Source organism: Toxotes jaculatrix, chromosome 7 (genome assembly GCF_017976425.1).
Source record: "Toxotes jaculatrix isolate fToxJac2 chromosome 7, fToxJac2.pri, whole genome shotgun sequence".
Classification (NCBI taxonomy): domain Eukaryota; kingdom Metazoa; phylum Chordata; class Actinopteri; family Toxotidae; genus Toxotes; species Toxotes jaculatrix.
In genome coordinates, this window is record NC_054400.1 from 10,270,005 (window position 1) to 10,342,093 (window position 72,089).

At 39.1% G+C, this 72,089-nt stretch overlaps 4 protein-coding genes across 4 annotated transcripts; 3 read left to right on the forward strand and 1 right to left on the reverse strand.

Moving 5' to 3' along the window:
• Positions 1-9,077: 9,077 nt before the first annotated feature.
• LOC121184627 (complement component C7-like) lies at positions 9,078-15,190 on the forward strand. The gene is made up of 18 exons (XM_041042421.1): positions 9,078-9,201; positions 9,373-9,434; positions 9,592-9,670; positions 9,910-10,051; positions 10,125-10,269; positions 10,377-10,515; positions 10,921-11,064; positions 11,503-11,746; positions 11,944-12,057; positions 12,160-12,326; positions 12,468-12,696; positions 13,026-13,197; positions 13,371-13,458; positions 13,891-14,023; positions 14,103-14,291; positions 14,467-14,569; positions 14,684-14,871; positions 14,947-15,190. Exons 1-18 carry the CDS (start codon positions 9,196-9,198, stop codon positions 15,129-15,131), a joined length of 2,529 nt encoding a protein of 842 aa, XP_040898355.1. The 5' UTR covers positions 9,078-9,195; the 3' UTR covers positions 15,132-15,190.
• Positions 15,191-19,790: 4,600 nt separating this feature from the next.
• On the forward strand, positions 19,791-26,517 carry LOC121184626 (complement component C7-like). The gene is made up of 18 exons (XM_041042420.1): positions 19,791-19,896; positions 20,078-20,139; positions 20,276-20,354; positions 20,553-20,694; positions 20,768-20,912; positions 21,021-21,159; positions 21,740-21,883; positions 22,001-22,244; positions 23,324-23,437; positions 23,540-23,706; positions 23,861-24,089; positions 24,219-24,390; positions 24,549-24,636; positions 25,097-25,229; positions 25,309-25,497; positions 25,673-25,775; positions 25,890-26,077; positions 26,153-26,517. The coding sequence occupies exons 1-18, from the start codon at positions 19,891-19,893 to the stop codon at positions 26,335-26,337; spliced, it is 2,529 nt and encodes an 842-aa protein (XP_040898354.1). The 5' UTR covers positions 19,791-19,890; the 3' UTR covers positions 26,338-26,517.
• A 1,315-nt stretch (positions 26,518-27,832) lies between these two features.
• On the reverse strand, positions 27,833-34,699 carry rgs7bpa (regulator of G protein signaling 7 binding protein a). Its single transcript, XM_041042422.1, has 6 exons — positions 34,550-34,699; positions 33,381-33,547; positions 29,996-30,126; positions 29,697-29,841; positions 29,243-29,313; positions 27,833-29,035 (listed from the first exon to the last, which is right to left on the reverse strand). Exons 1-6 carry the CDS (start codon positions 34,697-34,699, stop codon positions 28,944-28,946), a joined length of 756 nt encoding a protein of 251 aa, XP_040898356.1. The 3' UTR covers positions 27,833-28,943.
• Positions 34,700-47,634: 12,935 nt separating this feature from the next.
• On the forward strand, positions 47,635-48,918 carry htr1aa (5-hydroxytryptamine (serotonin) receptor 1A a). Its single transcript, XM_041042546.1, has one exon. It carries the CDS (start codon positions 47,635-47,637, stop codon positions 48,916-48,918), a length of 1,284 nt encoding a protein of 427 aa, XP_040898480.1.
• The last annotated feature ends 23,171 nt before the right edge of the window (positions 48,919-72,089 follow it).

The window sequence follows — 72,089 nt, forward strand, 5'->3', positions numbered from 1 at the left end:
TTTGACCTCAAAATGTCATAAAAAACGTCATAGTATAGTAAGGCGTGAAAATCGGACAAAAAAAGTCAAAAAATTTTTTGACCTCAAAATGTCATAAAAAACGTCATAGTATAGTAAGGCGTCAAAATCGGCCAAAAAAAGTCAAAAATTTTTTTGACCTCAAAATGTCGTAAAAAAAGTCATAGTATAGTATGTCGTCAAAATCGGACTAAAAAAGTCAAAATTTTTTTGACCTCAAAATGTCATAAAAAACGTCATAGTATAGTATGGCGTTTTTTTCGGCCAAAAAAAGTCAAAAAATTTTTTGACCTCAAAATGTCATAAAAAACGTCATAATATAGTAAGGCGTCAAAATCGGAGAAAAAAAGTCACAATTTTTTTTGACCTCAAAATTTCATAAAATACGTCATAGTATAGTATGTCGTCAAAATCGGCCAAAAAAGTCAAAATTTTTATTGACCTCAAAATGTCATAAAAAACGTCATAGTATAGTATGGCGTTTTTTTCGGCCAAAAGAAGTCAAAAATTTTTTTGACCTCAAAATTTCATAAAAAACGTCATACTATAGTAAGGCGTCAAAATCGGACAAAAAAAGTCAAAATTTTTTTTGACCTCAAAATTTCATAAAAAAAGTCATAGTATAGTATATCGTCAAAATCGGCCAAAAAAAGTCAAATTTTTTTTAGACCTCAAAATGTCATAAAAAACGTCATAGTATAGTAAGGCGTGAAAATCGGACAAAAAAAGTCAGAAAAAATTTTGACCTCAAAATGTCGTAAAAAACGTCATAGTATAGTATGGCGTTTTTTTCGGCCAAAAAAAGTCAAAATTTTTTTGGTCCTCAAAATGTCATAAAAAACGTCATAGTATAGTATGGCGTTTTTTTCGGCCAAAAAAAGTCAAAAAATTTTTGGACCTCAAAATGTCATAAAAAACGTCTTAGTATAGTAAGGCGTCAAAATCGGCCAAAAAAAGTCACAATTTTTTTGGACCTCAAAATGTTAAAAATGTCAAAATGGACAAAAAAAGTCAAAATTTTTTTTGACCTCAAAATGTCATAAAAAACGTCATAATATAGTAAGGCATCGAAATCAGCCAAAAAAAGTCAAAAAATTTTTTTTACTTCAAAATGTCATAAAAAACGTCATAGTATAGTATGGCGTTTTTTTCGGCCAAAAAAAGTCAAAAATTTTTTTGACCTCAAAATGTCATAAAAAACGTCATAGTATAGTAAGGCGTGAAAATCGGACAAAAAAAGTCAAAAAATTTTTTGACCTCAAAATGTCATAAAAAACGTCATAGTATAGTAAGGCGTGAAAATCGGACAAAAAAAGTCAAAAAATTTTTTGACCTCAAAATGTCATAAAAAACGTCATAGTATAGTAAGGCGTCAAAATCGGACTAAAAAAGTCAAAATTTTTTTGACCTCAAAATGTCGTAAAAAAAGTCATAGTATAGTATGTCGTCAAAATCGGACTAAAAAAGTCAAAATTTTTTTGACCTCAAAATGTCATAAAAAACGTCATAATATAGTATGGCGTTTTTTTCGGCCAAAAAAAGTCAAAAATTTTTTAGACCTCAAAATGTCATAAAAAACGTCATAGTATAGTAAGGCGTGAAAATCGGACAAAAAAAGTCAAAAAATTTTTTGACCTCAAAATGTCATAAAAAACGTCATAGTATAGTATGGCGTTTTTTTCGGCCAAAAAAAGTCAAAAAAATTTTTGACCTCAAGATGTCATAAAAAACGTCATAAAATAGTAAGGCGTTTTTTTCGGCCAAAAAAAGTCAAAAATTTTTTGGACCTCAAAATTTCATAAAAAACGTCATAGTATAGTAGGTTGTCAAAATCGGACAAAAAAAGTCACAATTTTTTTTACCTCAAAATTTCATAAAAAACGTCAAAGTATAGCATGGCGTTTTTTTCGGCCAAAAAAAGTCAAAAAATTTTTTGACCTCAAAAATTCATAAAAAACGTCATAGTATAGTATTGCATTTTTTTCGGACAAAAAAGGTCAAAAATTTTTTTGACCTCAAAATGTCATAAAAAACGTCATACTATAGTAAGGCGTCAAAATCTGACAAAAAAAAGTCACAATTTTTTTTTACCTCAAAATTTCATAAAAAACGTCATAGTATAGTAAGGTGTTTTTTTCGGACAAAAAAAGTCAAAATTTTTTCCGACCTCAAAATGTCATAAAAAACGTCATAGTATAGTAAGGCGTCAAAATCGGCCAAAAAAAAGTCAAAATTTTTTTGGACCTCAAAATGTCAAAATGTCAAAATCGGACAAAAAAAGTCAAAAATTTTTTTGACCTCAAAATGTCATAAAAAACGTCATAGTATAGTATGGCGTTTTTTTCGGCCAAAAAAAGTCAAAAAAATTTTTGGACCTCAAAATGTCGTAAAAAAAGTCATAGTATAGTATGTCGTCAAAATCGGACAAAAAAAGTCAAAAAATTTTTTGACCTCAAAATTTCATAAAAAACGTCATAGTATAGTATGGCGTTTTTTTCGGCCAAAAAAAGTCAAAAAATTTTTTGACCTCAAAATGTCGTAAAAAAAGTCATAGTATAGTATGTCGTCAAAATCGGACAAAAAAAGTCAAAAATTTTTTTGACCTCAAAATGTCATAAGAAACGTCATAGTATAGTAAGGCGTGAAAATCGGACAAAAAAAGTCAAAAAATTTTTTGACCTCAAAATGTCCTAAAAAACGTCATAGTATAGTAAGGCGTCAAAATCGGCCAAAAAAAGTCAAAATTTTTTTGGACCTCAAAATTTCATAAAAAACGTCATAGTATAGTATGGCGTTTTTTTCGGTCAAAAAAAGTCAAAAAAATTTTTGACCTCAAAATGTCGTAAAAAAAGTCATAGTATAGTATGTCGTCAAAATCGGACAAAAAAAGTCAAAAAATTTTTTTACCTCAAAATGTCATAAGAAACGTCATAGTATAGTAAGGCGTGAAAATCGGACAAAAAAAGTCAAAAATTTTTTTGACCTCAAAATGTCATAAAAAACGTCATAGTATAGTAAGGCGTGAAAATCAGACAAATAAAGTCAAAATATTTTTTGACCTCAAAACGTCATAGTATAGTAAGACGTCAAAATGAGCCAAAAAAAGTCAAAAAAAAATTTCACCTCAAAATGTCATAAAAAACATCATAGTATAGTATGGCGTTTTTTTCGGCCAAAAAAAGTCAAAAATTTTTTTGACCTCAAGATGTCATAAAAAACGTCAGAGTATAGTATGGCGTTTTTTTCGGCCAAAAAAAGTCAAAAATTTTTTTGACCTCAAGATGTCATAAAAAACGTCATAGTATAGTATGTCATCAAAATCGGCCAAAAAAAGTCAAAATTTTTTTTACCTCAAAATGTCATAAAAAACGTCATAGTACAGTAAGGCGTGAAAATCGGACAAAAAAAGTCAAAAATTTCTTTGACCTCAAAATGTCGTAAAAAACGTCATAGTATAGTATGGCGTTTTTTTCGGCCAAAAAAAGTCAAAATTTTTTTGGTCCTCAAAATGTCATAAAAAACGTCAGAGTATAGTATGGCGTTTTTTTTCGGCCAAAAAAAGTCAAAAATTTTTTTGACCTCAAAATGTCGTAAAAAAAGTCATAGTATAGTATGTTGTCAAAATCGGACAAAAAAAGTCAAAATTTTTTTGGTCCTCAAAATGTCATAAAAAACGTCATAGTATAGTATGGCGTTTTTTTCGGCCAAAAAAAGTCAAAATTTTTTTGGTCCTCAAAATTTCATAAAAAACGTCATAGTATAGTATGGCGTTTTTTTCGGCCAAAAAAAGTCAAAAAATTTTTTGACCTCAAGATGTCATAAAAAACGTCATAGTATAGTAAGGCGTCAAAATCGGACAAAAAAAGTCACAATTTTTTTTGACCTCAAAATTTCATAAAAAAAGTCATAGTATAGTATGTCGTCAAAATCGGCCAAAAAAAAGTCAAAGTTTTTTTAGACCTCAAAATGTCATAAAAACGTCATAGTATAGTAAGGCGTGAAAATCGGACAAAAAAAGTCAAAAAATTTTTTGACCTCAAAATGTCGTAAAAAACGTCATAGTATAGTATGGCGTTTTTTTCGGCCAAAAAAAGTCAAAATTTTTTTGGTCCTCAAAATGTCATAAAAAACGTCATAGTATAGTATGGCGTTTTTTTCGGCCAAAAAAAGTCAAAAAAATTTTTGACCTCAAAATGTCGTAAAAAAAGTCATAGTATAGTATGTCGTCAAAATCGGACAAAAAAAGTCAAAAATTTTTTTTACCTCAAAATGTCATAAAAAACGTCATAGTATAGTATGGCGTTTTTTTCGGCCAAAAAAAGTCAAAAAATTTTTTGACCTCAAAATGTCATAAAAAACGTCATAGTATAGTAAGGCGTGAAAATCGGACAAAAAAAGTCAAAAAATTTTTTGACCTCAAAATGTCATAAAAAACGTCATAGTATAGTAAGGCGTCAAAATCGGCCAAAAAAAGTCAAAAATTTTTTTGACCTCAAAATGTCGTAAAAAAAGTCATAGTATAGTATGTCGTCAAAATCGGACTAAAAAAGTCAAAATTTTTTTGACCTCAAAATGTCATAAAAAACGTCATAGTATAGTATGGCGTTTTTTTCGGCCAAAAAAAGTCAAAAATTTTTTTGACCTCAAAATGTCATAAAAAACGTCATAATATAGTAAGGCGTCAAAATTGGCCAAAAAAAGTCAAAATTTTTTTAGACCTCAAAATGTCATAAAAAACGTCATAGTATAGTAAGGCGTGAAAATCGGACAAAAAAAGTCAAAAAAATTTTTGACCTCAAAATGTCATAAAAAACGTCATAGTATAGTATGGCGTTTTTTTCGGCCAAAAAAAGTCAAAAAATTTTTTGACCTCAAGATGTCATAAAAAACGTCATAAAATAGTAAGGCGTTTTTTTCGGCCAAAAAAAGTCAAAAATTTTTTGGACCTCAAAATTTCATAAAAAACGTCATAGTATAGTAGGTTGTCAAAATCGGACAAAAAAAGTCACAATTTTTTTTACCTCAAAATTTCATAAAAAACGTCAAAGTATAGCATGGCGTTTTTTTCGGCCAAAAAAAGTCAAAAAATTTTTTGACCTCAAAAATTCATAAAAAACGTCATAGTATAGTATTGCATTTTTTTCGGACAAAAAAGGTCAAAAATTTTTTTGACCTCAAAATGTCAAAATGTCAAAATCGGACAAAAAAAGTCAAAAATTTTTTTGACCTCAAAATGTCATAAAAAACGTCATAGTATAGTATGGCGTTTTTTTCGGCCAAAAAAAGTCAAAAAAATTTTTGGACCTCAAAATGTCGTAAAAAAAGTCATAGTATAGTATGTCGTCAAAATTGGACAAAAAAAGTCAAAAAATTTTTTGACCTCAAAATTTCATAAAAAACGTCATAGTATAGTATGGCGTTTTTTTCGGCCAAAAAAAGTCAAAAAATTTTTTGACCTCAAAATGTCGTAAAAAAAGTCATAGTATAGTATGTCGTCAAAATCGGACAAAAAAAGTCAAAAATTTTTTTGACCTCAAAATGTCATAAGAAACGTCATAGTATAGTAAGGCGTGAAAATCGGACAAAAAAAGTCAAAAAATTTTTTGACCTCAAAATGTCCTAAAAAACGTCATAGTATAGTAAGGCGTGAAAATCAGACAAATAAAGTCAAAATATTTTTTGACCTCAAAACGTCATAGTATAGTAAGACGTCAAAATGAGCCAAAAAAAGTCAAAAAAAAATTTCACCTCAAAATGTCATAAAAAACATCATAGTATAGTATGGCGTTTTTTTCGGCCAAAAAAAGTCAAAAATTTTTTTGACCTCAAGATGTCATAAAAAACGTCAGAGTATAGTATGGCGTTTTTTTCGGCCAAAAAAAGTCAAAAATTTTTTTGACCTCAAGATGTCATAAAAAACGTCATAGTATAGTATGTCATCAAAATCGGCCAAAAAAAGTCAAAATTTTTTTGACCTCAAAATGTCATAAAAAACGTCATAGTACAGTAAGGCGTGAAAATCGGACAAAAAAAGTCAAAATTTTTTTGGTCCTCAAAATGTCATAAAAAACGTCAGAGTATAGTATGGCGTTTTTTTCGGCCAAAAAAAGTCAAAAATTTTTTTGACCTCAAAATGTCGTAAAAAAAGTCATAGTATAGTATGTTGTCAAAATCGGACAAAAAAAGTCAAAATTTTTTTGGTCCTCAAAATGTCATAAAAAACGTCATAGTATAGTATGGCGTTTTTTTCGGCCAAAAAAAGTCAAAATTTTTTTGGTCCTCAAAATGTCATAAAAAACGTCATAGTATAGTATGGCGTTTTTTTCGGCCAAAAAAAGTCAAAAATTTTTTTGACTTCAAAATTTCATAAAAAACGTCATAGTATAGTTAGGCGTCAAAATCGGACAAAAAAAGTCAAAAATTTTTTTGACCTCAAAATGTCATAAAAAACGTCATAGTATAGTAAGGCGTCAAAATCGGCCAAAAAAAGTCAAAAATTTTTTGACCTCAAAATGTCATAAAAAACGTCATAGTATAGTAAGGCGTCAAAATGAGCCAAAAAAAGTCAAAAAAAAATTTCGCCTCAAAATGTCATAAAAAACATCATAGTATAGTATGGCGTTTTTTTCGGCCAAAAAAAGTCAAAAATTTTTTTGACCTCAAGATGTCATAAAAAACATCATAGTATAGTATGTCGTCAAAATCGGCCAAAAAAAGTCAAAAAATTTTTTGGATCTCAAAATGTCATAAAAAACGTCATAGTGTAGTAAGGCGTCAAAATCGGACAAAAAAAGTCAAAAAATTTTTTGACCTCAAAATGTCGTAAGAAAAGTCATAGTATAGTATGTCGTCAAAATTGGACAAAAAAAGTCAAAATTTTTTTGGACCTCAAAATGTCATAAAAAACATCATAGTATAGTATGGCGTTTTTTTCGGCCAAAAAAAGTCAAAATTTTTTTGGACCTCAAAATGTCATAAAAAAGTCATAGTATAGTAAGGCGTCAAAATCGGCCAAAAAAAGTCAAAAATTTTTTGACCTCAAAATGTCATAAAAAACGTCATAGTATAGTAAGGCGTCAAAATGAGCCAAAAAAAGTCAAAAAAAAATTTCGCCTCAAAATGTCATAAAAAACATCATAGCATAGTATGGCGTTTTTTTCGGCCAAAAAAAGTCAAAAATTTTTTTGACCTCAAGATGTCATAAAAAACATCATAGTATAGTATGTCGTCAAAATCGGCCAAAAAAAGTCAAAAAAATTTTTGACCTCAAAATGTCATAAAAAACGTCAAAGTATAGTATGTTGTCAAAATCGGACAAAAAAAGTCAAAATTTTTTTGGATCTCAAAATGTCATAAAAAACATCAAAGTATAGTATGTCGTCAAAATCGGACAAAAAAAGTCACAATTTTTTTTGACCTCAAAATGTCATAAAAACATCAAAGTATAGTATGTCGTCAAAATCGGCCAAAAAAAGTCAAAAATTTTTTTGACCTCAAAATGTCATAAAAAACGTCATAGTATAGTATGCCGTTTTTTTCGGCCAAAAGAAGTCAAAATTTTTTTTGACCTCAAAATGTCATTAAAAACATCATAGTATAGTAAGGCGTCAAACTCGGACAAAAAAAGTCACAATTTTTTTTGACCTCAAAATGTCATAAAAAATGTCATAGTATAGTAAGGCGTCAAAATCGGACAAAAAAAGTCAAAAATATTTTTGACCTCAAAATGTCATTAAAAACTTCATAGTATAGTAAGGCGTCAAAATCGGCCAAAAAAAGTCAAAAAATTTTTTGGACCTCAAAATGTCATAAAAAACGTCATAGTATAGTATGGCGTCATATTATTGTATCTTGACCTCAAGATGTCATAAAAAACGTCATAGTATAGTATGTCGTCAAAATCGGACAAAAAAAGTCAAAAAATTTTTTGACCTCAAAATGTCATAAAAAACGTCATAGTATAGTAAGGCGTCAAAATCGGCCAAAAAATGTAAAAAAAAATTTTCGGCTCAAAATGTCATAAAAAACGTCCTATGGCCATAAGGCATCAAAAAATGACAAAAAAAAAGTCAAATTTTTGTAAAACCTCAAAATGTCATAAAAAACGTCATAGTATAGTAAGGCGTCAACAAATGACAAAAAGAGTCAAATTTTTGTAAGACCTCTAAATGTCATAAAAAACATCATACTATGGTAAGGCGTCAAAAAATGATAAAAAAAAAAAAAGTCAAATTTTTGTAAGACCTCAAAATGTCATAAAAAACATCATACGGAACTGTTAAACACAATTAAACCATATGTTATTAGTTGCATTAGTGCTTTTACTGCTATGAGAGTTGAAATGTCTGTTGAAAGAAAGTTCTATTTGCTCAATAATAAATGTGACAGTCAGGAGAAAAGCAGTAAATGTTATTGTGGGCAGACTCTCACTCTTAGAGGAATCTAAGCTTTTGGTTTCAGAATGATCTGCAAGAGGAGTTATTTGGCATGTGACTGTGAATTTTTTTTTTTTATGTATCTGAGTTTGTTTTTTGTTCTACATTCTTTCAGGTTGTAAAAAAAACTTGGAGATGTGTTAAGAAGATTAAAATTATACCCTGTGGTCATTTAGAACAGATTTCCCCTAGGGTAAACTGTCATCTTTAACTGTTGGTCTGGAAATACCTTAGATACTCTTGGAGTGAACCCCATTTTAATATGCTGAGTGTTTAGTGTGGGTGTGATAAAAGACATTTCTTTTTTCCCTCTTGCCTGAAAAGGTATTTATGGCATACTGGTTACAGGTATAAAGATACGTTTTAGAACACTCTTCAGACCACTCTACAGAACAAACTGTGAACTGTATGTCTTGTCTCCATGCTGCATGAAATTAAAGACTTGATTCACAACACCCGGTCGGATTTTTCCCTCTACAGAAATAGACTCTCACATTGTTTTCACATGATGCCTCAAAAGTATTTTCTCTTGCCAAAACCGAAGACATTTTCACTTTTACATTTGTTTATGCATGAGCAACCACACACACACACACAAATTTTCTCTCTCATGAAATCTGAACTTCTGTGGAATGTCCTTCCATGAGTTTTACTCCCAACAAGGACAGAACTTGACATAAGTAACCGTTAATGGTCTCAGAACCTGTTCAAGACTTTTGTTCTTTGGGGCGCTCCACTCACCATGAAGGCAAGTCGATTTTACACTTATATAATAACAGGAGATTAGAAACACATTTTTCCAACTTTTGCAAAACTTTTGCATTACAGTGTTCTGTAACTGAGATCTGATTTCAATGCAAAAATATTTTACCAGCGTTTTCTTTTTTTTCTCTCCCTTTTTTCCCTCTCACTACTTCAGAACATTGCACAGCTCTTTTTAGCTGTCCTGCCATGGCTGCTTTTCATGTTCAATCCCAAAGGGTAAATCTGTTCTTGTTTTACTGTTTTACATTTAACACATAACACCATAAATGATTAGAAATGCACAATGATTAGTTAAGTTTCATTGAATGTATTATTTTTTTCATTTAGGAACTTATTATTTCATGAATTGTTTGATTTAACATTCATTTCCAAGGTTTTGTACCCAGAGAGTTCATTGTCAGTGGGGGCCTTATGGTGATTGGTCAGAGTGCGACGGCTGCACCAAATTACAGGTTAGGAAGATCAATTTGTCTAACGTGTTCCTCAGCCACATAATCTTGTTTGAAATGAAACCAACCAACTCTAGTATTGACAAGTGCACCTCTCTGTTCAAGCAGCACAACTTTGAATAGATAAAATGTTATCACTTTGAAAATGGTGATTTTTGTTTTATACTTGATGACAGTATTTCAGGTTTTATTTTCCTCCTAGTGTTTTTTATATTTCTTTGTTACGTTGCGGCATGTTACAGACAAGGAGCAGAGCCATGGCTGTCTATGCACAATTTGGAGGGAACCCATGTGATGGACAGCGAACTGAAACCAGGTCCTGCGAAACCACAAAAGGCTGCCCTCTAGAAGATGGATGTGGAGACAGATTTCACTGTCGATCGGGTTAGTAATAATAATCATATAGAATTAAATAACAGTCACTGAGCTGTCTGTCTGACTGTCTCTTGACCCTCAGGGAAGTGTATTAGCCAGTCCCTGGTGTGCAACGGAGATCAGGATTGTGAGGAAGATGGGCATGACGAACGTGTCTGTGATATTCAAAATTACATTGTATGTCACACCTCAGCTCCCCCACCTAACATTGAACTTCTGGGACTGGGGTAAGGGACAAATCTTGATATGTTCAACTTGTATTTGTGTACCTGTACAAGCACACACAAGCAGGTACCACATGCTTACCACTGGAATGATCTTATTGCTTCTGTAGGTTTGATGTGGTGTCAGGGAAGCGGAGGGCCAGTGTCATCAACACAAAAAGCTTTGGGGGTCAGTGTCGCACCATCTTCAGCGGTGTCCACCAGGATGTGTATCGACTGCCCCTTAGTACGATCCAGTACAGCTTCATGGTTGGTCATTCTGGAAACACCTGGAATTACAATGAATGTTCACTTTTGTCAGTCACTTATTTAAGCTATGCGTTAGCATTAAGTTGTGTTTCAGGCAACCTGACAAACTTAAGTCCAAAATTCACTCTCCCTCCCACTATGTTTTGGACTCCACCAACTCCTGAATGTGTTATTGGTTGTTTTAAGTGTTTAAGTGGTGTCATTTATCTGGTGCAAGCACAGAAATACACTCAATACAAGGACTTTGTCATTAAATAATTATTCTGCAGCACCGGTGGCCAAATGCGGTATTTATTTTTAAAAGTCATTTACATCTACTAACATACACGTAAAACTGTTTTGTTGACTTATTTGGGTATTCTGCATGTCTTAACGATATGAAATACCAGACACCTTTGTTCTCAGGTTAAAGCTCAGAATGACTTCAGTGATGAGATGTTCACAAGCACATGGCACTACGCAAAGGACATTGTCAACAGAGAGGAAGTGACTGGGACAACAACAGGATATCATAACTATGACTTTCATGAGACAGAGGACAAGAGTCAGGTTTGTAGGAACTTGAAATTTCATCACTTTACCTTTAATATCAAGCCCCAGTAACAAATCATCTTAATTTGAAAAGTAAAATCAAAGAAGAAAATTAACCCTGTGAGACCTGAACTATGAAAGAATGGTCAGAAAATTCTAATTTTTCAAATATGAACTCTTTATTTGTCCCTTTGACAAAATGTAAAAAAAAAAAATTAAAAAAAAAAAATTCTAAGTATATTTTTTGTTTGTATCACACATGTCAAAACATTTAGAAAAGTGAGGAGTGTCTACCAGGAGTCAGTATACGAGCATAAGAGTTCATCTAAAAGGGTTAAATGCAAAGTTTATGCTTGATGGTGATGCAATGAGTCCCAGAAATGTGGGTATCATATATGATACGTACGGGCTCACAGGGTTAAACTTACCTATTGATTTGGTTTTTACACCTTACAGACGCAAAAACTTTTGGTTTTAAAGAACGACATAGAGGTTGCTCAGTTCCAGAGTAACTCTCCTCAGTACCTCCCGATATCTGAAGAATTGTGGAAGGCACTGGCCAACCTCCCATCTGTCTACGGCTACTCTGCATACAGGAAGGTTTTGGAGAGGTTTGGAACACACTACCTGTCTGAGGGAAGCCTCGGGGGCTTCCTCAGGATCATCATCAGCATTGATGAAGAAACTGTAAAACAGATGGGTGAGAATTCATAAATCATCATCAACAATTGCATAAACTTGAATTTCATTTCGATCAGGATATCAATACATTTTTTTCTGCTATGTCTAGAAATGAAAATGCATCAGATTTCAGAAAGTCTAGTCCAAATTATTTTCAAATGCAATATGTCATAAATATTTTTCATTTTTGCAACTAAATTTTCCTTTGTTTTCAAGAAACCCAAAGTGAACAGTATAATGAATGTGAAAGGACTAAACGTTGGATTCTTATCTTCCCCATCACCACTGAGCACTGCAGGAGTGGTCAACGTCAACACTCATCACACAGAGGTACAATTTGATGTTAATTCTAGAAACATACAAGAGACTATAAAAGCATTTAAATTTCTGAATCTTTGCCCTTGGTCATCTCTGCAAACCTTTTTAAAAAAGGTAGTACCAGGAGAGATCATATGAAAAAAGTGGATGTTGAAGGAGGAGGCATTGAACGTATCGCAGCACTGAAATCCATGCAACTCAGTGATCCGCACAGGAACTGGGAAATGTACTCAAACTGGGCTGACTCTGTTAGATCATTTCCACAGGTCACAAAACAAAAGGTGAGGGAAAGCAAACATTTAAAAGCTTTAAAGTAATATTGGATTTACTTCGTATGTTTTTTAGTGTGTCATCTTATCAAATAATCCTACCTTCCATCTCTCTTCAGTTTGACTCTCTTACCCCAACTCTTGTTTTGGCAGCTGCGGCCGCTGTCTGAGCTGGTGAAGGAGGTCCATTGTGCTGGTGTAAAGAGGCTCTACCTTCGCAGAGCCATAGAGCAGTATCTTGCTGAGAGTGACCCCTGCCACTGCCAGCCTTGCAGAAACAATGGCATGGCTGTCATGGATGGAAATGAATGCAAATGCATCTGTAAACCTGGCACATCAGGACTGGCCTGCGAGCAGGGAACTGAAGCAGAGGGTCAGCAGGGTGGGTGCTGCATTTCAGACAGATTCTTTACTGCTGCAGCCTGTTCAGTCTCAGTGATGACAGTGTGATACTATATGTTTAGGAACAATTTGATATTTTGGGAAATGTGCTTATTTACTTTCTTGTTGGTGTGAACATGTATGTTTATGGTTTCTGAGCATATATAAGTAAAGGACAAATTAATGAAGCGCCTTTATGTCACTTGTCTGGGTGGTGGCTATATGCCCTGATAGTAGCACATGATATTTTGAGTTTAACAGGCTAGACATAGTACTGTACAGGAAGTAACTCTTTGGTCCTTACTCCTTTCTTTGTTTCTTTGATCTAAGGAGTGATCCATGGTAGTTGGGCCTGCTGGTCTGCCTGGTCATCTTGCTCCGGGGGTCGAAGGTCACGAGGGCGTTCCTGCTCTAATCCCACTCCTCAGAATGGAGGACAGCACTGTATCGGAGAACCCACTGAGATGTCTGACTGTGAAGACCAAGAGCTGCAATACTTAAAGTCAGAGAGAGTTTAAGTTTTATTATATAATATGAATCTTGTAACATTAGTGTACCAGACATTACATTGAATTTTCAATCATTACATTGAATTTTCAATAAGAGGGGGTTAAACTCTGGTTTTTGTCCATATGCAGTTATACAGCATCCTATTTTTAACGATTTTTCCAACAGAACCATGGAGCCTCAGTGCTTTGACCAAACTCTCCCAGCAAGTCAGAAGTGTGGCACCCCGCCTGCTCTAATCAATGGATACATCCTGGTAGATGATAAAGCCAAAACCTGATTTTTTTGTGCATTGTAGGTATTATAATCGAACTAATTGCAGCTTTTCTAGTATGGGATGGGGAATTCCCCAGAAGGCCACAGCACAGGGTTACTCATCATAAAATATACTTTATCTTTACATCAATCAGACTAATTTACCAAAAAATACACACCCAGATTTTAATATGTGGAAATTATGTCATTTGGTAAACCTAATTATCTAGTCTCTAAAGGGGATCCAACATGGAAAAACAGGCATCAGTGAGGGAGATGTTTTTGTGGTGATTAGGGTGATATTTACATTCAGAGATTTAAAAGTATATTTTGCACAACACGGACTATGATATTTTTTCTTTTTTACACAAACATCAGAAGTGATTATGATAAACTTAATCACCTTTTATTTTTTTTACCACATGTTCCACAGAACCCTAAAGACGTTTACCTTGTGGGAAGTAAAGTAGAGTACACATGCACTGAAAGTTACTATCTTGTTGGTCACACCACCATTGAATGCACTGCTGATCAAACCTGGTCTGCCAGACCTGGAGTGTGCACTCGTGAGTACCCATAACCAAAGTTTAACATTTACCACAGTGAGTAACAGTGTTGTTTGTTAAGATCCAACTTTTCTCTCAGTCTCTAGGTGCAAGATTGAGTCCCTCGCTGATGATGTCATAGTCTCTCCTTTAAAGCAGGCTTATAACATAGGGGAGACAGTCACCTTGTCCTGTCCAGAGGGTAGATGGCTACAAGGAGAAGCAACAAGTATATGTGACCCCAGTCTGAAATTTTCACCAGACCCAGCAAATGTTAAATGCAGCCCAGGTAAATGTTACTCCAACATACGTTTAACTGACACGTCACTGCTGTGATTCAACTGCAGTATATTGTACTGTACTTTTCATTTAGACTTTACTGTTCCATGAATACATTTTTGTTGTTGCATGCATGGATGTTAGTCAGCTTGCAATGTGGAATGTGATTTCTATGTGTTCCACAGTCAGCATACCACAACAACAACCCACTGCTCCCTCAGTCCAGTGCAAATTGTGGGAGAAGGCTTCCAGAGGAAAATGTGTTTGCAAAATGCCTTTTGAGTGCGGGTATGTTTATTAATATTCAATTTGGTCATGTGAGTTTTTTGGAAATTAGACTGATTTAACAGATTTTCCTCTTGTTGTTATATTTGGTAAAGATAATGATGTTTTTGTCAGCAGATCTTCTTTGGAGTTGTGTGCCATTGCTCCTGTGAGAGGTAGAAAATCAGTCCTTCTGAGTGTGTGCAAAATGCATGCACTGCAGTGTATGGGGAAGAACTACACCATAGCAGAAGACAGCACCTGCAAGTGGCCGCAGCGTAACACAATAGGCTGCACCAACTGCCATATGTGGGAGACCTGTGAAGGTAGGGTCACTCGAGGTAACAAACAATCCATACTGATGTACAGTATTGTGGTCATTCATTCTCCGATTCCTACAGATCAAACCAACGAGTGCACCTGCAAGGACTCTGCAGATTGCTTGTCCCCAGGTTTAAATGTGTGTGTCCATGTTGGGGAGGATGCAACCGCAGCCCCTCAGACCATGAGTGAGTGTGAAGCAGGGCTACGGCGATGTAAAGGGGAAAAGTTGTCAGTTGTCAGTATCCTGCCCTGCACTTCCTGAGGATGTATTTTTAGACTGAATTAATCTAGTTTCAAGTAACACATTGTAAATTCATTGTTATGCATGTTTAAAACAAAACATAATGTATCAAAACAAAAAATAAATAGTAAAGCACCAGTCATGTTCATTGCCTTTTCATTACTGTATTTTTTTGTCTCATCCAGTATATTGAGAGCTAGTCATTTGCCCAGAAAACACAATTAAGGAAGTACATACAATTATTATACTCTAGGTTGTGATGATCTTGTCTTTCCAGCGTTGTAGACCACCTTAATTTCTTAAAATGACATGTACTGTTTGATTTGCACATACAATAGACTGCAAAAAGTAGGTCTTGGTTTTGAGTAAAATATATCTCTTGAGATGATGCTTGAAAATATGTGTTCTGGACTAAGATGGTCTATTTCAAAAGATGTCCTCTGCTTACTAAACCAGACAGCGCTCAGCCTGCCAAGCAAACCCCTGCTGACAGTCTATTCCTGCCTCCGGCGCACTGCCCTCTCATGGTGTGAGTGCACGTGTGTGTTTGGACCTGCCTGTGAAACTGTGTGTAGGCAACAGCCACTTAATGTCTCCCTATCACACCTAAATGCTTTGGTGGCAGATGTGCGTCCCTTAGTTACACCATGTTGTACACAAAGGCTGGTGTGTGTGAGAGGAAGGTGTAAGAAATGCTCAAGAGTTATTACACATGTTCGTACTCTCGAAGGGGTGATACACACAAACTGAAATGCAGAATTTTTTTTTGTCTGAGAGAAAGAATATTCAGGCATATACAGACAGGGTATCACTCCCACTGTGCTCTAAATCTCATTAATTCCAAGGAACTCAAAATAAATATACCAATGGGTGACAAAACTAATGTAAATAAAATGTTAGTAATGTGTTTGGACACCAAAAGATCCCAAAACAGCTTCATAGGACTTTATATTAGGCAAAAATTATATTAGGCAAAAACTCTCAGGGAAAACATTATTTAATCTGGAGGTCTAACTTATTAAGATCAATATTAAGAGTTACTTTATTAATCACCGTGGGGAAATTCAGTTGTAGCAGCAGTAATAAGGAACAATAACTAATATACCAGGTTGGCTCGCCTCAGCAGTGGCAGCTTCCGCCTAGAGGACGATGACCTGGTGGAGCTTTCTCCACAAAATCCCTCTCAGAGGGAGAATACTCTCAAAGACATTCATAGTTTGTTTCCATTCGACTCAGGGCCACGCCCTCCAGCCCTGCGGCCTGTAGCGCTGTTTTACAAATGTTTTTTTCCTATAAAAATCATGTTCATTTCGGTCAGACTTTTACTATCGCAACTTGTCAGTTGGTCTGTGTGCAAAGATGAAAGATGCCAGCTAGCAAATCAGGGCTACAGTGTAATCCCAAAGGAGAGAATATGGTTTTGTTTTGTTTTGTTTTTTTCATGTAACACAATTAATTAAAACTATTCAGTCTAACTAACCAAGATAGTTAAAGATGGTGCCAAAGCCAAGAATTTAAACTTAGCAGAACGCCCAAGAATGTCTGAACACTCAAATAAACTCTCAGCGATGTGCTGTTGGAAGTAGTCAGAGGGCTTCCAATTCTGATGAATTCTGAAACTTAAGAGACAAAGAAAGGAGACATATAAGTTTAATCCATTTTTAGGAGATATTTGTAAATCAACAGGGTAAGTAGTTTGCACACATGTATGTATATGTGTGTGTGTGTGTGTGTGTGTGTGTGTGTGTGTGTGTGTGTGTGTGTGTGTGTGTGTGTGTGTGTGTGTGTGTGTGTGTGTGTGTGTGTATACAGCATAGATGATACATTAGTCCAGGTTTGTGAGCACAGCACTGACAGATACAGATGAGTTATAGAGTTATATATGTTTCAGCCCTGGATCAACCAACATTATTTCATCAACCACCACAATACTCCACAGAAACTGGAAGATGTCCTAGTCATCAAGGTGACTGACATATTTGGAACAGCAGAAGAACAGTCCAGATTTGCACGAAAGCTGTAGAAGTACAAAGAGTCAAAAATTAGAAAAATGTAAAGTGTCAGCAGTGGTGAACAAAATACTCAACCCCAACACTGGAATTAAAGTATAGCTAGTCCTTGTTGAATATTACTCAACTATGCATGAAAGTTGCTCAGTCAAAATTTTACTTGAGTTAAAGTACTATAGTATTTGCTTTTAAACAAACTTAAGTATTCAAAACTACAAATTACAAAGTACATTTTCTAATATCAATACATTGCTGTATTGTTTTCACAGTGCATTCACAGGACCTTCTAACTCTCTGAAACCACCTGAAGAATGTACTGCTGGCAAATATAAACATAAATTAAGCCTCGTTAAGAGTTAAACAAGACACTGACTGTATGACTGAATGAGCCCGGTCTTATTGCCACCCTCCTGAGTCAGGGTGCCACTTTTATACATGCATGCTTGTGGTGCATGCTCAATCTTGTCTGAGGTCTGGTGGTGTAATCTCTCTCTCTCTGTGTCTCTTTTTCACTCAGTTTCTCCAGTCCTCTGTAATAAAACAAAACCTGCTTATTATGGACTTAAAAGAAGATTATCTGGCTTGTCACTCTCTGTCTCTGTGCATCACTAGTACATATTTGTCTTTGTCTCCCTCCTAGATGTAAATGTTTTCTTCACTAACAGGCTTAATTTTGGGACAGTCTACCTCAAACCAGAAATAAAACACTATAATAACTTATTAGGTTAGGAATAAATGTTTGCTCACCAAATGCAAATTATTACATATTATCGATCACATAAAGTGCCATTAATCCGTCACATTAATCCAATTTGACTCATAGTTTGATTTCTTGCAGATCCCAAACACCAACATGCGTTGAACAAATTTGTCTTTTGATGGTTTGTCTCCACCCAGTGGACATTTTCAGAGCTTACATGTAAGGCCAGACCAGCCAACAGAGTCTTTGCTAACCAACGCTAACTAATAATTCAGAGAGCATTGCTTAAAGAGTATATGTATATACAAGTAAAGTTGGGTACAGGTTCTTGATTTATGTAAGACTAAGTTAACAGAGACCCCACCCACATCCAAAAACAGCTAGAGGCCTCCTCTACACCACCTCTGACTGGCAGATGCAGGTTGATCTAGGGAAACAGCTGAAGTTTCCACAGCACATTGCAACGACATCACTCCAACCAGATGGGATCATCACCTCCAAGGCGACAAACAAAAGCTGACCATGCTGGAATTCACTGTTCCCTGGGAAGAGCATGTTGAGGAAGCAAATGAGAGAAAATGAGCCAAGAATGAGGAATTGGTGGAGATGTGCAGGACCAGGGGATAGAAAACCACCTATGAGCCAATAGAGGTGGGCTGCAGGGGCTTTGCAGGCCGCTCACTCTGCAAAGCAATCAATCTGCTGGGCATTACAGGAGTGGCCAAGAAGAGGACTATTCAGTCTGCAGGTGAAGCTGAGAAGGTCACCAGGTGGTTTTGGATCAAGAGGGCTGATCTGTGGGCAGTTGCTGCTGGAACGCAAGTCAGGGCCTGATTAACCCCGGCTGGGTCATCTGGGTGAGGGTGTCTGATGTTGTGAGACCTGAAATACCTGAGGCCCCCAGGTCACATCAGTGATGATGTGTTACAGCACATCCATGTATCTTACATACAGATTGGTGAGAGACACAAGTTGTGAAGGACACTGGGTAATGTTGTCTTTGTAGCCGCCTCCTACCCATGAAGGCTAACCATGAAGGGAAAACTTTTTAAAGTGTCACTGCTCTGTGAAGTTGAGGTGTGTATGGGGATGTGTGTGTAAGAAGGTGAAGGTAAAGAATGTATTTGGCTTCTATCTTACCTTGGTTCTTCAGTGGTAAAGGCAATGTTTCCCTGAGTTTACTGAGAAGGTTCTAAGTAAGTGACACTTACAGACACACAAACATACAGAAAGAAACACACTCTCAGGCCTACAACTTTACCAAATACTCACAACCTATTTTTGCAGTATTGTGTAAAAATATAAATTAAAATACAATATATATTGCATAGTACAATGCATTGCTGTCTAATTTCAGCACCTATGTGAAGCACCAGTATGCACAGTATTTTTAAGTAGTTTGTAAAAAGCCAAACTATATGACAGCAGCCCAAGTAAAAAAGTTGATGATTTTAATATTTGATTATAAAAGTTTCATAAAATGTTCCAAACAATTACCAAAAGCAACCACAAACACCACATTACATTACATTTTTGTCTGCTTTGTCAAGTATAACAATCACATAAACTGTAGGTTGTATATAATATTGGTTGGCATCGCTCACAAGTATTTAGTCATTTTCAGAGGCATGTTATTTATAGCATGTCCTATAAGAATAAAATATTTAAAATTTCCTCAATGCAAAAACTGTTTCCTGATACGGCAGCTGAAATGTGTGTTAAGAAAGTTCTGTTTGCTCCATAAAAAATGTGACAGTCAGGACAAAAACAGTAAATGTTATTGGGGGGAGACTCCCATTCCAAGAGGAATCTAAGCTTTTGGTTTCAGAATGATCTGCAGGAGGAGCTGTTTGGCAGGAGTTGTCTCAAAAGCATTTTTTTTCTCTTGCCAAAAGCAAAGACCTTTGCACTTTTGTCCATGCATGCGCAAACACACAAACACAAATATTGTCCTTCACGAAATCTGAGTTGAATGTCCTCAAGCTTTACTGCTAACAAGGACAGAACTTGACATAAATAATTGTTAACTGTCTCAGAGCCTGTTCTTTTTCTTAGGGGCGCTCCACTCACCATGAAGGCAAGTAGATTTTACACCAATAACAGGAGGTTATAAACACATTTTTTCAGACTTTTGCACATTTGCTGTGCAGTGTTGTGTAATTGAGATCTGATTTCAGTGCAGAAGTATTTTTACTTACCATGTTTACTACTAATCCATTCTTTTTTTTCTCTCCCTTTTTTTCTTCTCACTTCTTCAGAACGTTGCACAGCTCTTTTTAGCTGTCCTGCCATGGCTGCTTTTCATGTTCACTTCCAAAGGGTAAATCTGTTTTTGTTTTACTGTTTTACATTTAACACATAACACCATAAATGAATAGAAATGTGCAATGATTAAGTTTCACTGAATGTATTGTTTTTCATTTATTGAATTATTTGATTTAACATTCATTTCCAAGGTTTTGTACCCAGAGAGTTCATTGTCAGTGGGGGACTTATGGTAATTGGTCAGAGTGCGATGGCTGCACCAAATTACAGGTTAGGAGGATCAATTTATTGAACTTGTTCCACATAATAGCCACATAATTTTGTTTGAAATGAAACCAACTCTAGTACTGACAGGTACACCTCTGTTTAAAAGTCACTTTGAAATTGGTGATTTTTTTCTTTATGATTGATTACGGTATTTCAGTTTTTTTTTTTCATATTTCTTTGTTACATTGCGGCATGTTACAGACAAGGAGCAGAGTCATGGCTGTCTATGCACAATTTGGAGGGAACCCCTGTGATGGAGAGCGAAATGATACCAGGTCCTGCGAAACCACAAAAGGCTGCCCTCTAGAAGATGGATGTGGAGACAGATTTCGCTGTCGATCGGGTTAGTAACAAAAATCATATAGAATTAAATAACAGTCACTGAGCTGTCTGTCTGACTGTCTCTTGACCCTCAGGGAAGTGTATTAGCCAGTCCCTGGTGTGCAACGGAGATCGGGATTGTGAGGAAGATGGACATGACGAACATGTCTGTGATATTCAAAAATACATTGTATGTCACACCTCAGCTCCCCCACCTAACACTGAACTCCTGGGACTGGGGTAAGGGACAAATCTTGATATGGTTCAACTTGCATTTGTGTACCTGTACAAGCACACACAAGCAGGTACCACATGCTTACCACTGGAATGATCTTATTGCTTCTGTAGGTTTGATGTGGTGTCAGGGAAGCGAAGGGCCAGTGTCATCAACACAAAAAGCTTTGGGGGTCAGTGTCGCACCATCTTCAGCGGTGTCCACAATGCCACGTATCGACTGCCCCTTAGTACGATCCAGTACAGCTTCATGGTTGGTCATTCTGGAAACACCTGGAATTGCAATCAATGTTCATACTTTTGTCAGCCACTTATACTAATATTATGTATTAGCATTAAGTTCTGTTTCAGGAAACCTGACAAACTTAAGTCAAAAATTCACTCTCCCTCCCACTATGTTTTGGTCTCCACCAACATTGCATGTACCAGCTAATCACTAATCATGTCTTTCAACCTTTTGGTGCTGAGCAGATGGCATGCAGAGAGCTCTATCAGAGCTTCTTTGCTTTGCCATCATGATTTGAAGAGACCAGCTTCTATGCAACAGCGTAACAATGTCCACATTTGCTACTTCAAGAGTAAAATAATCAGTCTCACAGCCACGTGAGGCCATTTGTGAGGAAAGCATAAGCATTGGTTGTTTTAAGTGTTTAGCCAAACAAACAATGCTGTCATTTTTCTGGTGCAAGCACAGGAACACACTCATTACTGTTCAGCACCAGTGGTAAATGCTATTTACATTTGCTGGTATACATGTAAAACTATTTTGTTCACTTATTTTGGGTATTCTGCATGTCTTAACGATATGAAATACCAGACACCTTTGTTCTCAGGTTAAAGCTCAGAATGACTTCAGTGATGAGATGTTCACAAGCACATGGCACTACGCAAAGGACATTGTCAACAGAGAGAAAGTGACCGGGACAACAACAGGATATCGTAACTATGACTTTCATGAGACAGAAGACAAGAGTCAGGTTTGTAGGAACTTTATTTTTGTCACTTTCTTTTTAAAATCAAATTCCAGTGACAAATCATCTTATTTAAATAAAAACAAAGTAGAAAATTAAACTTACTTTTTTTATGCCTTACAGACCCACAAGCTTTTGGTTTTAAAGAATGACATAGAGGTTGCTCAGTTCCAGAGTAACTCTCCTCAGTACCTCCCAATATCTGAGGAGTTGTGGAAGGCACTTGCCAACCTCCCATCTGTCTACGACTACTATTCATACAGGAAGGTTTTGGAGAGGTTTGGAACACACTACCTGTCTGAGGGAAGCCTCGGGGGCTTCCTCAGAATCGTCGCCAGCATTGATGAAGCAACTGTAAAACAGATGGGTGAGAATTCATTAATTATCATCAGCTTAATGGTAGACTTAAATCGGCCACTGTTAGATTCAGACTCAGGCTGTCATGTTTTTTGGTCATCACAGTGTTTCACAGTAATATTCATGAAGGAATGTGCGGAACAAAGTGCCTTTTAACTAATGATCTGGTGCTAAATAAGCCATTCTATCCCAGTAATAAACTGCATAAAGTAATGTTAGCCAGGGTTAACACTGACACAAAATGAACTGAATGAAATGAAGAGTGCTGAAATGATAAATGTTAAAATGCCCAAATTCATTTTTGTTCCAAATATATAATATTTATTATATTTGTACAATTACAATAAACCTGAAATGTATGTATGTATGTGTGTGTGTGTATGTGTATCTCCTTGGTATATACACACACACTTCCTACAAGAGGCCTCAGGGCTTGAGGGTCCTGCAGAGTATCTTAGCTGTTCCTAGGACTGCACTCTTCTGGACAGAGATTTTGGATGTTGCTCCTGGGATCTGCTGGCACCACTTTCCAAGTTTGGGGGTCACAGCCCCTAGTTTAGAGCATAAGTGTTGATAGCCTGGATCTTGTTCTTTCTTTTCAGCTGGCTTCTCAGGTCTGGCCTACCTATGTGTACGTATTTGGCTGTAGCTAATTTCCTTGTGGCCTATTCATGGATCCCATTTGCCTGCGGGATTCCAAGGTACTTGTAGCTGTCCTCGACATCTGCTATGTTGCTATCTGGTAGTGCAATCCCCTCAGTTCAGACTACCTTCCGATTCCTTGTTACCATCTGATCACACTTATCCAGTTCGAATGACATTGCCATAACTGCTCTTTGTGATGATCTGGCTGAGGGGGTTCAGGCATATGCTGCACTTGATGGTGACTTGCGCAACTGGCTTGAAGTTGGCCTCTAAGGTTGTACTCCACAGCCCCACTGAGTTCTTGATGAAGGAACTTAGGGTCCTGTTGAAATTTTACAGCTTCAAGCATTCCAGGATGAGGACCCGAGCTTGAAGGAAAATTAGTGTTGCTTCAATCTGGTGCTGTTCTTTTCTTTTTATCTTTGGCTTTCCTTTGTTTTCAAGTTACCGAAAGCCATCGGTATCATGAATGCGAAAGGACTAAACGTTGGATTCTCATCTTCCCCATCACCACTGAGCACTGCAGGAGAGGTCAACGTCAACAAACAACATACAGAGGTACAATTTGATGTTAATTCTAGAAACATAAAAGAGAATATAAAATAACTTAAATCTCTGAATCTTTGCCCTTGATCATCTCTGCAAACCTTTTTAAAATAGGTAGTACCAGGAGAAATGACATGAAAAGCGTGGATGTTGAGGGAGGAGATATTGAACATATCACAGCACTGAAATCCATGCAACTCAGTGATCCAGGCAGGAACTGGGAAATGTATTCAAACTGGGCTGACTCTGTTAGATCATTTCCACAGGTCATAAAACAAAAGGTGAGGGAAAGTAAACATTTAAAAGCTTTAAAGTAATACTGGATTTACTAAGTAAGTAATTTACATAAGTTTTTTAGTGTGTCATCTTATCAAATAGTCCTACCCTCCATCTCTCTTCAGTTTGATTCTCTTACCCCAACTCTTGTTTTGGCAGCTGCGGCCGCTGTCGGAGCTGGTGAAGGAGGTCCATTGTGCTGGTGTAAAGAGGCTTTACCTTCGCAGAGCCATAGAGCAGTATCTTGCTGAGAGTGACCCCTGCCACTGCCAGCCTTGCAGAAACAATGGCATGGCTGTCATGGATGGAAATGAATGCAAATGCATCTGTAAACCTGGCACATCAGGACTGGCCTGTGAGCAGGGAACTGAAGCAGAGGGTCAGCAGGGTGGGTACTGCATTTCAGACAGATTCTTTACTGCTGCAGCCTGTTCAGTCTCAGTGATGACAGTGTGATACTGTATGTTTAGGAACAATTTGATATTTTGGTAACTTTCCTTTGTTTCTTTGATCTAAGGAGTGATCCAAGGTAGTTGGGCCTGCTGGTCTGCCTGGTCATCTTGCTCTGGGGGTCGAAGGTCACGAAGTCGTTCCTGCTCTAATCCCACTCCTCAGAATGGAGGACAGCACTGTATCGGAGAACCCACTGAAATGTCTGACTGTGAAGACCAGGAGCTGCAATACTTAAAGTCAGAGAGAGTTTAAGTTTTATTGTACAATATGAATCTTGTAACATTAGCATAACAGGCACATCATCGCTTTGAATTTTCAGTAAGAGGGGGTTAAACTCTGATTTTTGTCCATACGCAGTTATACAGCATCCTATTTTTAACTATTTTTTCAACAGAACCATGGAGCCTCAGTGCTTTGACCAAACTCTCCCAGCAAGTCAGATGTGTAGAACCCCGCCTGCTCTAATCAATGGATACATCCTGGTAGATGATTGATACAGACAAAACTTCCACAATGAACCTTCTGTTCATTGTGGAACAGGCCTATCATATTTCTACAATAATTTCTATAATTGCAGCTTTTCTAGTATGAGATGGGTATTCCCCAGAAGGCAACAGTACAGGGTTACTCATCCTATAATTTACTTTGTCTTTACATCAATCAGACTAATTTTCCAAAGAATACACACCCAGATTTTAATATGTGGAAATGATGTCATTTGGTAAACCTAATTATCTAGTCTCTAAAGGGGATCCAACATGGAAAAACAGGCACCAATGAGGGAGCTGTAAATATCAATCACAACTAATATTTACATTCAGAGATTTTAAAGGCTATTTTGCATAACTTTACTTTTTTTGTATTTTTACACAAACATCAGAAGTGATTATGATAAACTTAATTATTACTTAATTTTTTTTTTTTTTACCACATATTCCACAGAACCCTAAAGACGTTTACCTTGTGGGAAGTAAAGTAGAGTACACGTGCACTGAAAGTTACTATCTTGTTGGTCACACCACCATTGAATGCACTGCTGATCAAACCTGGTCTGCCAGACCTGGAGTGTGCACTCGTGAGTACCCATAACCAAAGTTTAACATTTACCACAGTGAGTAACAGTGTTGTTTGTTAAGAGCCAACTTTTCTCTCAGTCTCTAGGTGCAAGATTGAGTCCCTCGCTGATGATGTCATAGCCTCTCCTTTAAAGCAGGCTTATAACATAGGGGAGACAGTCACCTTGTCCTGTCCAGAGGGTAGACGGCTACAAGGAGAAGCAACAAGTATATGTGACCCCAGTCTGAAATTTTCACCAGACCCAGCAGATGTTAGATGCAGCCCAGGTAAATGTTACTCCAACATACGTTTAACTGACACATCACTGCTGTAATTCAACTACAGTATATTGTACTGTACTTTTCATTTAGACTTTACTGTTCCATGAATACATTTTTGTTGTTGCATGCATGGATGTTAGTCAGCTTGCAATGTGGAATGTAATTTCTATGTGTTCCACAGTCAGCATACCACAACAACAACCCACTGCTCCCTCAGTCCAGTGCAAATTGTGGGAGAAGGCTTCCAGAGGAAAATGTGTTTGCAAAATGCCTTTTGAGTGCGGGTATGTTTATTAATCTTCAATTTGGTCATGTGAGTTTTTTGGAAATTAGACTGATTTAACAGATTTGCCTATTGTTGTTATATTTGGTAAAGATAATGATGTTTTTGTCAGCAGATCTTCTTTGGAGTTGTGTGCCATTGCTCCTGTGAGAAGTAGAAAACCAGTCCTTCTGAGTGTGTGCAAAATGCATGCGCTGCAGTGTGTGGGGAAGAACTACACCATAGCAGAAGACAGCACCTGCAAGTGGCCGCAGCGTAACACAATAGGCTGCACCAACTGCCATATGTGGGAGACCTGTGAAGGTAGGGTCACTCGAGGTAACAAACAATCCATACTGATGTACAGTATTGTGGTCATTCATTCTCTGATTCCTACAGATCAAACCAACGAGTGCACCTGCAAGGACTCTGCAGATTGCTTGTCCCCAGGTTTAAATGTGTGTGTCCGTGTTGGGGAGGATGCAACCGCAGCCCCTCAGACCATGAGTGAGTGTGAAGCAGGGCTACGGCAATGTAAAGGGGAAAAGGTGTCAGTTGTCAGTATCCTGCCCTGCACTTTCTGAGGATGCAAGAAAAGATCTGACCTTTTGATGGCTCATCTTCATCTTCCTTTACACACAAATAGTCAGTTATACATTCCTCAAAAGTTTTGACTGTATTATTGTAGTAGTATTATTGTAAATGCACATTGTTGTGCATATATAAAACAAAACATGTCAAAACAGCAAATAAATAGTAAAGCACCAGCCATGTTCACTGTCTTTTCATTACTGTATTTTTTTGTCTCATACAGTACAGTACATTGAGAGCTAGTCATTTGCCCAAAAAAACACAATTAAGGACGTACATACAATTATTAGAAATTGGTATCTACAGGCACAGCATACTCTAGGTTGTGATGTTGTTGTCTTTCTAGACATATATTTCTTAAAATTGCATGCACTTTTTGAGTTGCATATACAATAGAATGCAAAAAATAAGTCTTGATTTTGAGGAAAATATAATGTCTTTTGAGATGATGCTTGAAAATATGTGTTCTGGACAGAGATGGTCTATTTCAAAAGATGTCCTCTGCTTACTAAACAACACAGCGCTCAGCCTGCCAAGCAAACCCCTGCTGACAGTCTATTCCTGCCCCTGCCTCACTGCCCTCTCTCGGTGTGAGTGCACGTGTGTGTTTGGACCTGCCTGTGAAACTGTGTGTAGGCAACAGCCACTTAATGTCTCCCTATCACACCTAAATGCTTTGGCGGCAGATGTGCATCCCTCAGCTACGCCACGTTGTACACAAAGGCTGGTGTGTGTGAGAGGAAGGTGTTAGAACATTACACATGTTCGTACTCTCGAAGGGGTGATACACACAAACTGAAATGCAGAAGTTTTTTGTCTAAGAGAAAGAATATTAAGGCATATACAGACAGGCTATCACTCCCACTGTGCTCTAAATCTCATTAATTCCAAGGAACTCAAATAAGTATACCTATGGGTGACAAAAAAAAAAAACAAAAACAAAAAAATGTTAGTATTGTGTTTTGGCCACCAGAAGATGCCATAACAGCTTCATTGCACCTTATATTACATCATAGTCCCTGGAAGTCTACTGAATTAACACCACTCTTCTCTCATTTGGTGTTTTGGTGATAGTGACATAAAGTTGGCTCAGTATCTCCCCTGGGTGTTAAGTTGAGCTGAGTGAGAAGGCCAAAGCATAAGGTATGATTCAGAAGACTTTTCATACTCATCAAACTATTCAGTGACCACTTGTGACCTGCGTGTAAACAGGTTTTCTGTTTCATTTTTCACTGTCTATAGTCCTGTTGTTTTTCCTTTAATGATAAAATATACCTCATTCCAGAATCAGAAGTAGGTGGCCAGCTGTATCTTTTCCGAGATGTGGTGGTGTGATCTGTCTCTGTGTCTCTTTTTCACTCCATTTCTCCAGTCCTCTGTAATATAAACAAAACCTGCGTGTTATGGACTTTATTATGAGTATCTGGTTTGTCACTCTCTATCTTTCTGCATCACTAGTACATGTCTGTTTTTGTCCCCCTCCCAGATAGAAATATTTTCTCTAGTTTAATTTCTTGTAGATCCCAAACACCAACATATGTGAGAGAAGTTGTGTGTCTTTTGATGGTTTGTCTCCATCCAGTGGACATTTTAAGAGCTTACATGTAAGAAAATCAAAGGGAAACCTTGATTAGTTTCAATAACAAAAGTTTTATTAACAATGTAAAATGACCTATATCAGCTTTGACTACTGTACCGTCACCGTGCCCTACACATTGATCACTATCATTAATAAGCAAGACCCATGCTGCCTGCCCTCTGTGTGCACTGACTTCTTCAGACAGCGGGAGACCCTCCCTGCTCAGACAAACCAGCAGATTCTTTGCTAACCAACGCTAACTTTGAAAATAATTCAGAGAGCATTGCGTAAAGAGTATGTGTATATACAAGTCTAATGTCTCAATTTATAGATAGATATTGTGTGCAAAGAAGTTTTTGTTTTGAGTATTGTATCATATATTCCATTTTGAAGCTGGAAAGCTAAAGTTGGGTACAGGTTCTTGATTTATGGAAGACTAAATTAAGTACATTAAGAAGAAAAAACAGCAAGAAACAGAAAACGGAGACTGTAATACACAACAAACTTACTCTGCACAAACCTGTCATCTCAGCTTAGACAGACGAAGGAATAACTTTGTCTTTGCAAGTTCCATCCTCAAATATTCAGATGGCATCTATTCATAGATTATCACATTATTTCTGACAAAAACAAACAATTATATTCCCTTTTTTTAACATGAATCCTCACTTCATTCACTCAGGCTTGTGGAAGTGATTGAACATTGACATTATTTCAAATGGCCTCTCATTCTCTTTTACATTGGACAAGCAAATATCTGACTTCATTTACCAAAAAAAGGGAAAATCTGTTGCAAAATATCTTAAAATATATGTTCATGACTTTTGTTTTCATTACATTGCAGTTACAATTCTTCTTTGTATTACAAAATAAAATTATAAAATGGGCAGCCTTTAAAAAAAAGAGAAAGAGACAATTTATTTGAAAATGGCAGTAATAGATTGGTGGGAGACACAAGTGGTGAAGGACAGTGGGTAATGTTGTCTTTGTTGCCGCCTCCTACCCACGAAGGCGGGGCCCTTAGCTGGTTACCAGGCAACAGAGCCCAAAGAACCGCCTCTTCCTCTGTCGGACCAGTGGGTAGGGAGTCAGGTTAAGCAAACTGCTGTCATCTGGGCACAAGAACACACACACACCACTGCCAAATCAGACAATTTTGCAAGTTTTAGCTATGAAACAGTGTTTTATCCCAATAACTATAAACTATAAAAGATTTTGAAATTGTCACTGCTCTGTGGAGTTGAGGTGTGTGTGGGAAGAAGGTGTGTGTGTAAGAAGGTGAAGGTAAAGGTAAAGAATGTATTTGGCTTCTAGCTTACCTTGGTTCTTCAGTGGTAAAGGCATTGTCTCCCTGAGTTTACTGAGAAGGTTCTTCATCTCCCTCATGTCTCTACAATAGCGTAAATGAGGGCACTTATGCAGTGTAAGTGTCACTGACAGACACACAAACATACAGAAAAACACATATTCCCAGGCCAACAACTTTAGCAAATTTAGCTTTAAGCACTTGACCTATTTTTGCAATATTGTCTAAAAATATATATTAAAATATAATGTATATTGCACAGTACAATGCATTACTGTCTAATTTCAGCACCTATGTGAAGCACCAGTATGCAATGTATTTTTAAAGTAGTTTGTAAGAAGCCAAACTATACAGCAGCATCACAAGTAAAAACTCATTTTAAAATTTAATAAACACACACAAATAAACAACACTCACTCACAGACAGAGGAACAAAATGCACACCGCACACATTTTTGTTCACCTACTTTTCTATGTTTTCTATGTCAGTGGCCACCAGCCAGCAGAGCTGAGGACAGTCAGTGGGGGAGGAAGAGGTGTCCTCCAGGATGGGGATGTCTGAGCTCTCCTCAAGCTTACTGTCGACCCCGGGAGGGCCACAGGAATCTTTACCTAAAACACGCAGAGAGTAGGTAGTCTTAAACATGTCACTACTGCATTCATCAAAACATGTATACTCACAGCTATACACACACATATGCACACAAACTGTATAGTGAAGCTTGTTAAAAGCTATAATTGCAGTGAGACTTCTTCATGTATTAACCTTTCCTGTGGAGCTGCAGGGAGCCCAGCAAGCAGACAGATTTGAGCATCTCAGTGATGTACATCTCCAGACAGCACTGCAGCTGGATGAAGAGCCTACAGATCTCAGGGTGGATCTCCCCGTCCTCTGGCCTGAAATGGCACATGGATACAAATTAAAGTTACAAAATTTGGAAAATGTTTAGCTTTTTGTTACCCAGAAAAGGGGAAATTCATAGGTAGCCTCTTTGTGTCTCTGTGTACAGCTTAACAGTGGTTGACTGATGAGTTTAGCCTCACTGATGCGTATGTGCTTACCCTAAACCTTAAACTGGCAGCAGCTCCCCTAAAAGGACTTAGATTAATGTTCATACATCTTTACAAACTGCGTGCAGTGAAATAAAAAAAGGAAAATGTCCAGAAAAAACAATAATATAGTAAATGATAGTCTAGTAAATACTAGTTAAAAAAATCACCAAACTTAGTAATTCCTTTAATATTGTGCCACAGATCCCCATGACATGATAATTACTTGATTAAATGATAAGTTAATTTTATCTTGTTTAGAAAAGTTATTGTGGTTTTAGCTGCCAAAGCATGAATCCAGTATGTGTTGGAGGAATACAATCATGCACATCTTCTGTCTCATGTCATAAACAGCCACAAATGTCACTAACATGCTTTTATTTTGAGATGTCTTAACTTTTAAAAATTTGTCTTGGTAATACTGTTAGATTTGCCTGCTTGTTTTTCCATTGATATGATCAATAACCTGCGCAATAACCACAAATCCATGATAGCATCAGCAAATGTCAGAAGAGGTAGAGAACTCAAATACACATAAAAAGTTTACCTTTAACAAATGAAAACTTTCAGATGAGAAGCTGTGGAGTTTGCATTAATGATGAGTAAATAAGAGTGACCTGCTTTTATAAACTTGTTTCTGTTAATATCAAGGTCAAAATTAATATTCACTGCATTTCTCTTGATTACGTCTTACTGTGTGTGCAGGGTGTTCATTTATTTAGTTGGTTTAAACTGAGAAAATAAAAATGAAATGCACCAGAAAAATCTCCATCTCCATCTGAGTATTATTTATTTTACCCTAAGCTGATCACTTGCTTTTATGAGACACTGCAGTAGCTTCACAACCATATAAATCTGGTGTTCAAGGGGAAACTACAGCAGGTGATATTCAGTGGGTGTGATATCACATGGGAAAGTGACAACGATGAAAGGTGTGAAACTTGCACCTGGTACAAATATTTCTCACACAAATCATGCTGTTGCATTCCCCTCTTCCAACAGCAAGCTTCTCCTTCCCATCCTTGTTTTGTCACAGTGCTGCCTTCTACAGTACTGTTGCTAAAGCACAGCTGTCATCAATGCTATCCTGCTTATCAGCTTTCCTCTAGCACATTGGAGAGACCCCGGATCACTCAAACCATTCAGACACACTGGCTTTATTTGATTAAAGGGGAATGATTTGTGCTGTCTAATTCAAGCTCTGTGTCTCTAGTAGTGGAGACAGACATTGAAATGGCCTGTAGAGCTTTTAGAAAAGGAGGTTTAGAGTATGTGCTGGTGATAATTATGACAACAATGTTGGTGCTGATATTGCTGGGAAGAGTTTTCTCTAAAGCTGGTGTATAGTCTATCTATTTCTATAGCAGCAGCAGTCGCAAATTCAAGCACAGGACCATAATGGATAGTACTCATTGTCTTGAAGGGCCAGGTATAAGTGTATCTAGGTGTATAATTACGAGTCATATATTGGATAAAGAAATATGCAGAGCATAAACGCTCTGAACAGTAGACTGCACTGTTTAACTAAAGACTTAAAAGATGTTATTAAAGCTTCATTATGTAAAAAAAAAAATTGAGATGGCCCTTTTCAATGGATGTAGTATGATTCATGCGTCTGCATGACAGGAAACATGCAGTAGACATATTTACTGGCTAACCATATGAGTGTGTCACGCACATGCTGTTCAAAGCCTCCATACATTAAAAGTAAAGATGAATGTAAAGATTTGTCATGCATGTAACAGACAGTGAAGGATGTGCATTCTTAAATGACTGCAAGATATAGAAAGTGGATTAATTATTGAGCCAGGAAATGGGTTACAGAGCAGAGCAGAGTACAGCCTAATACATTTTAAACTCATTCTTGTAAAAAATGATTAGTGGGAAAGGAGCATTAAATGATTTCACAGGTCTCCAGCAAATAGTTAACACATGCCTTTTAGAAGGAGGGATATGGGCCATAGCTAGAGCAAACCTGAGGCTGTTATTGTTCCAACAGTGCCTGGGCTTTGGCACGCAACTAGCACTGCAGACATCCTCCAAATCTCTCTCACTACCGGCTTCACTCTGTCCGACTGTTATTTAAGTAAGTTTGAGGGTGCCAAGTCAGCTGGCATCTCAGCCTCACTGAGGACCTTCAAATCCCAAGCCACACTTTGCCCTTCTTCCACTGGCACCAGCGTAGAGGAGATGCTGCGCTCAACAGAGAGTGCAGACAAAGTCAACAGACATGTCATGTTGCTATCATTGTTGTTTTTCCCACATCTTTAACCAAAAACGTTTATCATAAACAAACCACTTGTAGCGCATTTCAGCATGAAAACACTCTGACCGAGAAAACGGCGAAACAACTTCAAATCTAATCACTTTGCATTGACTGTTTCATTATGCAACATATTGTTATAGATGACAGAAATACCCGTGGATTCAGATTCTTATCAACATTCTGCATGTTGGAAAACAACATCCTTTGTTACTGCAGTGTTGAATTATGCCAGTATCTAAATGTTCAAATATCCATGACAGAGAATAAACCCACAAAACACACACACAAACACACACACAGGCACAGAGAAACTCTCACAAAACATTAAAAGCAACAATCCAAAAGTCACTGGCTGCACATTATTGATACTATTATACTATTATCGCAGCTATTTGTCCTGGGATGCATGCCACTTCCATTCCACTTTATGCATTAACGGTGTAGGACCAGCTAATGGGCAGTGGTCAGTTACAGTTTGTTGTTGTGAATGCTTCCTGGTAAAGCTGTCTCCACAGCAATTAGAGATATCATGGTTTTCATAAGCTGATCTCATGTTCTGTTTTCCCAAACTCTTTCCCCACTTCAAACTCACTAGTGTCACACTAATGGAGCAGACACTTGGATGATTTCTTTGAAGTGTAGACGAGCAGGCTTAAATTTACATGTGGGGATGCTTATGCAAATTAGATATGTACTTTGGTAAAATTAGGTGCTTTACAACTTTAGGCGCAGCAGTGTTGCAGAGCGCCCCAGCGGTTTACACTTCCAGCTCCGTGGACAGTTCTTTACGAGGCAATGATTTTCAGCACCATGGACAGCGTCTGTGCCAACTCACCCCGATATCAAGGAGAGACTGTGGTGTGCCGCTCTCGCCATTTCGCAGCCTTTGGTTCGGGTCTTCAGCATTTCGGCCCGTAAAGAAGGACAGTCGACAGTGATTTCTCCAATGGAGATGACCAGTTCACGGTACAGGGCCACAAGTGTATTGAATTCTTGGACGATCTGTGTTGCAATGAGATGATAAAATCACACAAAAATCAGTGATTGCTCAAATAACCTAGTCATGTAAGCACTATGCAAATATAAAAACAACTTTTTGCTTGAATGTGGTTCCCATTTCTGGTCATTGCAGTAGAAAAGCTTTTATCCTTAGCCTACATACATATTGACTTGTCAACATGAAAACGTGTCAGCCAAGAAGGAAATGCTGAGCAGCACTCCCTTGCTATTCTTTTTTCTTTTTTTTTCCACACTAGGGACAAATAATCTGCTAGTGCATGTACATGGTGGTATGCTTCAACAGAAGTACTATTTCAAAAATTGCAACCTTGCACATATGCGGTCACAAAAGCCCATTGATGTCTGAGAGAAACATGTGATTAAGCAAAACGTGAAGTATTGCCATTAAACAGTCCGCAAAGTCAGAGTAAATGAATTGATTTTTCATTGGGGGGGGGGGATCCCATTATGCTAACTTTGGTTGTTTGCACAGCCTCAGATCTTGAGATCGGAGCACAAATATTTCGTTCATTTTGTGCAACTCCTGCATAGCATCCCGCGAGTTTCCATGACACTCACTGATGTATGAAAGGGTGAAGCAGGCTATACATATGATCATTCCTGCCAGCATCTGTCAAAACACAGGGCATCTGTGCCACGATCACGAATACCTCCGTGGATAATCTTGCAATTCAGGCATTTTTGAAATCAGCCCAGATCACCAGCAGCTTTCCACACTCCAAATGCAAATCACACAGTCAATCTGCACACCGAGATGATCTGTTTGTCTTCACTGGCGACAAACTAATGCAAATGCATATAGCTATTTTTAGGCTCCCACACCGGGTTACAGTTTTTTTTTTTTTTTTTTTTGCGGCTATTAGCAGCTGTCGCATCCTGCATCCATGGGATAGCCGAACATCCTAGAACAAAGAAAGGTTGGGATAATAACACAGCACTCCTTATCAGAGGCACCATGCAGGCACTGACGTGTCGCAAACCTACCATTCTGCAGTCGGCCACGGCGCGCTGGGCTTTGCGGGTACTTTCGGTGCTCTCCCTCCTTTGTGGGTCTCGGTAAGGAGGCTTGCCGATCTGGAAGATGTTCCCGGCGGATCTGGGGCGGTTTTTGCGCCCATTCGATGCAGAACTCATGCATACACATCCACTAATAAAACGGCCCTAATACAGAACGGTTTTATCTTATCCCACCCCCCAAACTCCACCACTTTCTCTCTTTCTGCCTTACCACCCGCACCTTACTGTTCACCTTATTCTCTCCTCCGTTTATGCCTAATTCACCTTTCTCCAACTACTGCCTGGGCTGAACCTCGATTATTGTTATTGCTCTATCTCTCACGTTCTTCCTCTCTAGTGTGGGAGAGGGAGCAAATATATTCCCTGACGAGCCTCAGAGCGCAGGAAAAGTACCGGATGAGCGCCTGCGACTCCTCTCCGCATTGCCTTGACTGCGACGGGGCGCAAGTCACCTTCACTCCAGCAGCACACGGGTGAACAGTGAAGACTTCACACCCAACTCGGAGTCCAGCTAGCTGAGGTGTCTTCTCTGACGCACCGATGTTGGAAGGAGACGATCGCATTCACGGATATTCTCCAAATGCAACCATTTTTTATGATTGCGCGTTTCCATTAAGCACAAATAAGACGGGCGATAACGATCTTTTCTCAGCTGCACAACCCCCTTACAGAGACGAAATAACACTGCCGATGTCCCCGCTGACGATTTCACAGCGTACAGGAGACACGTTAAGCCTCTGTGCCGGAGGAAAGCTGACCGTTAAAAAAAAAAACGTAATTCCTGGTATCGCGGTCTCAATTAGGCTCCCAGCTTCTGTTTCTTCGAGTGTTTCCAGCTGGTCGGGCGGGCCTATCTCTAACCTTGGAGAGGCAGCAGAAGACGAGCAGTTGCCACAGGCCTGACGTGGCTCTGTGGCTGGAAACACTGCGCACCCAAAGGACGGAATACTAATAGGGCCCATCAAGTCAGACCCCCGCCCTGAGCTGTATATGAGCTCTTAAACGTCTGAAATTCAGGCTACTGACCACTTTGTCTCCACCCAGTAAAGAAATACAATGAAATTAATTCAATATTATAGTACAGACTTGACAGTTAAAACTTCAGTATTGATCACTGACCCAACTGTACGCATCTACATGGCATATTTATAGTACTTGTATACAAGCCCATTTTATTCAGGCTTAAAGTGTGTTTTATCATATTTTTTCTCCGACCCTATCTATACAGCAATATTAGTATGGTATGTTTATCCTTTCTTACTTTCTTAGAGTTCACAGTGATCTAAAAATATTTGAGGTTGTTTACGGTAAAAGTGTTTTATGGTAAATTTGAAAAGGCCTGACACCATCATGCTTCAAATGTGTGCCTGAAATCACTGGCAGCTTTCAGTGGTGACTATTTGCCCTTCCTTGCTTTCCACAACCACAGGGAGGAAAGTATGTGGTATATATTCTGAATAAATTAAGAGTCCATTTCAGTGTATGGCGAGTGCTCTTTCTAAACCTACATTATTATTCAATTGTGAACAAAAAAAAGACTTTAAAAATCCATCTATGTATGTGTTTTAGACATACACCCACAGAGAAACACAGCAGCATCTTATTAACATATAGAGACACATACAGCACAGAATGGCACAGGAAAATGGGAAACTTACACCATTATTTTATGTCTTTTTTATGTCTTCCTTCTTCATGTCTTGGGCATGGAGTTGGACATACTGGAGAGTCCAGCAAAGGAATAACCACCACCTGTGCTTCCCATAGATTAAGCCCAGATATATCCAGCTGGGACTGCTTATGTTCTGCACAAGCTCTGCACCAGCTCCGGGTACTTTCCTACCACAGGGGTGACACTTTCATAGGCTGAGGTCATTCCACCAAGGGCCCCTTGTGGTTGAACTGGAAACACACACACACACACACACCACACACCAAACACTTTATAGTATACCTTTATACTATGTTTAAACATAGGGAAGAAAAATATAAGCAATAACTGATTATTACAGTTGTATTCGTTTACAAATTATTTCATAATACTTACTTGAAACAATTCACCATCTTAAAAAAAACTTGAAATACCTCAGGAATAAGTCATTTATTTGGACCAGAGGATGATTTCGTTCTCACAAATGGAAGATTTACAAAGCCACACCTACATACCTGTATGTATGTGTTTCTGTGTAAAAATTACTTGCTATAAATTCCATTCACTTAATAAAACCATACATTTATTACCTCCAGGGGGTGCTTAGGAACAAAGTAAACACAAAATTAATTCTCACTGAAAAAAACACATACTTTTTAGTATAATTCAAGTGCCAAATTGAAAAGGGTTTAGTTCAAAGGATCTGTTGTATGGCAGCAAACTGGAAAAACATCAGAAAACCATAAACAATTGGTGTAAACTGGCAAAGAGCGAGTCATCCATTGAATCAAGTTTTCTGATGTTGCATTAACATGAAAATCCACCCAGAAAGTGCTCACTCATGTTATTCCTTTGTTTTTCCAGTTTTACTGTGGTTTAGTTGCAGTAATTTCTATTGAACTATAATTTACATTACATTATTATCATGAGAATATTCTGTACCTGTGATGCTACTGAAATGTTATATTGGGCAAAGGTATAAACAATCACTATAGTAATCTTCAAAATCTCTCTGAAAGTGAAACACTATAACTTGGGAGTTGTTATATTACCTCCCATCCACAGGGCATGTTGTGCAACTCACATTACATGTGCATCATGTGGAAACAGAGAACACTGGATTCCCAAACATCCCCTACACCATTTCCCCATTTCAATCATTATTATTAATGAGAAACAACAAGCTGGCACACTGTTGTTTTCCCTCCACCACACCATCCCACCTGCATAAAATTCACTTACTGTCTTCTCATTAAGCTTTACAGTTCAGTTTCTCCTTTCCCCTATATATAATCCATATGTACTTGCCTGGCCTCCGCTTCATCTTAAATTCCTTACTTTACCCTCATACCTGTCTTCGACCTTTCGTCTTTCTGTGTTGCTCCATCATTATTCCCAGGACTGTCAGAAAGAAGGGAAGAAGAGGTAGCAAAGGAAGCAGAATATGAAGAAGCCGATAACCCAGTTTACTGAGTAGATGTAGATTATGACCATGTCCATGTCAAAGCGCCAGCCTCGAGAGTCGTCCTCAAAGTCCATAGCATCCAGTCGGTAGCTTCCTCCATGGGGGAACTGGCGTCTAGCAATGGGACTGGACTGCCTCTGGAAACCTGGTTTGGGTGATAAATGAGGCATTTCATCTTGTGCTTTTCATTAAAATGACACTATACCCAAAATTAATGAAATTTGGCTGTTCTCCATATGATTGCACACTTGACACTATAGAAAAGGCTGTGAAACAACATGCAGATGGTAATGTTGGAGGATAACATGTACAGAAACTATTATTTATATTCTATGAACAAATAAAGTGTGAAAGCATGTGATTTATTTTAGTTTGGTTGTTGGCAAGTCAAACATTTCTTAGGTGGGTGCGATTCTGCTGAGGGAACCTGGACTCAAAACCTCAGAATTTTAACAAAATGTCAAACAAAAATGTCTCCGTCTACACCCACTGTGCACCCGTCAGCTCTGTATATTTCAAAAAAACATTATTTTTCCAAATTATGTCTTCATACAGTTATTCCATGTTGTGGTATTGCCTCCTTCAAAGCTGTGACACTCAGCCTAAGTATAATATGTTTAGCCCTTTCTTGCTGAAAGTCACAATTGTTACCCCTGAATATTTGTACTTAAAGATTTTGGATTTTATATTACTTTAATTAGAAGGACAATATCTGTGGTTTTACATAGGTAAGATACCAAATTTGGGGTTCAGTAAATCACTGCTTAATCAAGCAACTGTCTCATCCAGTTAACTAATCTTGAACCGTGAGAGTTTCCATGTATGGGGAATTAAAAACTTGCCTCCAAAGATACGGAAGAGTTTTCTGCAACTCGGGAGAGGCCACTTTGCACAGCTTGCTTTCTGAAAATTCTGTTTCCGGGAGAGGTATTCCTTTGGGAAGAATGTTCTTGCTGTTTGGTTCAGTTCTATAAGAATGACAAAGAGACATACTTAATATTATCAAAAGCCAAGATCTTACTCACACCTCCACTTCTTGATAGCCTGGATAGAAAATGTTTGATTTATTCAATTGGAAAAAAAAGGCAGCAGATGCAGCATCACTAGACTCTCTCATTTCTCCTTGTTCTGTTTCAGTGTGACCTTGGCTTTGGTAATCAACACAAGAATCTAATCTACAATCCTTGTCACCTAATCACTAACAAGAGTCCTTAGTGTGTCTGCAGTCCTCATAACCATGGCCACTCTGCCTTTTTATGGCCACAGCAGTGTCCCTGCCACTCACTTTCTCCTACATACATCCAGAAGTAGGCCAACGTGAATCACAGAAGTTAATTACTTATTCATGGATTTGTCCAATTCAGACTATGTCCTATGTAATCAGTGTGCAGTGATCATGAGGTTATATAAAATATGTATGTCAGAGCAGAGAGCATATAGGTGCAAAAAGACATTGTGGTGTAAAAGCATTACACACAGCATTAGGGTTTCATTTTTCACAGGTTAAAATAAAAGAAAAAGAAAAAATAATCAGCTCTTATTATATTGCAATGCATTTTCCAGAAATAGCACTCCTTATTTCTAGCAGGAAGCACTAAATAAAAGTGTTCAGATTGTGTCTGATTTTGTCTTCTCGGTCTGGGTGACTCATCTGGTCAGAGCTGAACTAAAGGTCTACTCTGCTCCCTATGGGACATCTGCAGCTGGGCCCTCTGAACACTCTGCAGCTTAGATGTCATCTGTGTAACAACCAACAAACATAAGAATACACATATAGCTGCAAATATACATGTAATTCTGTGTCTTTGTGAAACGGACTGTTAGTGAGTCATGATGATTATATTTTAAAATACACAATTTACTGGCAAATGTTTGTCATTTTATCTCTCTCATATAACTCAACCTAGAATACTGAGTAGAGTCATGAATAGAGGTGACAAGTATTTCAGATCATGTGTTTAGTACAGCAAGTGTTTTTTGGCCATTAGCTCACCCTTCTGGAAGAAGACATGTGTGATGATTGTTCTGCACAGGGGGCAGGGGGTGTTGGTGGGGCTGTTCTTTGCCAGCGTCCTCAGACAGGGTTCACAGAAGATGTGGTTGCAGGGGTGACACATGTACGGGCTGAAGTACACATCCAAACACACAGCGCAGATGTAACCTTCTCTGTCCCCGGCGCTCAGGTCCTCATCATCCTCACTGCTGCTGCTGCTGGATGGGTTCCCTGTTGAACTCTGGGTCCAATTGTGAGAAATTGTGAGAAAAAAAGCAGAGGGAGAAAAGAGACTTGAAGAAATAAATAAAACAAATAAACAAATATCTCCTTGGATGACTGCAGACCTACTGCTCATGCATGTATGCAGAAAGTGTATACATTCAAACATGCATGTGTTCATCTTCAAGCAGCAGCAGTTGTGTTATAATGTTATTTTTTCATGTTTTGGATGACATTCAAATTGGATTAGTGCAATCTGAATTTCAATTCTAAGACTAGAGAAAAAAACATTTTTTAATCTTTTGTTCTATCTCAATATTTAATTAAATTTCAATTCAATTCAAGATTCAAGATTTTAATTCCAGCACACTGTACGTGTAAAGGAACAAGATTTTGATTACTTGTTAAAAGAAAAATCATCATGGCAAACCAATTTCTGTAGGTTTCTGTGGGTCATGTCTATATACAATTTCTCAGATAAATTAAAAACTAAGTATCTCGCTTTGCGTCAAGTGACAGAGTAAAGAAGAAAAATCCAGAGATCTGACCCTTCACAAAGAAGATTTTAAGCATATATTATCACTACAAGATGTCATTGCACCAGCTGCTAATAAATATATGAGAAAATGTCTTCTTTTGTGATCCTCTTGAGATTCAATTTAAAATACACCCAGTTTGATGAGTGTAAATGTCTTTGACACCCATCTGTACAGCATAATAATATGTGTGAGGACACGAGGGTGTCAGGTGTGAGTTCAGCAGAGTGAAACGTCTACCTACCTACATTTTCTCACATTTTACTGTACAGCATAAACACAGAGAGAGCAATCTGACCCTGAAGTTGGCCCTAATTCAAACTACATTCAGAAAAGTGGTGTGTCTCAGGCAATTGCTGTTCTTGAGCAGGCTATCTAGGTTTTCCATAAGGCACAGCATGAGTCACGCATACACAATTCTGTAAGACAAAAAAACATTTTGTTTACACTGCAGATAGCCAGCCCTTTGTTATTTTAATCTAGTTACCATCCTTTTATTTCATACAGCACAATACATCTGCCACCCCCACTGCTCAAATTCCTCTCTTTTCCTCGGCAGTCAACTTACCCTTCCTCCCAAGTGCCTCCGCACCTAAATACGTCAGTTTTCTAATTTCAAATCCCAACTATAACCCATATGAGAGGATGTACCTAAACTCATTTTGAGAATAGTATCTGAGGCCCCTCAAGTCCCCCCAAATCATCCCCAGACCTGTGCCAGCAGAACCCTGGGGAATGGTGTCTGAAGCTTCAGTCTTGAGAAAGCGTGGGGTGCATCCAGAGTAATTACCACTTTCTCACCCAGGGGGAGCTCCAGGGACTTCCCTGTCACATCAGCCCTGCCTCCCAAGGTGTGTCATTAACACAGAGGAGAGAACACAGAGCTCACAGCTCCCAAGTCATGGGCACTAAGGCTCTCCCCTGGCAACATGGCAGCTTTGTCTTGGTTACAATGGTAAATGTATACATAAATAAATACATACACAAATTGTATACACCAAATTATAATTCATTTACAACTGAATAACGTACTGCAAAAAAAAGCTAATTTCAGCTTTTGCACAACAGAAATTAGAGAAGCTGGATAAAGTATCTGAACAAACACTAACTGCCTCTCTATCACACAGGATTGAATCACTTCCTGAGGGAAACTGGATGACAATAACACCTGCTCTGACTTTTGGCCTACTGTATACTGTATGCAAAAAGTATATTGTGCTCAGAAATAGTTACATAAGATTCTAGCAGATAGCTTAAAACTACCTTTTCCACAAACTAAGTATTCAGAGTCACATGGATGCATTAATGTTTGGGACAATTGAGGACAGAAGATACATGCATGAAACATTGCACTTGTTAAAACAAATTGTGAAACAAATATCCAAAATCTAAACCAGGCTTTGTGGCCAGAGAGCTCAAGTCCATAAAAGGCTCAAAGAATATGAGAAGCTGAATGAGAAAAACTATTGTTGACCTGCCAGCAACAGTCCCAAGTGCTGCAGTTTTGCTCAATAGCTAATAGCATAAATGCTGTGGTTGTACTGAGCTGCTCCCAACTGGGAATGAATGAAACTGTGCAAGTGCAAAGTTGGATAAAGCAGAGAGAAGACAGTGCATATTCAATAAGCCTTGATAATGATAAACGAGCAAGCAGGCTCATTCAATTCCCCCCAAGTTTACAAGAACAGTTTATCGGAAGAATACGCCTATTCACTATTTATCTAAGACTTAGGTGAGAAGATCAATACCCCTGTTTGTACGTGTGTTAAATATGGAGCTATAACTAGGGCATGATTAGCTTAGCTTAACATAAAGGCTGGTTTCAGGGGGAAACAACAAGCCTGGCTTTCTCCAGAGTTCAGTATATGGATGCCAGCATCATTAAAGCTGACTAATTAACACATCAAATTTTTCTTGTATTATTCATCAACAAACTGAAATGTAACAAGATATAACATCTTCATTAGTGAGCTTTAGATGATGATGATGGCATCATCATTGAACTTTAAAGAGAGCCAAGCTATTACACATACAAAAAACAACACCAACCAAACATCTGGTTAATGTTGGGGTTATCGACGGAGTATGATGCAGCTGCATAGTGAAAGACTTGTATTTGGCTCTTGACCCTTGATTTACACTTGTGAAAATTGCGGGGCAACTTGGGAAAGATTTAAAAACACTTCACGCATTTTCCTCATGATTTCATCTGTTCTCTCCAGCAGAAATAGTGATAATAGACACAGTTATATCTGCTAGAGCCAGATATTATGTGTATTGTCGGTTGAACATTAACATGCCAAGTCCAGTGAGCGAGAGAAAGGAATATCTTAACTAAAAACAATATCATCAGCAGGGGGACACAGAATTGGAAAATGGATGTTCTCGGTTTCAAAGCAAATAATTCTATTCAGCCTTCTCTAATGCAGCAGTTAGAATAATTTCAATCCACCAACGTGACTGCAGATCTGCAGCAGCCAATCAAAATAGAATCTGCTCTTTTGTCTGCTTGGTTTTGAAGGGCTCTCCGCCCAAGCCTCATCATGCAACTAATTCAGATGTAACCCCACTTTAAACCGCAGACAATGGCTATTGAGATGAGCTGGGTGCTGATAGGGTTGTCGAGAGTCAGAGTCTAGATGAAATGGACACACACACACACACACACAAATACACACGTAGCCACACACTGCCATATAAAGTGCCATAAATAAATAAAGTGAAAAGTAGTGCAGTGCAGCAATATTTAAATCTGATTTTTGTATCTTTTGTGTTGTACCACACACCCACCCACACACCCACACACACACACACCCACACACACACACACACACACACACGCACACGCACACACACACACACACACACACACACACACACACACACACACACACACACACACACACACACAGAGCATTTACTTTCTTTTCTGCATTAGCCCTCCATCTTAAAATGTAAATAGACCTTTAAGTGGATCAGTTAGGTAATTTAAGGCTGAAGTGCCTGACTATAAATATCACGGCATCACTTAGAAAGAAAGTTTAGAGTTTGCTGTGTCCACTTGTTCCCTAAAAGTTCTGATGTTACCAAAATAAAAGAACCACTGTAGTTTGTCTTTTCTTTTTTTTTTAATTCAATGTGAAATATGCTGCTAATGCAAACTGATAAAGACTGTACAATACTTTAATCTCCACTTCAGTGGTTCTTTACTGGCAAAATATTTGGTAAAAGAACATCTTAAGTACCGATTGTCATATTGAGGGCTCTGTTAATAATGTAATTTACCTGTCTGCTCTCCTGCAGCTGACTTTGTCTCCACCTCTCCCTTCTCCTTTGCCTTCTCCTCAGACACTTGATCCTGTTCTTCTCTCTTTTACTCATCCTCCTCTCTCCAAAAGGAACACAAGGCGGCACCACTGCAGAGGTCATGGTTTGACTCATCACGTCCATCACACCACTGCCTTCTTCCTCGCCATCTTCCTCTTCTTCACCCTGTGCTTCCTCCTCCTCCTCCTCTTCTTCTTCTCCTAATTCTGAGCTGGTCAGAGATGGGGTATGGGTATGGGTATGAGTATGATGGCTTTGCAATGGTCGTCCAGTAGCTGCCCCTGTTCTCACCTCCACCCAGAATGGATCCGCTTCTCTGGATGAACTAAATGGGTAGCAGTGCAGGTCTCTTGCAGCTGTCCTGGATGAAAGTCTCTGAGGTGACAGAAGTGGAGATCTGGATTGTATAGGAGGCTGAGGGAGAGAGGAAGACATGGATCTCATTGCGGGCCGAGGGGACTGAGCATTTAAATTGCTGGTGTTGGTCCAGGAGCAGCCAATACTGTGAGGTCTAGGACATGTGTGTCCTCTCTGTGAGTTGTTCTCTCTGTGTGATCCTTCTCCAACGTCCAAAGTACTGTTCAACTGGACATCAGAATTACTGCTGGACAAACCTTCAGTGCTTCCCCTTCCCCGTCTTTCCTGGGCTCCATCTCCGTGTCTCACGGTTCTTTCAGTCTTTTTCTGCCTTTGTTTCCCTCTTTCCTTACCTCTTACAAGTTCAACACTTTGTCTCTCCTCATCCCTTTCTTGGTTTCCCTCTCTCCATCTTCCTCGGTTGTCCTCGCTGCAGGTCTTTTTGTGTGCTTTCCTCCCTGGCAGGGCAGGTCTCACCAGCTGGTCCACAGTGCTTGACCTTCCCTCTCCAGCTGGATCTGCACTCCTAACCTTAGGTGCCTTTAAGCAAGAGGTGTAAGTCTCATTGCTGCTGTTTTCTTCACTGGCATCCTCAGTTCCATGACCTCCAACTCTGCTTGAGCCATTTGCACCAGAGGCTCCCACAGGGCAGCTCATGATGCTGCCTTTGAGCCCCTCTGTCACTGGCAGGGCGTATCTGAAACAACTTCAGCCAGCTAGCCCGGTCTTTCCCCTGTCATCCTTCCCTCAGTCTTGTTTCTGCTTCCCACTTCTTCTGGATGTACAGAGTCAAGCTCTTTTTTTAGTGTTGGAGGGACTGTTCCAGTGCAGAGGAGGTGAGCAGTGCAGCCCTCTGGTCTGGCCTATCCTGCCCCTGTTAGCCCCCTGGGACATTCCACACTGTTGACAAAGACAAAGTCCCTCTGGTGAGCCCCATTACAATAGGTGCACTGTTCATGGCCTCACTATTGTCCTGTGTGACCTATAGAAAACACATTGCTATGCAACCACTGAACACACAAAATAAGGTGAAAAAGCCAGAGCCACCTTTTTCCCTCACATCCACTATCATGGCGTCAGCTTTTTTCACTCTCCAGCTGATAAGCAGAGCTTTATGTGATTTATGTGGGGGGGCTTAAGTGTTTAAAGGCATCACCACAACTACAGAGTATTTTTCTGAGTTTCTATAACATGTCTACAACTTCAAAATTCTGATTATTGTAATTGTCTAATTGTTTCAAAGGAGAATGGCAGGGATTGGTACTTCGTATTATTTTGTAGGGCTTGGTCTTTGATGAAATGTGAACATTCAGCTTTATTTACACAGCCACTATGTACCTAGGAAATGTTCATGGAGGATTACATGGCAACCCATTCTTTGGCACAGTTTCTCATTTGCATAGATCAGCTCAGATCCTCTGATGAAGCATCACCCGTTGGCCCTAATCCCAGGTGGAGGACTTAAGTCCATGCCTTTGGTTCTAGGGCCCTAAAGCTTTGGAAGATCTGAGGAGATCAGGCTGCTAAATCACCTCTGAAAATCCATTCCTGCAGTGTGGCTTTAAGGAAATCTTTTCTTAAATATTTTCGTTGCTATCAAAGCAACTGTCAAGAGTCAGGGATTAGATGAAATGGACATATGCACACAGACATACCTGACCAGCAGGAACAACTTCTCAACACACTGTGCACAAATGGAAACTAAAATTAAAACATAACTTTATAGCTCAGCAGTTCATTTTTCTGTTTTCCCTTTTTACACGTTAATTTAAAGCATTGACATTTCATCGTTTTGATTTTACTGCACTCTAAATTTGATTTTCAATTTCACTCTCCTTTTTCAAATCGCCATTTCACAATATCCATGTTATTTCAATATCCGCTTCATTTTTTCATTTCCCTTTTCTTTTAAATATCTAAGTCTGGCCTAATTGTCCCTTTTAATTAGGACTTAAATTAGTCTCCATACTTTGCCCACAGATAACAGAATCCCCCATCCCCCTGCTTCCTGCACTTGTTTTTCCTCACTAGGTGTTTTTATTCCAGGCTGTTTTCTGACTCACTGCTGACATTATTATTGGCTCAAACATACTCTTGCATGAGGCGAAAGCAATTATTGTTTTCCAGGGAGTCCCCCCTTCTCTTTCACTCTCTCTCTCTCTCTCTCTCTCTCTCACTCACACACACACACACACACACACACACACACACACACACACACACACACACACACACACACACACACACACACACACACACTTTGCTTCTCATCTCTTATCCAAGAAGAGTTGGCTTGTGAGCACCTGGACATGGTTTTAGATCTTGAAGACGTTTCACCTCTCATCCATGAGGCTTCTTCAGTTAGCTGAAATTGACTGAAGCAGCCTCTTGGATGAGAGGTGAAATGTCCTCAAGTATCCACAACCAAGTCAATTTGCCCATCATTTAACTCTTCTCAGATAACCATGACCTTGATGACTGAGAATCTTCACAGACTTCTCATCTCTTCCATCATCCCACCATCTCCCTCAGCAGCCCAACCCCTTCTGGTTCCCTCATCCTTCCTACAGAATCTTCCCTCAGCCTAAACTTAAAGTAGTGAAAGAACAGTGTCCATCAGTTGGTGCAACACCCCCTCTGGACAGCAGATGGCAGCAGCTTTCCTCTCTGGACTGTTCTGGCGCTGTCCCTGGTCCTGAAATTACCTTTCGCTCTCAACGCTCTGGACATACAAAATGACCTTTCTCTCCATCTGATTTCAAAATAAAATGTTGTTCTGTCTGTACTCGTTTCTTAGTTTCCGTCTGAGTTCATTTACCTGATGAACAAGGCCTGTTTCAAATGAGGTTGGATTAAACGAGAAGTTCATTTGAAGATTTTCCCGATTAAAATTATCACCTCGAGTATCCCGTCGATAGATGGACCTTGTTTTTTTTTGCTACGTTGTTATTTTTGTTAAAAAATAGTTTATAAGTTTTAGTCATGACTGACACCTACCCTTTCAGATGTAAGCTAAAAAACATAATCCACAAAATGCTATACTCAGTGAGTCCAAAGAGTAAAATAGGGGATTTAAAAGTAGAAGAGAGCTCTGCACCCCTGCACCCTCATCGTCTGTCTGCAGTGAAAAACGGAGCAACAAGCAGAGCAGAGGCACAAAACTCCAGGGCAACCTCCTCGCGGTCTGACGTACCCAGAGCTGCTGGTATAAATGAATTCTCGGCGTCACCAAGCTCAGATGAGTCGCAGTACCAGTGAGCGCACCCGGCTGTCAACACTCACGGGCTACAACACACAACCCCCCTCACACACACTCACACTCACAAACACGCTTGCGTCATGCGTCCTGAGAGCGACGGCACGAACACGGTAACTCCGATGGACCCCGGTAAAACGCACAGCAGCTGCAGCAGTTTGAGGGGCTGACTGTGTCCTGCTTATCTGCCCAGTGGCGTGTGCCCCAGTGTTCTGCGAAAGGTGCGCTCTGAGTGTGGTGGCATTATGGATTTTACAACAACAAGCAGCAACGAAAGCAACGCGACCAGCGGTTACCCTCACAGGGTGGACGTGGTTGCCGACTGGGACGGGGGTGAGAATGGCACAGGGTCTGGGTCTCTGCCAAATCTGGAGCTGAGTTACCAGATTATCTCCTCTCTGCTCCTGGGGTCCCTCATCCTCTGCTCCATATTTGGTAATGCGTGCGTCGTGGCAGCCATCGCCTTGGAGAGATCTCTCCAGAATGTGGCTAACTATCTGATCGGATCCCTGGCCGTAACAGACCTCATGGTTTCGGTGCTGGTTCTGCCCATGGCGGCCCTCTACCAGGTTTTGAACAAGTGGACACTGGGACAGGAGATCTGTGATTTATTCATCTCTCTGGATGTACTGTGCTGCACATCATCCATCCTACATCTGTGCGCAATTGCCTTGGACAGGTACTGGGCCATAACAGACCCCATTGACTATGTAAATAAACGGACACCAAGACGAGCTGCGCTCTTGATTAGCGTGACCTGGCTAGTTGGTTTCTCCATCTCTATTCCGCCTATGTTAGGCTGGAGAAGTGCCGAAGACAGGGCGAACCCCGACGCCTGCATCATCAGCCAGGACCCGGGCTACACCATCTACTCCACATTTGGGGCTTTTTATATCCCCCTTATCCTCATGTTGGTCCTATACGGGCGAATATTCAAGGCTGCTCGGTTTCGGATTCGAAAGACAGTCAAGAAAACCGAGACAGCAAAAGTGTCAGACAAGTGCTTGACTGTGTCTCCGGCCATCTTCCACAAGAAAACCAACGGGGAGGCCGGGGGCAAAGGCTGGAAGCGCGGCGACGAATCTAAACCCAGTTCTCCGTGCGTAAACGGCGCGGTGAAGCATGGAGAGGAGGGCGAGTCACTGGAAATCATAGAAGTTATCAGCAACTCAAAGACGCACCTGCCTCTGCCAAACACCCCTCAGTCCTCCTCACAGGGCTACGAACACATGAATGAAAAGAACTCGGGAGCGAAGAGGAAGATCGCGCTGGCCAGAGAACGTAAAACGGTAAAAACACTGGGGATCATCATGGGAACTTTCATCCTCTGCTGGCTGCCCTTTTTCATCGTCGCACTGGTGCTGCCTTTCTGCGCAGAGCGCTGCTACATGCCCGAGTGGCTGGGCGCAGTCATAAACTGGCTGGGCTACTCCAACTCTCTCCTCAACCCCATCATATATGCCTACTTCAACAAAGACTTCCAAAGTGCTTTCAAGAAGATTATAAAATGCAAATTCCACAGACCATAACCACAGACAGTGAAAACGCACGTTTATTTAAATGTGGAGTAACTGAACGGACAGTATGGAACTGCAAAAAGTAATACACAGACTTTCATTCAGGGACAGTCTCTTTTCGGTGTGTGTTTGAGGGCCGTGTAAAAAGGGGTCACTTGACCGCTGATGAAATGAGACAAGACAGGAACTTTCGCTCTTAATGTACAAGCTCATGTTTATTCAGTGTTGTAGCTAGAGTATATAGCCTATATGCGACGGAAGTCATCGTTCTATTGCAATGCGAGTCGTGTCATGTGCTGATTCCATGCATTTTATCATGAGACGCGGGGTTTCCGTCCTACGTCATGAGCTTTGTAGCACTGAAATAATAAAAGCAATCAAAGTTTGTCCATAAGAAAAATGAGTCCCTTTTTATTTAGAAAACAGAAAGTAATGAGCCAAGGGGAGATCAGGGCCTATTATGAAAAATCACAGTTCCACTTGGGGCCTGTCTCATCATACATCTTCATATAGATCATGAGGAATGAATCGTTTACTGTGTTGTTGCGCAAACAGGGCAATGGGCAACTTATCAATTTGCTGTGACAGGCCACGCTGATGATGATGGGGGGGCGATCAGGTTATCAGTGCATGGAGAGTTTCAGGTCTTACAGCAAATAGGTATCGAACAAACCCCCCAGTCTACGGGTCAAGTCGATCTCAAAGCCCAAAGCAAAAATAGATGGGCAATTTTTTTTCTAAAATGGTGGCTGGTATTACCTTCATGATATGATGTGTGATTTCTGACTCCCAGATTGCCCTGTGTGTGTGTGAGTGTGTGTGTGTGTGTGTGTGTGTGTGTGTGTGTGTGTGAGAGAGAGAGAGAGAGAGAGAGAGAGAGAGAGAGAGAGAGAGAGAGAGAGAGAGAGAGAGAGAGAAACAAAAACAGACTGTGTAAGAGGGACTGCTCGAGAGAAAAAAGAAAAATCAAGCGAGAGCATCAAACTCTCCCAAAAAATCATTTTTTTTTCATCTGCATTAGATTATTGTACAGTAGCATTTTCCAAATAGGGTTACTGTGTGTTGAGTAGACAGCTTTATAATTGACATCAAGAAAAATCAGTGCTAAACTTAGTACTTTGCTCAGGATAATAGACCCCATAATACAAAGTGTTGCAGGAAACCTCCTCGCCGCATAACTGCTTTCATCTATCACAAACAAATCCCAGACACAAATCCACTTACAGTAGATAAAAAGATAAAGACTGTCAGACATTAAAAGGGGAAGGAGGAAAACAACTTTCAGGAAGAAGCCCCAGTGAGGCCTGCATACCTCATAAGATGGGTGGCTATTTGGCTCGTTGTCGTGGCAACACATTAAGCCCAAGGCATTGTGGGTCACTCAGAGTGGCGGGCAGACTGGCTGAGGGCAGACAGAAACGTGAGACAGTGTGACAGTTTAGAGATGACACCTGTGACACGTAAACATGTTCTGGTGAAGTGGTCTCATACTCAGCGGGGTGCGCGGGAAACATAAAATAATAACTCATTTGTTGTTTCATAATTAATACGTGGCAGCAGTACTGTTCATTTAGGGTTAAGAATTTATAAGCAAAATATAAACAATTAAAAAGGATTTATAACACACCACAATTTAGTATTAGTTAAATTTGTCAACAACCATAACTCAGCAGCATCTGTACCCACTGCTTAAACAGTTTACGAATGACTGAAAACACAGTGTAAGGCAGAGAACAAACCCTTAAAGCATGTTATGAATCATTTATTAACAGGCAGGATTAAAACTGTCTCAAGACTCTTGAAGACATGTTGAGCTGGAAGGTTTGATTTAGTGTGACCAAAAAAAGTAAGTCATGGTCCACTTACTAGATTTTTTCCAGGGCTTTTACCTGTGTCTTTTCCTCAGTGGTTGTGAGGAATGAATGAGAGGTATTTAGTAATCATTCAACTGATCATCGATAAAAATGATCATAAAACTCACTTAATTGATGAATACAATGAACAACTGTAATTAACATCATGAAATTGTTAATAAATTAAATAAATACATAAAATTGATTAATTATATTTATAATTCGGATCAAGATCTATCTAATAACTGCATTATATCATATTACATCATGGTGATGCCGAGGCCTCAGTACTTACAGTGATATTCTATCTGCATAAGAGCTGAAATAATGAGTCAATTACTTGATAGTCAACCAACAGAAAAATTATTCTGCAATGATTTTGATAATCAATTAAACACTCTCTCATTTGAGCTTCCCCAGTGAAAGGATTTAATGATAGTTCAATGAGAGTAAATGATGGTAAACGAGATAAATTTGACTTTGGAACTGTTGATCATGTAAAAACAGTGACTTCAAATCACATCGATGGATGGACTTACTATAATGCATTTATAATAGTGCATTGACAAAGTACATAGTTTTCTTGCCAAATGTTAATGATAAATGACATCAGGCCTTCATGCAGAACTCCAACCAGCACTGAATTTAAACCATAACCTTAAACTAAGTGGAGAGTAACCGATAATTAAAGCTAAAAAAAAAAGTAAAATAAGTCATGAAAAGTTTGAAATTGTGTCTGGAAAAAACTGAGCTGGAAGGAAGAAGCCATTAAAAAAACTCTCTATTTCTCTATGCCGGGGGTTTTCTTTCTCCATCTGATCACTTTTGCTCTGCAGCACATCAGTGCGACATCAATGCACTCAGAATGCTTTTGGGAAAATTAATCTCATACCTGTGACCTGTAGTTCAAGTTCTGAGCTTATGATGGGCTCAGAGAGGCCCATAGCGCCCATGTGGTGTGAGCTGCTGAGCAGGGTAAAGTATATTTCTCAATTTTGATTCAGACTGTGTGTTAAGACCATTAAAATCATTACATTTTGGTCCTGATATATGGGATTACAAAGCAGCTGACCCACTTTGAACTATGTCGTAATATCAAAGGTTTGGATTGTAGGGCTGCATTAATCCCACTCACGTTGGGATTCTTAAATGTAATATAGATAGGTGGGTGCAGTGTGATGATGCAGGGAGAGGAGAGGAGAAGAGGATTATATACAATGGTACCACTAACAGGAGGATTACAAGGTTTAGCACATTTGTTCCACTGCCCTCTGGCCTAAAAGTGAGGAAAACTGTATCAGACTCTGCCTATATACAGTAGGGTGTTACTGCTCCTGTAGGAGCCTTTTAGTAAAGATGAACAGTAGGTTAAAAAACAGTCACACATGCAGAGCCCTTACTTCAGTACATTTTTCAGCACTCAAAAGTGGTGTCGGCCTCTGCATCCAACAAGGCACAAGATATTAAATATTTATAGAAGTTGTATAGAAAAGCAAAACACAAGAAAAGACATGTTATTCCAAAGGCAGCCCTGTTAATTTTAAAGTGACATTACAGTGCTTTTTTTCACTGCGCTACTTTTAAATTGATTCTACAGATCAATATCAAACAGCAGTTGACACCTGAAAATGTGGCAACCGTCAAATGTCACAATGGCATTTTCATTTATGTTATCTTTAAAAAGTGTTACCATAGAAGTTGCATAAAGCACAGGCATTCAAAGAAGTAAATGAACCTAATATTGATTACTTTATTAATGTTCTTTTTTTCCCAAACATTGAAAACTTCAGAAATTCAGGGAATCTGAAGGCAAAGGCAGACTGACAAGCGGTTAATATGGAGTTAACATGGATGATAACAATATTTACATGCATTTCAAAATTAATATCGCTAATTAAAATAGACCAGAGGCCAGCTGACTATCTCAAGCCTGTCATAGTGAAGGGTCTCAAAGGGAAAACTCAAAATAAACCTACAAATTTAGGCTGTATTCAAAGGAAGAAGGACTGCTTTGGAGATATTCTCATAAATGATGAGCATATAGTCTAAAAATATTTGTTGCAGAAGGATTTCTTTGTGACACTGATGATAAAATCTTCTGCAATCCTGGTCTAAAAGTGAACATTCTGAAAAGGTAAAAAAGAGCAAATGAAACTTGTTGAAACTTTTTTTAAGGGAAGTGCCAACAGTTGAATAAACTGTGAAGGTAATAGCTGAATGTTAGAGACAGTCTGGTACCTAACACCATGATGTGTTTTATAGGCGTATTCAGGTGGCCCAACCCAAACTTTCTGTCCTATTACTCACACCCGAGGGCAATTTACAGTGGCTCATTAACCTAATGTGCATGTTTTTGGGATTTTGGGAGGAAGCCGGAGTACCCATAGAAAACTCACACAGGCACAGGAAGGAAATGCAAACTCCACACAGAAGAGCCCAGACCGGGGTTCGAACCTGGAACCCTCTTGCTGTGAGGCAACAGTGCACTGCACCACCATGCCGCCCTATTCATTTTCATTTTGTTCAATGTCCTTATAACTAATCAGCCTCAAGCACCATTTGTTTTTAAACTGTATTCAATACTGGCATCACCCCTTTGATTTATATAAGTCTGGTCTTTTATATAAAAAAAAAAAAAAAAAAAAAAAACAGTAGAGTGTAAAAAATGTTAATGTATTCTAGTTTGTCATGACAATGTGTTTCTATGGGCACTGAGCACAACAGTGTTAAGTGTGTCTATCTGTGTGTGTATGAGTAGTTTGGAGGGCAATATAGAGAGGAAAAAGCATGTTGAGTTGAAAAATGAGTGGATGAGCAGAAAGTAACAGAAGTAAGCAATGAAGGGAAAACTGGGGATGAGAAAATGGTTTAGAAGACAACGGGAAGAAGAAAGAGGCAAAGACGGAGAAAGTGTGAGAGAAATAGATATGACTGAACAGTCAGCACAATACGTTTGCTTCACCCCCTCCTACTTCAGGGTCTTTTTGATCTGTCAGAGTTTTTTTCAAGGATCTCACAGCCCACGGCCCATCACATGCCAGAGGCTCTCTCTCTCTCTCTCTCTCTCTCTCTCTCTCTCTCTCTCTCTCTCTCTCTCTCTCTCTCTCTTTCTCTCTCTTTCTCTCTCTCTCACTCTCTCTCTCTCCCTCCACGGCGGACAGAGATAGGCAAGAAGGGAAGAGCACCGGAAAACTCCATCTGACGTGGAGAAATAAGGCTTTAGGGCACTTTCAGATATGGTCATTTTTTAGTACAGAGGTTCGTTTTCCTCATTTAGAAAAGCATGCGTCGTTTCTGTTTTACAGTACAGTCCAAACATTGATGGTTAAGATTACCTCTTTTTCTCTTCCACACACACATGCACGCACAAGCTCAACACTGTGATGGAGGGCAGTCATCACATGTTCAAGGACAACCGTGAAAAAGGTAAGAGTAAACAATGTCTGATGCTTTCTGCCACTTGCTGTTCTCACAAACAATTCAAAAGCATAAGAGCGATGAAGAGTCGTGCTCCAGTGCCCATTGCTGTTTGTACTACAGCCAGTGAGGAACACTTCACCTCAGTTTGTGAAATTTGAAAGAACTCTCCTGCACCCCCTTCAACAAGACACCAACGTTCGCAGCTGCTTAGCCTATTCTCCATTTTTACAGACTGCTTTTCCCAGGGGGGGTTCCATAAGTGTCATTCAGCTAAAACTTTGATGGGATAGATAAAGTATTTGGATAGACACAGAGCGGATGAGGTGGGGTACCAAACACCAACTGTGAACCACAAAGACTGACTGTGTGATACAGCATCTAAACAAAGGCCACTCCAAACAAAACAAGCCCCTCTCAGTTTGCCTGGAGGCAGGAACTACTTTGCAGTCGCTTGTCTCTCTCTCTCTGTGTGTGTGTGTGTGTGTGTGTGTGTGTGTGTGTGTGTGTGTGTGTGTGTGTGTGTGTGTGTGTGTGTGTGTGTGTGTGTGTGTGTGTGTGTGTGTGGAAGTGGAGAGAACATGGGCTGCATGCAGACAATTTGGAAAGGTTATTTGAGTCTGGCTACTTAAAAGAAGAAAATTAAAAACTTTTTCATTATTTACTAGGCCAAATGGTGAAGTGTGTGTTAGTATGTGAGTGTCAGTGCCGTGATAGCTCAATTTCAGCAGACTTCAACCTTTACTGTCTTCTTTGGTAAAGTGAAACGTGAACATGAAAACATAGAACTCACACAGACCTAAACACGAGAGACATAAAATATAATAAAATACAAATAAAAACGTATAAAAACGTGGAGTACACCCAGCCGTCATTCATCATCCAACCAAAACAACAGTGGTTAAACCAACATCATCATCATTATGCACACATCTTATATTGAAGACTGATCATGAGCTGACTCATCGTGAGAATTTAACAGCTGAATGGCATGAAAGATAAAATCCTTTTTCGCTGTGGTAGACCCTCTGCCTGGAGCGGAGAAGCTCAAATTCTACATTCAGAGGAATACAGGACAGTTTAGGTAACACAAGCATTTAAAATTGCCCTTTTGAATGTGGCACTACTAAATAAAGTGTTGTGACTTTTTTAGATTCGGTTCTACTGGCATCATCAGTAGGTGCTTGGAAGAAAGTTTGAAGTTTTGACACTACTTCTCTGCTCACCATTAACTTGCCACCTGTCTCTGATTCAGCTCTCTGGACTTAGACAGTCCAGGTATAGTATGAGAAACAATGTGAAGTTGGGATGTGCCGGGGGGCAATTTAGAAATCTGTCAAGCAAGTGCAGCTTCATGTATACCATTTAACAAACTCAGTATCTTGATAACACAATAATTTTCTAAATCTCCACCAACAAACACATTAGAAGCTACTGAGACTCCAAACTCTACAAGCAAAATGTATTGTCTTTGTATTTTGCAATAAAGTTGGATGGTTCTCTATTAACACATAAAACTGGATCTTTTATGGACCTGTTATGAACTGCATCTCAAGCCATTTGTCATCTGCCATCAGTACACTGCTGTAGTGGCTGCTGGGTTATATTATATAACTAAATTTGCTTTATCATCTATTTAATTTTAGAAGTCAAGATAGTTCCAGAAGCCATCTATCATTTTAACAAGTTAAAAACAACTTTACTCACATTACATAACTTCTCAAAATGAAAGAGAATGGTAGATGGCACATAAGAGATAAAGGATCAAACAAACGAGTAGAATGACAAATCATCATGCAGCACAACGCTACGCTACAACAGCAGCTTCATAACACGAATCAAACTTTGTAGTGCTACAAAGAAATCAGCAGCTTGTCTCTCCATTGGTCTCTCTCCTGTCCTAAACTGCAGTAAGCAGTAAAACTTCACATTCTTGCAATAAAATTTAAAAAAGACTTTAATTGCCATTTTTTTCAAAACCATAGCCACAGTGTTGCTTCTGTACTTTCATAGTGTGGTAAGTAAAAGATATCAGAACTTCTTGCACCACAACATTACACTACATTACAGCCCCATACACCTCACACTGACACACAGCACAAAACTCTTGGGTTTACACAGCCAAAATTTTGTTCATCATTCCCCACATTTTCAAGGTCTTAGTCGAACCTTAAGAAAATGGACTTTGTGTGTGTGAGTGTGAACCTCCCAGTGGCAGGCTGTAGCTGTGATTCTCACACAAGATGCCAACATGGGTTTTAATTTCAACCTTACTGCCTCAGGCACCTTGTTGGGAGACAGATTCAGAGACAGAGATCGGGAAACAGAGAGACACAGTGAGAGAGAGAGAGGGAAAGATCTTGGAGAGGAAACATCACTTGGCTTATTGCATCATTTCCAGTGCCTGTCAGCGAGCAAAATACGTTGCCAAGAGTAAGATCTATTGCCTTAAAATGAACTCTTTAAAAAAAAAAAAAAGCCCCCACTGTCTTCGTTTCATCTGCTGCCAATTCTTGCAATGCATTTTCACAGCAACTCACCATGTGTCCTGTAAATATGTTCACAGACGAAGTATAAATAACTTAGCATGTCAGCTTTCTGCTTCGGGGACAACATATAATTTGAATATATTTTTTTAAATCTTACATTTCCTCCCTGTGTCTCTGTAACCTAAAATCCGCCAGTCACTTTCCATGTTTTTTGGCAGTTAAGTGTCTGCGCCCTCAGTAACGACGGCTTTATTGCTGCTTCATAGATCTTTAATAGCAACATCATCTCCATGCTCGCCTTTTTGTGTCCTCAGAGACGTCTTTGCTTTCAGTCATGTTATCTTAACTGCCAACAACATACTGACACTGGCAGAAGATGTGCACATTAATTGGGCACTTACAAACACAAACACACACACACACACACACACACACACACACACACACACACACACACACACACACACACACACACACACACACACACACACACACACACACACACACACACACACACACACACACACACACACACACACACACACACACACACACTCATGTTCCAACGGAAAGAAATATAGTTATTCCCCTGAGACCCATTGATAGTCCTGTTCCCACTTGAAGATGATATTTCTGCAATTATATATAATTTAAACAATTTAAACTCTAAGAATCTTAAAAAATTATATATATCTTAGATATGTTCAAAGCCAGTGAAATATACAATATGTCTCAGAAGAACAAACAAAAAAAAAAAAGTGGGAGAGTAAGTTTTGATGTTAAAATACTGTCTTTTGGCCTTGGGCTAGTGCCAAAAATTCAGGCCCATGCACTACTCTGCTCAGAAAGCATATTTGTCACCAAAGGGAGAAATTCTCAGTAGGGAGCATGTGTAAGGATAATCAGAGTCCAGGCTCACACTCAGCTGACGGCCTTGGGGCTTTAGATCAGGAAGCTGCTGCTGCTGTATGCACAGTGTATGTGAAGTCAGTTCTCTTTCAAGTTTTTGGATTACAAACAGTATGTTCCTATTTATAGCTGCATATACTGTATATTATGTATATGTATGTTGTGTGCATGTGTAAAGTGTATCTTGGTCTTCTGAATGTGTCTGGACGCGAGCTGACACCTTCCGGGTGTTTATATGCCTATGTGGAATTGTCATGCCTTGGTAGACAAATTGTGTATGGGTGTGTGTAGTTTAGGCTTGCATGCTCTCATTTGTATTTCATGTAGATGCGTGTATGGAGTATTTGTGTATATGTGACAGTCTGTGGAGTGTGTGTGTGTGCACTCACACAAGCTGTGTACACTGTCGACTAATGTTAGTGGACAGCAGCAGGACTCCCCACGGCAAAGTCTATCCATTAGTCTCTGTCACAGCCCAGCTGCAGCTCCATGTATCTAAAGGATAAGAGCTCGCTGACACTTCATCATTTGCAAACTGAGCCTCTGAAGGAGGCCAATTAGATACATGCAGTGCTAACAGCAGCCAGGGGGCTTATCTTATGATCCTCTGACCACAGCATTTAACACAGAGAAATAGTATATGAGAGTGCATGCACCGAGCTCTGTGGGTAGTCAAGCATGGTAGTTTGCGCAGACAGGAGCACGTGTACTTGCACGCTCACACCACAACATTGTATTAGGGACATTTAGATATATATGAGGAACAACAATGAACATTTACAGCAAGAGTAGTCTGTGCTATTCATGAAGATGCTGTAATGTGATTAAATCTGGCATGTGATCCTGAGGGATTCCCAGGTAGGATATGTAATCCCTCTAGCGTGTTCTGAGTCTGCCCTGAGGTCTCTTCCCAGTTGGAGGAAGTTCGAGAAAACCTCCACAGGGAAGCGTCTTGGAGGCATCCTGATCAATATCTACTTTTCAGTATTATTAACAAACTGTCTTGAATCCTTAAAACCACACTGAGCTGCTGTCAATTAAAATGTCTGAAAAGCTAAACGTTTTCTTTTGATTTTCCTCTGTAATTTGCTAGTCGTTTTCTTCTGAATCTTGATTTCTTGCAATAAGCAAAAATCAAGGATTCAAAACAGATTCCAGCCAAGACCGGCAGAGAAACACCTAAATCATACTCTCAAACCCCGACCCCCCCCCCCCTTTTTCTCATCTTTACGCCTCGTCTCCCTCCCCTCTGTCCCTCTCCCTTCTGTGCACCTCCTATGCTCTTCGATTTTCACATTTTTGCTCCTCTCTCACTATTCCCCCAGCAACCCTCTTCTCCTCTCTCCACTGTCTGGTCTCATAGACTTACCACTTAACATCAACAGAAAAAACAGGTCAGAGAAGAGCAGCACCCTCTTGCTGTCTGGCTGGCAGAAATCCTTGACCTTTCGCTCTTGTTCCGTTTTTCTGAGCAGTGGAGTCTGTCAGATGACCTCTCGTCTTGAATGTTGAGAGACCCTTTAAATGTTGTTGAGAGAGATAGAAATAGAGATAGACAGAGAGGGAGAGAGAAGTCATGAAGTGAGGCATAGCTATTTGGTACAAACTTATTCAATGGCTCTAAATCCAATTAGGTCATTTTAATACCAATATCATGCACTATTAAAGTGTTTTATGACTGCTTTGGTTCAGTTTGATGTGCAAAACACAAAATGCCATATTTTATCACACTACATTGTCAGAAATTCATTAAAGTGCATCATTTTAACAGTCAGCAAAAAGAAAGAGATGTATTACAATGGGGATGAAATAATTAGCAGCTGGATTCCTGCTTGTGCCAACATGAGGCTTTTTTTTTTTTTTTTTTAGATGCAGTGCTGTGGACTGAGCATTGTTGCAGCATGTAATTTAATATTTTGGATTCTGTATGTAAGGGCAGTATTTTGTATTTAAATGTAAGAATTTAAGAACACAATTCAGTTCATAGAATTTGGAGTTTTGCTTAAACTGTTGTGAAAATTATAACCATAACAACCATGAAATGCTGTAATTATTCCTGTAACTCCTCTGTGTCCAAAAATGGACGTTAAGAAAAGAAAAAAATGCTGTATAGGGGAAAGGGAAGAACGTTATATAAGAAAATAGAAATAGATATTATACCGTAGCCTATATCAATAATGTATGCCTGCATCAGTTCCTATTAATTGCAGTATGACTCAGGAGAAATATACTGCCAAAGTTTGCAGACTCAGTGCAAATTCTGTATACCATTATAGTGATCTTTGCTCTTAAACTGCCCCAAAATAGTTTCCAATCCTCCCCCTCTGACAAGATTCACAGGGGATGTTTTGCGGACACAGCAGTTTGCTTGTATGCATAAGTGATGCACGCACATACAAATGCACAAATACACTGTTGATTTTAGAATTTGAGTTGTGATATACGTTTCATCCTGTCAGCTTGTTTGACAGCTGGTATGCTAATACTTGTGTTATTTCTTTCATCTTCAGGGTGTCGCGCTAAAATTAACAGGCAGCAGGTGAATAACTCTACCACTCAATCACACATACAGACAGGCGACAGATTAACAGAAAAACCTGAACAAATGAGTTGAGACACATAGAGAGTGGAGATGTTTCCACTCAGGTGCACTGCATTGTACAGTTAATCAATTAACATCCAATCATGCTCTGTTGCATGGATAAAAATGCTGAGCAGGCTCACTTGATGCTGATTTTGTATCAAGGAGGTAAGAGAAAAAGATCTAAGTGACTTCGAAAGAGAGTTCAATGTTTGAGCATGGATGGTAGGAGCTTCAGTAACAGAGACTGCTCAGCTGGCTAGTGTTTGAATGCGGGCAGTGGCTAAAGTGACGTGCATTTAGATCTATGGGAAAGAAATCAGAAAACGGGGTTGGACATTGTGGTAGAAAGAGCACATTTGATGAATGCAGTGCTCGTGCATTAGTGTGATATGTAAGGAAAAACAGAAGAGCCACTCCCGTTGGTGACTGAGAATGTCAAGGACAGTCCGTTGACAATTACATAGAGAGGGATATTATAGAGGGTTGTAGTGCATAAACCCCTCATTACAAAGATGAATGTACATTTTAGAGTTCAGTGGTGCAAAAAACAGATACTGGTCAACAGAGTTGTGGGGAAAAAAAGTGATTTGGTCAGATGAGTCACCCTTCACCATATTCTTGACAAGTGGGCAAGTGAATGTGTGGTGTACGTCAAGAGAGAGACAGTACAGACCTGAATGCTTCAACCCTGCAAGTGGATCTTGTGGCTCTGTAATGCTGTTGGGGAGCACTTTGCTGGCATTGTTTGGGTCCACTCATCCTCCTTAGAGGGAAGGATCACTGCAATGCAAAATTGTTCTGAGTGGTTGTCTTTATCCTATGATGAAACATTTCTATCCTGATGGCTGTGATATCCTCCAAGGTGACAAAAGGGGGTGGGGATGAGGGGGGTTATTCATCATCATTCATCGTTTAACTGTTTATTGTGGAAATTTTTTTTCAATGTATCTGTGCTTAGTGAAAGTGAAGTTTAGGATTGTTAATTTAGAACTAAGCTGCACCCAAAACCATCCTTTGTACACGTTTTCCCACATTCTTTCAGGTTGTAAAACTCTCCCCAGGGTTGTTGTAAGGAAATAAGGGTTATACCTTGAGGTCATTTAAAACAGACGTCCCCTAAAGTGAAATGACATCTGTAACTGTTGATCTGAAAAGACCTTAGCTAACCTGGGAGTGAACCCCAGTTACCTGTCCTGAGTGCTTACAGTAGGTGTGATAACAGATCTTTCCTAGAATGAAATGTTGAGCGAAAACTGCTGATCTGGAAATATCTTAGATGGCCTGGGAGTGAACCTCATTTGGTTGTCCTGACTGTTTACATTTGGTGTGATCAGAAGACATCCTTTATTGTCTCTCATGCTGGGAAAGGTATTGATGGCATACTGACTACAGGTATAAATAGTCATACTAGACAACACTCTTTAGACACTGAAGAACACACTGTGAACTGTATGTCTTGTCTCCATGCTGCATGACATTAAAAGACTTGATTCACAACACCCGGTTTGAGTTTTCCCTTCTGCAGGATTAGACCCTCACATTGTTTTCACATTATCCTGTCACATAAGCTGACAGGGCCACATTTGAATAACCATAAAGTAAATGCATTTCAGCCACACATGATGTGACACGAAAAGAATAACCACATTATAAGATGTTGGGAGTTATACAGTATATGCAACATTTTTCTATATTATTTTTCTTTGTTTATTCATGCGAAAAAAAATGGTTTATATTACTGAGGCTAGGACTTCTACCCTGGATCATGTCCACAGAGGCCTGGATCAGATGCATGAATATATTCTACTCAAACTCACTTACAGAAGATATGACATGTCAGTAAATCTGAAAAGTGACACTTTTACATTTCGAGGTCATATGTTCCGCTCAGCAGAGGGATGGATTTTCATTCCTGACACAGTGTAATGAAGAGCTTCACGCAAAGGTCTCCTGTCTTTATGGCACAAGAAGGGAAACTACAGAAAGGAAGAAAGTAAAACATAGATAAAATATGCTCTTTGACACAATATGAATAATGCAGACAAGCTCACTGAATGAGTCTATCCTGAAAATGATTATGCATATCACACATCTTCTTTGATTGGTTTACTTTGATGTAAAGCTGCAGTCATGTGCCTTTAAATACTGTCTTGCTTCAAGAGGAGCAAGATCTGATGTTTCTCATGTCATCACGTAATCATTTGATGGTTTGTTTGAGAAAAGTTGGAATATGTCAGCTGGGAAAAGGGACAGTGACAAGTTATAGAAAAAATGGATGGAAGCAGTTGACATTGAAACAATAAATCGGTTTATCAGATTCTCCTCCTGCTAAGCCAGAATGTTTTCTGTCCTCATTGACTATCAGTAAAGATGAGACTCAAGACCCCAGTGGAATCTCCTGCTCTAATCGACCAGGACAAGGCTAGGATTATCAGAGATGTGTGAACAATACACTATACTGATTGCCAAACTCAGCCTCGTAACATGACACAAATTCACTCCGTGAAACTCCACAAGGAGAGCAAGGCTTCTGCAAACTGGAAACCAGAGAGGTTTGGCTCCTAAAATGCTTGCAGGCTTTCTTACTGTAAATTATGCAAGCAGACACATGAGTGCGTGCACATATAGTAACATCGGAGGCTTTGTTCTGGTTTCCCTGGAATTCTCACCTCCTTTTATCATTCCTGCTTTTTTTTATCCGCCAGCTCCCTTACGATCTGATCATTATTTTTCCTCCCTTCTCCATGTCTCTTCCACTCCTTGCTTCTCAAATTCATCAGTCAATCACTTCATATAGCCCAAAATCACAACAATGCCTCAAAGAGCTTTACAATATGTACAGCATATGAAACCCTCCGTGCCAAGAAAAAAAAAGAAAAAAAAGAAAATACAAACAATAAAAAGACATACATACAGTAACTGACACCCGATTGGCAGGAGAGAAGCAGACAAGGTATAATTCTTCTGGGAAGGACAGACATGCAATAGATGCATTTGCAGAGTAGACAAAACGAAATAGCAATCTGCAACAGCAGACTGATTGCAAATGTGTTCCTTGGATGGTAGTCAAGAAACTACCCAGTGCCGTCAAAATTGGTATGACCTGGCCCACGTGACCTCCTCACTACCACAAGAGCCAGGATAGAGGACAGACTACACAGAAGGAGAGAGACAAAAGGTAAGGCTGAGTCTCTATGGAGTATGAAGATCCAAAATTAAAATGGAATGATCTGGAATAACGCACTGAGCCACTATGCGATCACTGCTACTCTTCTTTCCAAGTTTTTCAGTTATTGTAATCTCCCCCTTCCTTCTTTACTTTCCTCCTCTCCATCCTTCTGCTAACTTTCTCTCCTCTCCACTGCACTCTATTTTACCAAATCCTTACCAGCTCCTCAGAGCCACAGTCTCCTCTCCTCTCCCCTCTCATTTAGATGCAGTGCAGGGAAGTGATTGCTGCTCCAGACCCCAGAGATATCTTTGAGGACCCACTGAAATAAGTGCTGCTGGTAATGGTTCAGCATACAAAACAAGAAACATGATGTGGGCAGATCTTTCACAGATGGTTGAAGACAGGGAGTATTTTCACACGATATGGCTTCCAACTTGTTTACCGAAAATATATAATCCATCCCCTCTTTCAGTGTGTTTTCCTGTGAAGTGCTAACAAATACATTACCGTCTAACTTCCTTAAATCTGAACTTCACTCTGAACTGCAGTCAGTATACTCAGTAGATCAGTAATTCATCCTGTATCTTTCAAATAACTGTAGGCTTTGCAATATAGCTGTAATATCAAAGAGTTCAGTGTGTACGAAAAAGAAGGGTATCACAAAGTACGTGACACTTAAAGCAGTCTCATCGTCCTGAAAATCCTAGCTCTGGGCTCACTTGTTTCACTGGGAGCTATGTGCTTCCCGAATCAATCAAGTACATGAATATACCTGACCCTCATCACCTTGTAGAGATACAATATAGATGATGAAGCAGCCAAAGTCAAACCATAACTGGAAGTCATGCATTTTCTGCCATAATTCCATTTGGCAATATCCAATGGTAGTAACTACAAAATGGGAGAAGGCCAATTTCATCGTTACACTGGAGTGTGAAGAGGATTGTAATTTAAAGTGCTCTGATGTATAGTAGTAGTTAGCTTAGTCATCAAGTCTAATACAGGAGAACATGAGGGGGACTGATGGGGCTGTGGTATGCTGCCGAGTCACAGCCTCATGCATTCATTAATAATAATATGTAAAGGTAGGGTACAGGAGAATAGTGGTTGATAATGTAGACAATAATGCATGTTCATTTTAAGAGACATTACGGTTTGCATCTGCCATCGACAGGTACTATTTTTCTATCCATCCATTTATCCAGTGTAGGTGTCAGAATCTCTCCTGCCTGGTTATGATCGATGTTTTTCACGCAAAGATCTTTTTTGAACGCAGGGAAGGAAATCTTGTGGATTTGTTTTTCCTTTCAGCCTCATTGAGCCCCCACCTTGCTCTCTTTTCTCTCCCTGAGCAGTTACAATCCACCAAGTACCTGTCTCTATTTCTCTCTCTTTCACTAACTCACACACACAAATATGACAATTTCTACTTTCTTTCTCATCTCTTCCGACTCTTCCCCCAACCATTTCTCTCTTTCTGTTTCTGTCCATCTCTCTCTGGCTCCCTCTCTCCTTGGCCCCAGATGTGCAGTATCTCTAGTCAAAAGCGTTTTTCTCTTCCAGGGTACAATAAACAGTTGTTTGCAGTGTGGAATAACAAAGATTGTCGCCATGGATACTCTTCCGTCCCGTGAGCACTGAGTGGCCCTTTCCGAGTTCTAAAAGGAGCAATTATCTGATGACATCAAAGACAGGCGACGGCATAAAAAAGCAAAGCGAGGGAATTGGGCCCAAGCCATTTATCAGACAGGTGGAGAAGGGGTCTAGTTCACCTCATTCAGTCAGGATGACTGGCTTCCAGCAACAAGCATTCACCTCAAGGTGTCTAAAAGGTAGTTACATAAACATGCTCATTCTGCTTGAAAAAACCTGGATTTTTTGAAATACAATTGGAAATATGCACAGCTCCAAGGTATTCTATAAATGTAGGCCAGGAGGATATTATTGCAATACAGGCAATTACACAATCACAATAAATCGTTACAGGCATAATATGGAGAACTACTCATGTTCAGATACACTCAGCCAAACCAAGCAGACAACAAATAATCTCATTAAAAATTCATTTCAACACAAAGGACATCATTCAGTTTATTTTTAGATAAGTGTGTCTTTCTTAAAGCTGCACTCATGAAAAGTTTTTTATATTGGCAATGCAAAATAGAATAAAAAAATAAATGTTTGCACACAAAGGCTACCTCATCATAACTTCAGGATCTATGCTAAAGATTATCTTTATGTTCATCCATCTATCTTTGACTAGTTATTTGTTTATTGTGTCAAGCGCATACAAGTGCCCTTCCTACACTGACTTACAATGCACCACAGGAGCGACAATGCAATCAATTTGTACTGTACTCATACCCTCATCTGTTCTGCTATAAACTTAACTGACAACCCTCTCAGCCCTGATGTTAAATTGGTCCTTTGTGAATACAAAATGACACATAAATCAACAGGAAGCCTGCTGGGTCATCACCTCTCTATTATACTGTCATGTAAACCCAGAGATTGTGGAAGACTGGTGCTTTGGATAAAAGAAGAAAATCCTTGCAAGGAGTTCAGAGACCAGTGACACACACAGTAGTAGTAGTATTTAGTAGTAGTTTTACAATATATACAGATTATAATGAACTTCAACTGACCCACAGGGGGTTTTGGGCAAATCAACACTGAACGTTCTTGAATTTTTACTTTAGCATTAGAACATTGATTGCAATGTTGCTCCCTTAAGTGCTAGACTGGTTTTTCATATAATGGGAGCTGAAAACTCTCAGAAATAATTTATATAGTCCGTGGAGATGCAATCTCATTATAACCTAGAGATGTTGATCTTCAGCAAAGTTCAACATGAAAACTGAATTGCAATCCGGTTCCCCGAGGAGTTTTCCAGAATCAGATTCTTTTTCATGTGTGACAAATGCACTGAAAAGTCTGCACTGAGTGACTGTGGTGCACAGAATTATTGATATTCAAATCAATTTGCAGTTCCAGGACACATAGTGTACAAGAAAAGGAAAACCTGGAATGCAGTATGAAGGGGCAATGCATGATATACTGTGGAAAGCAGTTTGTAAGCAGAAGCAGGTCGGTGCTCAGGCGGAGTGAGGATATAGTCAGATAACAGAGTGAGATCCTACAAGTGAATAAAGTGCAAAATATTTCCCCACTGGAATATGAGAGGAGAGATGAGTCAGGGTTGGGATGAGGAAAGTGGTTGTGGGGAAGAGATAAGGATGAATTGACACAGTTCCTCAACAGAAAAACTACAATATCAGCATTTTGTTCACATGTGTACACAACAAACAAAGGCAGGCATGGTGCAGTGTTGTAGCACTGTAAAATGCCTTGGGATGAGGTCAGGGTGGAATATTGACTGACGCTGAAATTCAGTTCAGATTCTGTCTCCAAGTAAAAGCCTCAGTGTACCTCTAAAGAAGTACTTGCAACAATATCTGAACCCCTGCTCCAGGCGCCACATCATGTGATGGCTTTGTGCTATACGTTTTGTAGCTATCTTGCCCACTCGTTACACACCAATTGGCCAAGTGAGCAGAGGTGTGAAAGAAGGCAGGGTTTGAACTCTAGCTCTCTTTTTTTCATTCTTCACATTACTTTGGTCACTTGGTGCAGCAGCAAGGAGAGACTGTAAGAAACTGTAAGTGTACAACATTATTCCCATTTGTATAATTTTTTTTCCCCATTCCTACAGAGTGCTGTGATATGAACGCAATGCAATGCAGCACTGGGAGTCTGCGAAGAATGCGTAAAAATGCAGTGTGTACAGCACTGTTTCAGGCCAACAGTTGAGAGCCTACATGGTTTGCATTCCAATGACTGCCTGTGCAGTAGTGCGTACACAGTAAATATTTGTATGTGAAATACAGTCAAGGATGTCAGCAACAAAGCAGTTACGGTTGGCCAACCTGTAATTGATTAAAAAAAAAAAAGATCTGCAGATAAAATCAACAAAATATAAATCAAAATCCGATCCAACAGATGTTGAAGAGTGCAGAGCTAGTAGAGAGAAATGGCTGCAGTGTGAGGCTTGTAGACTAGTTAACAGCATAACTTTTGGCAGATGTTGACTATTTACATTCAAAATTTTATAGCAGTGTGTAAGTAGCAGGGCATATTTTATATTTCAAGCTGTAAATGCATGTGTAGAGTGTGATATATCGTTCATTGCCCCAATGCACTGTGAGGACACCACACTGAGTGGAATGAGACTGGTGGAATAAATTAGGAGGGATGGGTATCTCACATTTTTGTGGCTGAAAAGTCATATAGTGCAAGGTCTGAGGTTCACACGACAAATAGCATGGTAGTAAATGGTGACAGAAGAAAGGTTTATTACTGTTTATTACTATCCAAAGATTGTGGTGGGGAGGGGGTGTGCGTGGAGGGTGTGAATCCGAGGAGAACTGCAATGGGATCAAGACAGGGTCTGAAGGATTCTGAGCTGGTGAGATGATGTTTAAACGTCATTTCACCACCTGCAGTGTATATCACCTTTTGTCAGCGTGCGTAAAAGAAATTCAGCAAAATTTAAGTTTGTGAGCGTGTTCAAAAAGATTTGTGCACAGATAGAAGTTACTCATCAATATAGACCAAAGGATTTCAAAACGAAGCATTTTGCTTCAGCGCACCGCAGTGATTTACATCTGTTTTTAAAAAGTCACTGCGTTCGATATTCAAGCAAATCAGCCTATTTAGTGCTGCTCAGGACTTGTTTGTTATTCATCTGTGATGTTGTTTTTGTGTGTGTCATTTAGCTGTTGGCTTTCTGGCAAACACATTTCAAAACATCATGAAAATTATGCATTTATGAAAGGCTCTTACAACTCAAGTGAAACAGAGGATAAACCCAAAACTATCAAATATAACAACTGGAAAACAACTTAATTGTCACACTGTGTACACACAGGCGCAGCATATTACATTTTAAGATGTACTTTGAGTCCAGCTGGCCTCAGGCACAGGCCTGACAGGCTTGAATTCTGCTCAGGGGTCCAATGTCTCTTTGAGCTTAAGATCTGACACCACATACACAAGTTGCCTGTGGTGATTCAAAGCTCCTGCTGTGGAATGGGTTGTAGAAGACTGTAGATGGACACAAAAAAAGCTGAGCATCACAGCTTGTAGTTGATGTTACAGATCAGTATAAGTCAGAAGAGGCAAGTTCAGACCTGGCAGAGTAAAAGTCGTTTCATTTGGACAATTGTCTCTAATCTGATTAATGATTTACTTCTCTGCAACTCATTGTGGCTCTCCTGTCTCCTTTCTTGTCTGTATCATGATCACCACCCCTTCTCTTCTTGATCTGGATGGGTTTTCTGGAAGTTATTGCTGGTCAGATAACATTTTCTTCTCCTTCTTTTCCTGTTTACTTTCCCTGATGCAATATTTCCATCATCTTTTATTGTAATTTTTTTTAAAAGCATTGCATCATGGGAAGTAAAGAAACACACCCGATTATTAAAAAAATACTAACAATATAAAGGCAGACTGGTTAAAAAGTTAAATATATTTGAAGATTAAATAGATCCTATTATCATGCTATTAAGATGTCAGTGCAAATGGAGGAGCATTACAAGCTATTTTCACTCTGTATGCTTCACACATAAATCTTTCTTTACCTCAGTTTCTTCCCAGTCACAATTAATTACTGATTAATACATATAACCCCACCACTCCCCAATATAGGCAATAAAAATACATATATTAAATGTAAAAACTATAATTCTACACCATGAAGTGTGGGCTGCTGTTACTGCACTGATTGCGCGGCAAGTGGACCAATGTGCTGTGCACTAATCCTGTCGTTCTTTGATGTTTAATCCATGGCTTCTTCATATACTTGTAATACATGCTTTTGTATTATACATGTACTTGCGCACACTTGCGACTAACCATCTGCTACTGCACTGCAACTTCATCTGGACCCCTGCTGTGTAATAACCTCCTTGTTGACAAAAACCTCATCCAACCGCCTTCATGTTTATATGTCTTCCTGCGAACATTTATGCGTGTAAAATTTGGCCTCCTAAGCACGATTACATAGGATGTGTTCTTATTACTCTGTAATTTACACGTGATGACATTATTTTCTGGTTTGGCTTTGTATAATATTTCTACATTTCACCCTAAACCTCAGGGTTAAAGTTTAGATATACAGAACACATGAAAGAAAATCCTTCCACAGTGAGAACTGTTCTGTATCGGGATGCAGTCTGGTGAAGAGAAAGTCACACACATACACATTTAAAAATACTTAATGTGAGAATTCTACACATTTCATTTTCACAGAGGAGTACACCTGCAGATCATTGCATATTTAGAAACAGGTACATAAGTAAGTGTGAAGACAAGTGATCCATGTCTAAGGCTTACATAAATCTCAACCTTCCTTTGATAAGAAACTGTATAGAAAAAAGCAGGAAGCTCAGACTCTCTGAGAGCCCTTCGGGATTTTTCACTCTGTGCTCCATACATTTCAAGTACATACAATTGTTCTCCAGATAGCATCTTTCCACTTCCATACATGCTAATGTATCCATAATTCATATACTGTAGATGTGATGAAAAGAAAAAAAAAACAGAGGGTAAATAAAAACAAGTTGTTTTGCTCTATATTTTTCCAAGTACTTCACATCCTACTCATTTATAAGTATTACTCAATAAATATTCTCCATCTTGATCCTTCAGTCTATGAATATATCTTCCTTGACTGACTCTCTTAATGTGCATGCCTAAGTTTCCATAAGGACTTCAAGTTGAAAAAGCAGTCATCTGTAATCTGTATACATAAGGCCGTGGCAATAAGAAAATAAATCAGTGGAAATATTACGACATTGTTCATTACCTGGATTATTGGATATGAAAAAGAATGTGTGCTAACACATGCACACATACACACACACAACTGTGAACACCCATTCAGATATATTTAGGTCTTATAAAGCCACATGCACACATGAAGCACATGCACATATTGTACAGTACAGCATAAAGACTCACACCCACACACACACACACACACACACACACACACACACACACACACACACACACACACACACACACACACACACACACACACACACACACAAACAAAATATAAGCTGACATGTACAGAACATATTCAGGACACAATACCCAGATGCTCTCAAGACAAACATCCAATCTCTTCTGCCTGGAGGGCTTCATTCATTACCCCATCGCCTTGTTTCTCACTCTAATCACTCTTCCTACAGTATTCCTCTCCCTGCATATCCCCCATGAGAATGGTTCTTTAACAGTTCTTTCATCTTATCCATGAGTCAGTCATCTTCTCCTTTTTTTCTCATCTGTAATCTTGGATTACTTTTATATACTTGGCTCCCGTTGCAGCTCAGGAAGAGAAAGAGAGAAGAGATCACATGCTCACATTGCATTTCCCACACAAATGAGGATTGATGAAGGTTAAAGCAAACACACTTAACTGTTCCAGAAAACATAGGCCATGCAGCATGCTCACATTTACTGTGATATGACTGTGTTTTCAAGCTACAAGGTCATCTAAATGCATCAACCAAAGTCAGACCATGCTAACATGACAGGTAATATCCAACTGGCATTTCAAAGTGGTCTTTTAAATGCCCTCTGCCATTTAGGTTTCCAGTTTATATCCATCATGATGTGAATGTTTCTTCACTGTCAATCCATCACACCGAGACTCGTGCTGGAGATCATGATGGCACAAGTTTAAAAAGACTTTATCAGGTCATTGAGATTCATCCTGAGACTGCCACACATATCCATCATTGTCATCTCTTGTCAGTTTTAAAAGAAACTGTGCTGCTGCAGTTTCTAAATATATAAAGTATAAACAGCTAACAGATTATGTTGGAGTAACCAACTGACTCCTGGTTGTTAACTCTGACCACTTTCCATCAATTAGATGCTGGGACCCACGCCAGTTCCTTTCACTGACAAGGATCCCAAAAAGCTAGCAATAGACCATGGAGCTGAGACAATATTTCCAAGGCTAAGAATGAACTCCCATCATTCTCAAATCATCATTAACAGCTTATTTATAGATACTGCAAGAAGTTTAAGAGTCCTCTTTTCCTGCAGGAAGAAATACACAATATGTTTGACAGTGAGTGCTGTGCTATGGACAGATCATGTCAGATCATCTATCTCCTACCAAGTTAAAATCAAGTTTCACTTCTTTCTAAATAAATTATATTATTTCACATTCATAACAGAATTCAATCTCTGTTTTTCATTTCCTCCACTGTACGTTCTTCAGATCACACAGTGCTCTGGTCAGTAATATAAACACACTGTACCTCTTCACAGCTGTGTTAAAATGATTTACTGGATCAATTAGCATAGCCTGATTTCAAGGCTGGCTCACAGGCCCAGCTCATCTGATTATTCATATTATCAAAGTCCTGCCAAAATCAGAGGGGACAGAGTGGAGGAAAGTGAGCGGAGACAGTCTGGAAAGAAGCAAAAGAGATGTAAGGTATTTTTAAACCGGCTTCCGAGACAACGAGAGGTCAACGGGAGGCTGACAGGTTTGAGGTAAAACTGAAGTTCAATCAAAAATAGATTCTTTGGTCTAAAAATGTAGGTTTTATTTTAAACTGATACATTATGGAATAATAATGGCAACAATTAGTTTTCAATACCATCTTTCTAACTTCTTATCTTTGTCACTGCAATTCTTGGTTCTTAAGTGCTGGTGTGAAACTCAAGATACTATAGCT

Excerpts from the sequence above, each read along its gene's own strand:
- LOC121184627 (XM_041042421.1), top strand. Across the intron at positions 13,459-13,890 it reads TAATCAATGGATACATCCTG|AACCCTAAAGACGTTTACCT; the intron begins GTAGATGATAAA and ends CATGTTCCACAG. Across the intron at positions 14,292-14,466 it reads AAATGTTAAATGCAGCCCAG|TCAGCATACCACAACAACAA; the intron begins GTAAATGTTACT and ends TGTGTTCCACAG.
- LOC121184626 (XM_041042420.1), top strand. Across the intron at positions 24,391-24,548 it reads CAGGAGCTGCAATACTTAAA|AACCATGGAGCCTCAGTGCT; the intron begins GTCAGAGAGAGT and ends TTTTTTCAACAG. Across the intron at positions 24,637-25,096 it reads TAATCAATGGATACATCCTG|AACCCTAAAGACGTTTACCT; the intron begins GTAGATGATTGA and ends CATATTCCACAG.
- rgs7bpa (XM_041042422.1), bottom strand. The coding sequence starts at position 34,699 with ATGAGTTCTGCATCGAATGGGCGCAAAAACCGCCCCAGATCCGCCGGG. Across the intron at positions 30,127-33,380 it reads AGTCTCTCCTTGATATCGGG|GCCAGAGGACGGGGAGATCC; the intron begins GTGAGTTGGCAC and ends GTGCCATTTCAG. Across the intron at positions 29,842-29,995 it reads CCTGCAGCTCCACAGGAAAG|GTAAAGATTCCTGTGGCCCT; the intron begins GTTAATACATGA and ends TGCGTGTTTTAG.
- htr1aa (XM_041042546.1), top strand. The coding sequence starts at position 47,635 with ATGGATTTTACAACAACAAGCAGCAACGAAAGCAACGCGACCAGCGGT.